The 68,657-nt window shown below is 35.4% G+C and overlaps 6 protein-coding genes, 1 long non-coding RNA gene and 1 pseudogene across 8 annotated transcripts; 6 read left to right on the top strand and 2 right to left on the bottom strand.

Annotated features, from left to right (window-relative positions):
• Positions 1-11,287: 11,287 nt before the first annotated feature.
• LOC142607847 (fasciclin-like arabinogalactan protein 12) lies at positions 11,288-12,683 on the top strand. Its single transcript, XM_075779493.1, has one exon. The coding sequence runs from the start codon at positions 11,437-11,439 to the stop codon at positions 12,319-12,321; it is 885 nt and encodes a 294-aa protein (XP_075635608.1). The 5' UTR covers positions 11,288-11,436; the 3' UTR covers positions 12,322-12,683.
• A 7,156-nt stretch (positions 12,684-19,839) lies between these two features.
• On the top strand, positions 19,840-20,724 carry LOC142608412 (fasciclin-like arabinogalactan protein 12; annotated as a pseudogene).
• A 10,249-nt stretch (positions 20,725-30,973) lies between these two features.
• Positions 30,974-32,300, top strand: LOC142605593 (fasciclin-like arabinogalactan protein 12). The gene has a single exon (XM_075777008.1). The coding sequence runs from the start codon at positions 31,086-31,088 to the stop codon at positions 31,992-31,994; it is 909 nt and encodes a 302-aa protein (XP_075633123.1). The 5' UTR covers positions 30,974-31,085; the 3' UTR covers positions 31,995-32,300.
• A 1,083-nt stretch (positions 32,301-33,383) lies between these two features.
• Positions 33,384-33,833, bottom strand: LOC142606241 (uncharacterized). Its single transcript, XM_075777624.1, has one exon. It carries the CDS (start codon positions 33,831-33,833, stop codon positions 33,384-33,386), a length of 450 nt encoding a protein of 149 aa, XP_075633739.1.
• Positions 33,834-36,922: 3,089 nt separating this feature from the next.
• Positions 36,923-38,012, top strand: LOC142608324 (fasciclin-like arabinogalactan protein 12). The gene has a single exon (XM_075780077.1). The coding sequence runs from the start codon at positions 37,028-37,030 to the stop codon at positions 37,919-37,921; it is 894 nt and encodes a 297-aa protein (XP_075636192.1). The 5' UTR covers positions 36,923-37,027; the 3' UTR covers positions 37,922-38,012.
• Positions 38,013-49,489: 11,477 nt separating this feature from the next.
• Positions 49,490-50,767, top strand: LOC142608093 (fasciclin-like arabinogalactan protein 12). The gene has a single exon (XM_075779798.1). The coding sequence runs from the start codon at positions 49,597-49,599 to the stop codon at positions 50,470-50,472; it is 876 nt and encodes a 291-aa protein (XP_075635913.1). The 5' UTR covers positions 49,490-49,596; the 3' UTR covers positions 50,473-50,767.
• Positions 50,768-57,757: 6,990 nt separating this feature from the next.
• LOC142605590 (fasciclin-like arabinogalactan protein 12) lies at positions 57,758-59,396 on the top strand. Its single transcript, XM_075777007.1, has one exon. It carries the CDS (start codon positions 58,312-58,314, stop codon positions 59,200-59,202), a length of 891 nt encoding a protein of 296 aa, XP_075633122.1. The 5' UTR covers positions 57,758-58,311; the 3' UTR covers positions 59,203-59,396.
• Positions 59,397-63,781: 4,385 nt separating this feature from the next.
• LOC142605591 (uncharacterized) lies at positions 63,782-67,841 on the bottom strand. Of its 2 annotated transcripts, XR_012839088.1 has the most exons (4): positions 67,403-67,841; positions 65,306-65,580; positions 65,102-65,229; positions 63,782-64,107 (listed from the first exon to the last, which is right to left on the bottom strand). It is a non-coding gene; the product is annotated as an uncharacterized LOC142605591 (long non-coding RNA). The 2 variants fall into 2 exon arrangements; XR_012839087.1 differs by having other exon boundaries at positions 65,102-65,580.
• Positions 67,842-68,657: the final 816 nt, after the last annotated feature.

Raw genomic sequence — 68,657 nt, 5'->3', positions numbered from 1 at the left:
ATAAGCTTCGAAGGAGAAGGCATCGTTCCGAAGGGACAAATTAGGCTACTGTGCAATCGAGGTCGGGTGGTAGACGTAGATTTCATCGTGGTTGATGCTTATTCTCCCTATACGGCTATTGTAGCGAGACCTTGGCTGCATGCGTTAGGGGCTGTTTCCTCAACCTTGCATGTCAAAGTCAAATTTCATTCTGGGGACCAGGTGGTGGAGTTACTTGGGAGTCAATTTGTGGCTCGACAGTGTGTCACGCTGCAGTGCGTCGACGGAACGGACTCCCCGGCCTCGGCTAACGGAGAAGCATAGCAATCAAAGTCTCTTGCCGCAGCCAAGGTAGATGAAGCGTTATGTGAAGAATTGGAGAAAATTCTCATAGACAATGACCCTGAGAAGTTCTTTCAGGTTGGAGTTCAATTGCCACAGGAAGAGAGATCGGAGAGCTGATTTTATTTTTAAGGAAAAATATGGATGTATTTGCTTGGAATGCGTATGAGGCCCACAGGGGTTGATCAGAGCTTCATATGTCATCATTTAAAAGTCAATCCAAGCGCCAGTGCGGGAGGCAACCACCTCGGAGGTCCTCCGAAAGAACATTCCGAAGCCGTAAAAGAGGAAGTGCTCGAACTCGAAGGCGGAGTGCTATCAAAGAAGTATTTTATCTTGAAAGGTTAGCCCATACGGTGGTGGTGAAAAAGAAGAATGGGAAGTGGAGAGTTTGTGTAGACTTCACAGATTTAAACAAAGCTTGCCCGAAGGACTCATTCCCAATGCCTCGGATTGATCAATTGGTTGACGCTCTTTGTTGGACATCCTCGGATGAGTTTTCTTGATGCTTTCCAAGGTTATCACCGGATACCTTTAGCCGTTGAGGACCGGGAGAATCTTTGCATTCGTCACTCCTACGGGAAATTATCATTATAAGGTAATGCCCTTTGGTTTGAAAAACGCAGGGGCTACCTACCAAAGGATGATGACGAGAATGTTTGAGGCACAGCTAGGAAAAACTATTGAGGTATACGTGGACGATATGGTGGTAAAGAGTAAAGAAGTTCTGCACATACGGAAGATGCGAGCAACACTTTTCGAAGCTAAGAGAGTATAAATTGCGGCTCAATGCCTCTAAATGCTCTTTTGGTGTGGGATCGGGCAAGTTTCTAGGATATATGGTGACTCACCGGGGAATTGAAGTAAATCCTGCTCAGGTTAAGGCAATAAACAACTTACACCCACCTCGGAATCCCAAAGAAGTGCAGAAGCTAATAGGTATGACTGCTGCTCTCAACCGATTTATATCTCGATCCGCGGACAGATGTAGACCTTTCTTTCAATTATTGAATAAATGGAAGGGTTTTGAATGGACCGAGGAGTGCGCGGTGGCTTTCCAACAGCTTAAAGAATATCTCTCGCGACCGCCAGTTATGTCTCGACCAGAAGTTGATGAAATTCTGTTTGCATATATTGCAGTGGCTAACCATGTAGTTAGTTTGGTTCTTATCCGAGATGACAATAATATCCAGAGACCGGTTTATTATGTAAGCAAATCTCTGCATGAGGCCGAGCTGAGTTATTTGCCACTGGAGAAAGCTATCTTGGCGGTGGTACATGCTACACGAAGACTTCCCCATTACTTCCAGTCTCATACGGTTGTTGTTCTTACATAACTCCCTTTTAAATTGATTTTGCGAAGTGCAGATTATATGGGAAGAATTGCCAAATGGGGAACTGTCCTAGGAGCTTTCGATATCAAATATATGCCTCGCACCTCTATAAAGGGACAGGTCATCGCGGACCTTGTGGCGGAATTTGCTGAGCCTTCGTTAGAAGACTATCAAGAAGGCATGGGTAAAAAGTCAGTAGGCATGATTTCGTGCGAAGGGCCTCCATTATGGAAAGTCCATGTTGATGGAGCAGCAAATCAGAGGGGAACTGGTATAGGACTAGTTCTGATATCCCCAGAGGGAATTACTTTTGAGAAATCTTTGAGATTAGGATTCTCGGCCACCAACAACGAAGCAGAGTATGAGGCCGTCCTCGCAAGGATGAACATGGTTCATAAAATGGGAGGAAAGACGGTGCAAATGTTCTCAGATTCACTGTTGGTGGTAGGCCAAGTAGAAGGGAAGCTAGAAGCAAGGGATTCCAGAATGCGAGAATACCTAACCCAGGTCAGGTATATGCAATCCAAATTTGAGTCTTTTTTACTATTACATGTATCCAGATGTGGCAATACCCATGCCGACTCATTAGCCACGCTCGCAACGTCCTCGGCACAAAGTCTACCACGAGTTATCCTTGTTGAAGATCTGTTGAAACCCACTGGGACGGATGGTAACTCCACTCAAATTCTTCAAATTAGGACAGGGCCAAGTTGGATGGATCAAATAGTAACATTTCTCAGAAATGACATCCTGCCGGGAGAAAAAGCTGAAGCAGATAAAGTTCGCAGGAAAGCCACTCGTTTCTGGTTATCCGAGGACTAGAAATTGTACAAACGTTCCTTTTCGGGACCATATTTGTTATGTATGCACCCCGAGGCAACGGAGCTACTTTTGGAAGAGTTACACGAAGGGATTTGCGGAAGTCACACAGGGGGAAGGTCTTTAGCTCACAGAGCCCTTACTCAGGGCTATTGGTGGCCAAATATGCAGAGGGAGGCGCAAGATTATGCAAAGAAGTGTGACCAATGTCAAAGATTCGCTCCAAATATACATCAACCAGAGGGAGTCCTGAATCCTCTATCTAGCCCTTGGCCTTTTGCTCAATGGAGCTTGGACATTGTTGGACCCTTCCCCAAAGCAACAGGAAACAGACGGTGGCTCCTCGTGGGAACAGATTATTTCACCAAATGGGTTGAAGCCGAGCCATTATCAAATATCAGAGACATGGAAGCAAAAAAGTTTGTATGGAAGAATATCGTTACCAGGTTCGGCATCCCTCATACTCTCATTTCAGATAATGGTTTACAATTTGATAGCAAAGCCGTTCGGAAGTACTGCGTGATCGTCTGGGCATCACGAATAGATATTCCACTCCGGCTTATCCCCAAGGAAATGGGCAAGCCGAGGCTGTCAACAAAGTAATAGTGAGCGGACTCAAAAAGAGGTTGGGTGACGCCAAAGGGAGGTGGGTGGAAGAACTGCCACATGTCTTGTGGACGTATCGAACTACACCACGAAGATCCACAGGTGAAACACCCTTCGCCATGACTTATGGAGCCGATGCAGTAATACCCTTAGAGACTGGGTTCCCAACCCTGAAGAAAAGATCCTTCATTCCAGATAGCAATGATGATCTATTAATGAGAAACTTAGACTTAGTTGAGGAACGACGAGAAAACGCCATGGTTCAACTAGCTTATTATCAACATAAGCTCAAGCAGGGGTATGATTCTCATGTGAAACTTCGACCTCTTGGACCCGGTGACTTAGTATTAAGGAAAGTTTTGGGCACGACGAAGAATCCTGCGTGGGGAAAATTGGGGCCCAACTGGGAAGGACCTTATCGTATTACTTCGGTCGCAGGAATAGGGGCCTATAATCTGGAAGATTTGGACGAACGTGTTGTACAGCGTCCCTGGAATGTAAATAATCTATGAAGGTACTATTACTAAATAAAAGGCACTTCGGCCATTTTTTGTTGTAAACTACATTACGTTCATTATCTTCGTTCATCTAAATTGATATTCTTTACTAGAATGTTAAACAGAACCTAAGTTACGTCTGGTCCTCAGATCATCTAATTTGGGAAAATTAACATTTCAATTTGTTCGTCTAAGTATCAAGCTGAAGCTTGGTATGCCTGGATCCTCGGACCACATACCTCGTCTAAATTGATATTCTTTACAAAGTGTTAAACAGAACCTAAGTTACGTCTGGTCCTCGGATCATCTACTTTGGGAAAATTAACATTTCAATTTGTTCGTCTAAGTATCAAGCTGAAGCTTGGTATGCCTGGATCCTCGGACCACATACCTCGTCTAAATTGATATTTTTTACTAAGTGTTAAACAGAACCTCAGTTACGTCTGGTCCTCGGATCATCTACTTTGGGAAAATTAACATTTCAATTTGTTCGTCTAAGTATCAAGCTGAAGCTTGGTATGCTTGGATCCTCGGACCACATACCTCGTCTAAATTGATATTCTTTACTAAGTGTTAAACAGAACCTAATTTACGTCTGGTCCTCGGATCATCTACTTTGGGAAAATTAACATTTCAATTTGTTCGTCTAAGTATCAAGCTGAAGCTTGGTATGCCTGGATCCTCGGACCACATACCTCGTCTAAATTGATATTCTTTACTAAGTGTTAAACAGAACCTAAGTTACGTCTGGTCCTCGGATCATCTACTTTGGGAAAATTAACATTTCAATTTGTTCGTCTAAGTATCAAGCTGAAGCTTGGTATGCCTGGATCCTCGGACCACATACCTCGTCTAAATTGATGTTCTTTACTAAGTGTTAAACAGAACCTAAGTTACGTCTGGTCCTCGGATCATCTACATTGGGAAAATTAACATTTCAATTTGTTCGTCTAAGTATCAAGCTGAAGCTTGGTATGTCTGGATCCTCGGACCACATACCTCGTCTAAATTGATATTCTTTACCAAGTGTTAAACAAAACCTTAGTTAGGCCTGGTCCTCAGATCATTTACTTGGGAAGAACTAACATTTCTTTTCTTTTTTTCAAAACATCAAATCTTTGCATACCTAAGTCAAAAGACCATATGCCTTATTTTTACATAGTTCAACTAGAGATCCAAAATGAAGAATCAATTACTTAAATGCATCACTTAATGCAGTTCCCGGCATAATTAAACCTTCCTAGAGTATCAATTTCAATTCAGGTTATTGCTATTAACTTTAGTCAAGAGCAGAAAGATGGTACTTTTGGAATAATATGATCAAAACAAAGCAAAAAAGTAAGAATCATCTAAACAAGGAAAACAACATTCGTGCTTATATTAGATTCCAATAGTACTTTTGCAATTACACTTAGAAATTACACTTAGAAATAAAATAAAATAAAAATAAAAAAGAGAAAGGCAACAAGCAAAAAACTATGGAGAAGCAGTCACTGTTTCAACTTAATCTTCAGAGGGCCTTTGGGGTCTTGAGGAGATGGAAGCTGAACCGAGGACTCAACGGCAATTCCTTTGCCTTTGGGATCATCTATCAAAGTTATTGGATTAGCTTGATCACCCAACTCATCCTTTGAAGATTCTTGAAGGTCACTTGAGGGGCATGCGTCTTCAAGTGCCTTTTCTTGTCTTTGGATCAACTTGTTTAAGAGCATCTTCGGGAAGAATTAAGTCTTCAGCCAAATCACCTCCCTTATCCTCGGATGATCCACGGGCGGCTTCTTGGGCGGCTTCGGGGAATGGTAGAAGCTCGAATTGCAGGAGGATAGTAGACACTCTCTGCTTTCCAAAGAGTGGAAGAGGCATCAACCCCAGCTTGGGAAAGTGCCTCATTCCACACTTGGAGGCAGTAATGCCTACATACCTCGGGAACTTGAGCTTTGAAAGTTTCGGTGACCTCCTTCACACCTATATCATAACCGTCTTGTTCAGCTTGGTCCCTTGAGATCTCGGCCTCTTCTTTTGCTTTCTCAGCCTTTTTCTTCTCCTCAAAGGCTTCCTCTTTGCCCTTGATGGCCTCCTCTTTGGCCATCTCAGACTCGTTCAGATCTTTCTTGAGATCCTCAATGAGCCTTCGTGCTGCTAAGAGGTTATCGTCGGCTTGACGAAGCATTAGGCGCTGATCCTCGGCCTGTTTAGTCGCTGTTTTCAGATCAGCCTCTAAGCCTGCCTTATCACTCTCTGCCTTAGCCAACTTTGTTGAGACCTCCTGCAGTTTCTTCTTGTGAAGGTCCGAGATCTTTTGGGCGGTTTCACGCTTGGATTCCTCGGCCCTCAGAGATTTGTAGGAGCTGATGGCAATCTCTTCTGCCTTATGGGCAGATTGAACGGCCTACGAATGAAACATATAAAACTTAGACATGTATATATATATATATATATATATATATATATATATATATATGTAATAAAAATAATAACCAAGGTTTTAGAAAAAAAACTCACCATTGCAAGCTCCTTCTTCAAAGTCATAAAAACGGTGTGGTCCCTTTTCTTTCTAAGCTTAACCATGTCCTCGGGGAGTAACAGCGCCTGCTCCAATGCATCTGCGACGCATGCAGCTGTCCCTTCATCGGAGTTTCTGATGGACGCGTCCACGGTGATGGCCTCGTCGTCCATGGACATGTCAGGAAGCCATATAGGGGTGCGCACGGCCACCTGTTGTTCGGTTCTTCTTTCCGACCTAGTCTGCATGGTGCGGGCCTGCTCTCCACCCTTTTCCACCTCGGGCTCCTTGGAAAGAGAGCCCTTTCCTGCCTCCACCACTTCCTTCCCTTTCGGCTGATCCCTTTTTCTTTTAAGATCAGCTATGGTGGTGCGTTGAGTTTGGGAGGATGGGAGAGGAGGAGGAAGCCTAGTTTCAGGGCCTTTGTCAGCACCCTTTTCTTGAGTCCGAGGGCGCACCTCTTTAGGAGGTTCTTGGACTCTAGGGCCCTTGTCAGCGCCCTCGAGGACATCTTTTAGGCTGGGCTTAATCTTACGTTGAATGCCCATATTGTCAGGTTCTTGAGTAGTAGACTTTGAGATTTGTGTAGAGGTGCCGAGGATGGGAGTTGAATCTTCAGGAGAGTAGGGTTGATTAAAAACCTCAAACTCGTCCTCGGAATCTGATACCTCAACTATTTCTTCTTCTTCTTCCTTTACGGTAGGGTGGGAAGACGCAGCTTCACCAGAAATTGATTGTGTGGAGAAAGGGACTGTGGGAATCCCAACTGGAACGAATTGTGGTGGTTGGATTGGTTGGGTGACCAAAGTGCCTTGAGGAATGGTAGTCCCCTCCGGTAGCAAGAAACCTTCAACGGCAACGCTAATCCGAGGAAGGCGAGGATCGTGGGCTTTGATCACGCACTTCGGCGCCTGAAAAGCTTTGGATATCAGAGTGTAGCTGAGGATCAAATGAGCCGCTCGGAGTTGGCCGTCAGTATGCACGAAAACCTCAGCTTGTAGGATCCTATCCAACCGTCCGAAATCAACAAGATTAGGATGACGATCCGCGGCGTGTGGATCTGTAGAGTTATCCAAGTAAAAGAGGGTAAGAATAAGTAGAAAGACAAAGGGTAATAGTATGTAAAAGAAACTTCACCTGGAGTCCCTTCCCTTGTCGGACAGGGAAGGCCGTCGTGCCAATTTCCTGATACGATCAGGAAGTCATTTTTTAGGCCCTTATTTGATTCAGGCAGACATTGAATTAGCCTAACTTCTGGGTATTTAGATTTTAGGTAATATTCGTCTTTTTTGCTTAGGTAATGGAGGTTATAAACCCAGTTCACGTCGTGGTGAGTAAGCCCTAGGTTCATCTTCTCATTTAGGGCATCTATGGAACCTAGGATCCTAAAGACATTTGGGGCGCACTGGGTGGGAGCTAATCTAAAAGCCCTAAAATAATCCCTAGTCACGGTTCCCATTGGGATTTTCATTCCCCCTTCGATGAACGCAATCATCGGGATTACAACTTCCCCCGTTTTTCTTTTTGTATAATATTCTTCCTCGTTACAGTACCTAATAGATACATCCGAGGGGATTTTGTACTTAACCTTAAACTGCTATATTTTTTCGTTTGAATCCACCAGGGACGCAAATCTACCCATCTTTGAAAAAAGGGGGTGTGAAGAAAACTAACAAAGAACTACGCCGAGGATGAAAGATACAGAGAAAAAGAGAAGATGGGAAGGAAAAGAAACAAAAGAAACAAAAAGTTGATAAGTAGGGAAAAGAGTATTGAAGAACTTACTTTTAAAAAAGAAGAAAGCACGGTCACCTCGGACAGGGTACTTGATAGAAAGAGAAAGTATGGGGAGATGGAAAGTGTGGCAGGTATGTTATGAGGTTACTGTAGTGTGAAGAATTTTGAAGAAAATTAGTATTTATATATCAAAAGGAGTTTTGAAGCGGGCGAATTCCCGCCTCAACACAGGAATCGCTCTCGACCGTTGGATATGTGTCACATCATTGAAACGTGGGAGACATAGAGGCGCCAATAATTAATTCGGGGGCGTTTCGCATATCGAAGCATCGGGAACACGCGATGGGTAATTCAGAAGTTATTTCCGTCAGCAATATTGCCAAGATTCTGCAAGGTAAAAAGGTCTTTTAAGTCGAGATCCTATTTTCCTCCTGAGGTGAAAAAATAAAGAATCTCGAGGGGCTATTGTAGGGGTATTGGGCCCAGTAATTTATGAAGGATGGCCCAACGAAGTCTTTTGGGCTAGAAACCCAAATCCGAAGACGTCAAAATGATCTTGGAGTATCTAAATGCCCAAATACGTCCGAGGAGTAGATTTGTCCTCGGATTGTTAAGCCGAGGACATAGGAAGAGAAGTTTAGTGTCCCCGGGTTATGTTATAAAGAATCCTACGACTATGGGAATACACAGTACACGTGGAGGACAATAGAAAGAGCGGTGGAATATCTAAAGTAAAGCTGCTACCACCGCCCATACATTAAAAGCTCTGTAATTGATACGGCGGCTGTATAGATGGAAGGATGGGACCTGAGCATGGAGCTTGGAACTTGGTCCCTAATCCCAGCGGGCTTTAGGGAAGAATGGATGGGACAAGTATCCGAAATCAGGATTGCAACCATAAAGTGGAAGATGATGAAGAGAAGGAAAGGAATATAAATAGAAGGGAAGACATACGAGGAAGAGGGAGGCTTTTTCAGGAAGAAAAAGAGCCAATAGTATATGATAATCAATATTTGTATCCAAACTTAAGAAAATACTATTATAAATTATCCTCGGATTTCGTCCGAGGAGTAATTCTCAGTCTTACTCTTGCAAACAACTCTTTAATTTGTCCCATTGGGCCCAAAGCCCGTCCTTTCCCTGATTGTCTAAACCATCCTTGAAATCTAGATTACAAACCCATCCTCTACAAATTTATTGTAAAGAAAGGCCTTTCAAGCCCATCTCCCTCCAGTCATAGTTTGGGAATTTGAATTGTGTCCTTACATCTTCTATGGTGTTATTGTTGCCATAGTGGATCAAAGCTGAAATCACAGGCCCAATGTATCATTGCGGTAAAGTCAAATTTTTAGGAGGTTTTTGGGGGTAAATTGGAGGTCGTTCATGTAACATTCATATAGTTAAGGATGTAGTTGAAGAGTTCAAAGGATCTGGAGTAGTAGAAAGTTTCTACAATAAGTTAATTTATAAGTTGTAAAGTGTAGGTAAAGGGTTTTCTTAGATTGAAATAATCTCTCTTGTTATAGTAGATTGTTCATGGGGAAGGTTTCCCCAATAGTGGTTTTTCTCTTAAATATTTTTCCTCAATTTTTCACTTTATCATCATATTGTTGTCTCTTGTGTGATTGATTGAATTGGATTGGTGACACCACATGCCATATAATTAATATGTTTTAATTGGTTAAAACAAAAATTATTTAATTGGCATAATTGGACTACATTGATTAATTCCATGGCATAATAAACAACAGGGGTCTAAATAACCCAACATATACAATCAATGTAAGTCATAAGAAAATAAATTTTTTCCCAAGTCATAAGACGTATATAATCACAGATAATTAGTAGCAGACATATAGGTGGAGTTTGGATAGCGCGTTTCCTGCGTCTGCGTTTTGTTTTGTTTTTGTTTTTTTTTTTTTCCTCCAGCCGCAAGTGTTGACCCAATCTTCTGTGAACAGTGCATTCGTGCACTGTTCACGGACCCACAAATTTCACTTTTCAGCAACTTTTTCATTAAAAATGGGTCCCGCGGTACTATTCACACATTTTAAAATTATTTTGCTACAGTGTTTTCAATTTTCAGTTTTCAATTTTCAGCAATAAGTTCTATCCAAACAGACCCATAGTGAACTTTAAATAAGTAGCGTAAGTAAAACATATGCACATGGTTTTTTAAATTATCACCTAGTGTTAAGGAAGAAAGCTTTCCAAATCTTTTGGGGAATTTATTTATTTTTATTGATTTTAGGTAAGGGAGAGAAATATCCCTTTTATGTTTTATTACTTATTAGACAATGATTAGAATTTAGAAGTTAGATGAGGACATGAGAACTGTGATGGTAGCATTGCTTTTTTTTTTTTCATGTAAAAGAATCTAAGATAATTCCCTCTACCCCACTGATGGTTAAAGAAAACACAAACTAGAAGCCGATGACAATGACAATTACAAGACACCTAAAAGGCACATGAGTTTAGACATCATGAATTCCGACAGATCACACCAATGACAATGACCGAATAATATATATCACAGGGTAGTTTATTAAAAGCTTAGGGAAAAAAAAAAAAAATGAAGTTCCTACAAGGTACATGAAGGAAATATGTAATAATCATGCGGTGCCCGACAATGGTTTCCTTATCATGATATTATCACAAACCTTGTGACCCAATCCAAACTATCCTGGCCAAGGATTTGGGAAATTTACAGTCTGCAATTGGAACCAATTCTGGCAAGCTCATTAACCCGTTGCTAAACAAGCATTAGAATTGATTGCACTTACATTTGGGTTGAAATGATATTGGCATGGTCTAGCCAGTGTCAGTGAAAGGGCGATTAAAAATGGGGAATTCTAGCTAGTTGAGGATTGGGAATTGTCACATTAATCAAAGCAAAAAGAAAAAAAAAGAAAAAAAAAAAAAAAAGAAAGAAATTTGGATATGTAGTTGGAAATGACGTGAACCTTAATTAATGATTGGAATCTCAAATTTTTACTCTTTAAAAACTGGAAAAAAAAAAAAAAAAATTAACTCAAAGGACAGCCCATTAAAAGTGTTGAATTTTACTCTGTTTGAGGAAATAAACCAAAACAGGGTAACAAATTTGATACAGGAGTTTACTATCTTTGCTTTTCAACTTCCTTCATAAGCTTGTGGCAAACAAATGAGTTTCATAGCTAAGAATAATCATCTGTGATTGTGAAAGCAAACGACATGAGAAGAATCTATATTTTCCCGCACACACAATAGAGATCCCCTCTCTTTTTCCTGCCTTCCCAAGCAAACTAGTTGCTAAAGCAACAAGATCTCTCACTTTATCCTTTCATTCCTGCACCTTTCCAAGAAAGATAAACTGCAAAGTGTTCAGGTTTTGTAACTAGACATTCCTCCACCTTTCCAAGACAGATGATCTGCAAATCACTAAGGTAATTCGTAACTACAAGTGTACCCTTCACCTAATTGCAATGTCTCCCAGTCTTAATAAAAGCCCTCTCTTCCCTCCCACACATATCAAACACTCCTGCAAGTGCAAGTGCAAGTGCAAGTGCAAACACCACTCTTGCATTTCAAAACATCCCAAGCAAAATTCAGTTCTCCCCACAATAAAAGAACTACAAAGATGACAAAACAGGCTCTCTTCTCCCTATCAATTTTACTTGTATTACTCTTCCACTGCTTCACAACTTTAGGCCAGCCCGCCGCAGCTCCAGTCCAGCCAGCAAATGCACCAGTTCAGCCTGCAAATGCACCAGTCCAGCCTGCCACTCCACCAGTAGTTCAGCCTGCCAAGGCCCCAACCCCAGTCCAGTCTGCCAAGGTCCCACCCACAAAGAAAGGTGTTCCCGATGTCACCAAAATCCTTGGTAAGGCTGGTGGGTTCTCAGTATTTATCCGCCTCTTAAAGAGTACCGGAGTGTCTGACCAATTATACGGCCAGCTCAACAATTCAAATAATGGGTTTACCATCTTTGCTCCTACTGATGCTGCATTTTCGAGCCTCAAAGCGGGCACTATAAACTCTTTGTCTGACCTACAAAAGACCCAACTAGTACAATTTCACATATTAAACACAGTTGTTACTCTGTCAAATTTCCAAACTCTGAGCAATCCAGTGCCCACAGAGGCCGGAGATGCCAGTGAGTTCCCACTAACCGTGACCACTGCTGGCAACCAGGTGAACATCTCTACTGTTCTTGTTAATACCACGTTGGGTGGAACTGTGTATTCGGATAACCAGCTTAATATTTATCAAGTGGATCAAGTGCTTCTTCCTCTTAACATTTTTAATCCTAAGCCTAAGCATAAGGCACCAGCCTCGGCACCAACATTGTCAAAGCCTAAGTCTTTGGACAATGGTGCAGATGCTGATGCAGATGCAGACACTCCTTCTGCTGCTACAAAAGTGGATGAGTCTCGAGCACTGAGTCTCAAGAGGCATGGAAATGGAATATTGATGTCTATTGGAGCTGCTCTGGTTGCATTCATTGTCACGAAGGGACTTTGATGGTGTAAAATTGTAAATGTATTTGCTTCATATTCTTAGGTGGGTTCCAACTATCTCGTGCCTTACGATTTTGCTGAGTTGGGGTGAACGGTCGTAATCCACATTGAGTGCTTTCAAATGATTGCCATCTTTCCCTGTCCAATATCTATAATGCCAGTTTGTGATGAGAACTATTGATGTTAAGGCTTTATCTTGATTATTATTATTTTTTTAAATTTCTTGTTCTTGTCATTTTTAAGTTCCAATTTCTATGTACTTTATGATTTTCAAGGATTTTTCAAGAATTGTCTCTATGTGACTGAGGGCATTATTTGAATTTGTATGATCAAATATATTTTACATTTGCTTTTTTTGGTAGCAAACCATCTCTTAACAATGACTTTTTTTTAGAAAATATATTTCAAAAATTTCAGTAAGATGTTTAGCAAGTCTTACGTGAACTACAGCCAAGCTATCCCTCTAGCTAGGAAATGATCCCATGGCAACACCTATCAATATACTCAAGACACACTCCTAAATACAAGACATTCCATTCTTTGATGGGCATGATGAGTAAGTTGGATTTTATTGATTGGGTCTTGACGTGGAAGAGTAATTTGATTATCGGGAAATCTTTGACGAAGAAAAGGTCAAACTTGTTCATAATAAATTGGGCAGAGAAGTAGAGGAATGGTGGGAAGAAATTCAAATCAATTGAAAGTGTTGAGGGTAGCATCCAATTTGCTCTTAGCAAAGAATGAAAAATGTGTTAGTTGATTTATGGTTTCCATATGATTATTATGATATACTAGATTATACAAGTGTTAATTATAGATCCACATATTCATATGAAAAGGAATATGATTATTATGATATTCTAGATTATACAAGTGTTAATTATAGATCCGCATATTCATATGAAAAGGAATATGTAAAGTCCATAATTTTAGGTTGACAACCATGAGCAAATTGTAACATTTAGAACTTAGTTTTGTCTAGTGTTTTAGTCTAGAAATATTTTGGAACAAGACAAAGCATAAATGAAGACTCAAGAAATCTGGAAAAGGTAAGTGCTTAAAAAAGACTCACTTATCTCGACCAATTGAGATGCACATCTCGATCGATCGAGATTCTTGTAGATATGTATTCTCACTTTCTTTCTCAAATGGATCTAGGTTTTTGATGGAACTTAAGGATTTTTAAATGAAAATCCTAGAGCACATTTTTACACATTCAAGAGGGTAGTGTTTGTACACAGATCTGGAGTTTTTCCAAACCCTTTTGAAGGTATAGCTAAAGACTTTGTGCAAACAACAGATCCAGTTATAGTGGAAAGTTGTTGCATCAAATCAACCACAGTTGATGATTTAAACCTTTGAGTGAAGATCTCAAAGTCACAAACTGAAAAAGTTTGTGTGCAACAGTTTCACAAGAGAAGAGTCCATGGATACAGAACTACGTGTGGTCACGTGAGTAAGTACTACATAAGGTAGCAGTAGATTTAGGATTAAGTCTATTGTACAAACTTATATTCTATTAGTAAAATGTTGTCTTGAGAATTGTTTAGGTTAAAATTTTCTTTAAAAAAAAAAAAAAAAAAACTTTGAAACCATAGTTTCAAAAGTTTTCTTGAGTCATCATTCTTAGTGTTCATGTGATTTGTGAATGTTTAATGTTTGTTTGATTCAGATATATTGCATTATTAATTTAATTAATTATTTGGTCGATATTTGATAAAATTTGAGACAATTAGGGTCTAAAACCCTAGCAGAATATATGTTCAAAACATGAATGACAACCACGAAACCAAAATTATCACATCCAAATCCATGTGTTAAGAAAAAAAAAAGAGTTTGAGGGTTGGCAAGATGCAGTCAATTTCAAAAGAAAATATTAAAGTGGTTGAAAAAGATCAAAATTTGCAACAATTTGTTTAATATTGAAGATGCCACTTTTCAATAGTTTTATGAAGAAGTCAAAGAAAAGAAGATTGAGTTGATTGCAGATAATGATAGTAATCAAAAGACAGTAACTATTGAGAACATTGTGAAAGATCAAGTTAATGTCAAATATGAGGATTAATCAATAACCCATATTCCCCAATTTTCGGTTGATTTGTTGAAGATTATTACAAAATTTGTTGATTTACTTGGAGTAGAAAATTTTAGTTTTATTATCAATTGTTTGTTGATTGATGTTGCAAATAAATTAAAGGTCAATGAGAAGAAATTTTCTGGTACACTATTGAAGGAAGATTTCCGATCTTGACTATCAACTTGATGATGGGTTTTTTTCAACAGGGAGGATTTGCTATAGGAAAAAATCTTCAAATTAATTTTTTTAATTTCTTATTTTTGGTAATTTTATGTAATTTTCAGATTTTTAAGGTTAAAGTTATTATTTCCTTAATTTTAGGTGTTGTTAATGTTGTTTAGTCAAATCAGGATTTTGCACCCTTTCCCACCACTTTCATTTGGTGCGGTGGTCACTTAACGAGTATAAATGCTTGTGGGGTGTGGGGGGCAAGGGCCAGGGTTCAAGTCTCTAGAAGGGAACTTCACACACATATACACTTAGATTATGCTAGAGTAGAAATTTTATCTTGTATAAAAAAAAAAAAAAAAAAAAATTTTGTAACCTTTCTAGCCACCCTAGTTTTCTAACCTCCCTAGGTTTTCCTTTTACTATTTAAAAGCATTATAGTCTCTAAAGACAATTAAGTTTTTATATTAATAAAATTTCAAGCATTTGTCTATTGCTTCTTTTTGTTGAATTCTAAATCCCTATTGCCTTGTGAATTCAAGGCTTTCTAACGTAATTAGTTTCTTTTTATTTGGAAAACAATATATATATATATATATGTATATATATTTTATATATATATATATATATTTTCATAAAGCTTTTGCGACGTCAACAACTCAATTCAAACCCTGATCAAATACAACTCTAGTCCACGAATTAAGTTAGTTCGAGTTTATGGTTCAAGCCAGTTCAAAAGCGCAGTTCGATCAGCTGATGTGAGCATGAATTGGATCAACCAAATTTTGTTTGGGTCAAGTCTAAACTAGGCCGGGTCAGTGTGCAGATTTGTCAAATGATGTGGCATACATGACGTTGCAGACATAAGGCTAGGGATTATGTGGCACTATTTGACGATCATATGATATCTTGTTACTTGTTAGCATTGTGTGTCGTGTGTGTGCTAGCACGTGTCTCGAGCATGGGGAGGCTTGAACAATTTGAGTGGCATGTATGCTATGTGGAATTGGCGATCGAAATTTCAGGCGGCATGCCCATTGGTTGCAGTTCCACCGCAGTTGGATATGGTGTGATAAACAAAGATTGGTTTTGAGAGATGGAATGTCTAGGTGTTGGCGGCAGTAACTCACTTTTTGCAGTGGCAGATTTAAGAAGACAAAAGAAACGAAAAAATGATTAGGGAGACAAGATTACTCTTGAACATCAGAGAGTTAGAGCACTGGGTTTGAGGACATGTTAAATACTAATGTCTTATTGTATTGAATTGTATAATATATTGTACAAGGGAGTGAGGACTGACTTATATTGTATAAAATATATTACAAAGGGCTGACTTTATATAGACACAGTGTATCTATATTACTATTTGAGATTTCTCCCATTTGAGATTTTTAATTTTTATGTTTAAAATACCTTTAGATTCATCCATTTTTAAGGCTTAAATTATAACCAATAGACAGGTAAAATTAGTAACTTAAAAACTCCTATTTAGCTATTTTTTTGTTAAAAAATAGTTTTTTTCTCCCACCTTCATATTCATCATTTATGTTAGTTGTCAAGTACTAATGCATCTTCTTCTTTTTGAAAAAAATAAAAATAAAACTGTTTTTTTTTTTCACAAATGTACTTTTTTTTTTATCACCAAACTGTTTTTTTTCCCTCATCTCTACATTTCTTTCTCACATTAGTATTCAAGTACTAATGTAATATTTCTTAAAATAAAAATAAAATAAAACTGCCATTAGTAAAACGTGTAAACTCAAAAAATAAAATATAAAAAGCCTCATCGCAGGTGCAAAGTGCGTGTGATGAGGCTAGTATGTTATAAAGGCAATAGAGTGCAACTTGAAAATATTGAGTTGAGTGTTGGTCTTGAACTTGGGCTTGGGCTTGGGTTTGTGTTTGTTCACATTTTTCATTTAACCAAAAAAAAAAAAAATGGCAATAGAGTGCAGTACAAATTAAGTGTATTACAATAGCTCAATCTTCAATGGGCCTAAACCTGTTCGGCTTACTTCTATCATTCCAAACTCTCCTAGACCATGTTTTCGGTAGTTTAGTCATTCCGTCAGAGACGTAGATCGGTCCAAATAGATGCAATTGGAACCAATTGAAGAAACCTCATCAACCCCGTTGTTAAACTAGCACTAGAATTGTTTGCTCTTACATTTGGGTAGAGCTAAGATTGTCTTGGTCAAGCCAGTGTTACACTAGGGGTGTGCCAACCTGCCAAACCTGACCCAACCCGACCCGATCTATCCATATATTTAAAATATATTTAAAAAATATTAATAATTAATAAAATTTTTAAAATAATTAGCTCTTTTATCCTATATAAAAGCCAATTAGTTCATACAAATCTTAGTAAATTACTATTGTTGTTTTGTCTTTAATGTTGTTTGCCTCTTAAGGAATACATGCATTAAGATACGAAGGCTTCTTATTCCACAACAACGAAAGCACTTTTTCACTCTTTCATATACTAGGGGATTTCACTTGGAAAAGAAAATGTTCCATTGAATCATTGATACTAATCTTTGGGTTTTTAAAATATATTTATATTTATATTTTTTTCTACTCAATTTAATAATAATAATAAATTTGTCCAACTCATGGGTTCAACACAACCCAACCTAACCCATGTGAGTTGGGTTGGACTTATATGATAGGTTGGGTTGGGTTGAATTTTTTTTGACCCACCATGGTGGGTTGGGTAAAAAAATCTCCTTAATCCGACCTAACCCGATCCATGCACACCCTTAAGTGTCAGTGTAAGGCTGATAAAACATGGGGCATTTTAGCTGAGGTTTGGCAACTGTAACAATAATAAATAAAATGCGTAAATACACTTTTAGTCCTTACATGTTGACCCGATTTCTATTTTAATCCCTACATTTTATTTTTACCACTTTTAGTCCTTAAACCAATTAATGCGTGACGTTTAAGTCCTTACCGTCACCCAACTAACAGAAAATGCTGACGTGGCTAACGGTACAATAAAATAATAATTAAAAAATCTATTTTGGCATTAAAAAATTGCCACGTCAGCATCTAAATTTAAAAATAAATAATTAATTAATTTTAACTAAATGAGATAAATTAAAAACAAAAAATCACATGAATTGAGATCTAAGAGTGCCTTGAACAAGAACAGCAAGAACACAATCCCAGACCTGAGAACACAAACCTAGAAAAAAAAAATCAACAACAACAAAAAAACAACCATTCAAGACCGAATTCTCCAGCAAATCACTAATCCACATGATCAAGAATGTAATGACATTCACATTGTCATTCTCATTATCTGATTCTGAGATCCCAATCAAATACGAGTAAAAAAAAATGCCAGCTTCCCAAACCCTAGGCGGTCCATCCAAGAGCGGGGGTGTGATAGGGCTGTCGTTAGATAAGATCATCAAAAATGCGGCGTGGCGCAAGCACTCTCAGCTCGTCTCCGTCTGCAAATCCGTCTTGGGTTTTTCTTTCCAATCTGGGTAGTCTCGGATCGAGTGATTATTTCAGCAAAACCAGCAACAACCCAATTTGCTTACCTAACAGCTCAAAGATTCAAGATTGTTATTGATTACCCAACAGCCACCTCTTGCATTTGCCTCCGGATCCGCTCTGCATCGACTCGAAGAAGCTCTGGCTCCTACAAGTTTTTGTATCAAAATTTTCTCACACAATAAAACAAAAGCAGAGAGAGAGAGAGAAAACCAAAACCTTTTGGAGACAATCGAGTTTGAAGGAGAGGAGCTCGGAGAAGTAAGGTTGTTGAGCAGAGGAGGAGGAGGAGGAAGCGGAGGCGGAAGCGAAGGCCAGAGAGATGAGGCTGGACAGTGACGACGGCGTCATTTCCTTTACTACATTTTCCGAGTCCATTTCCAAAGAAGATTTGCTCCGATTGATGAGCTCTGAGAATCGGATCTGCTTTTTATTCTTAAGAATCAGATCTGCTCCGATTGGCGTCGTGGACCTCTTTGGATTTGTGTTTGTGTTTTTTGGGTTGTTGCTGGTTTTGCTAAAGATGGATTGAAGGGTTTGTGTTTGTATTCTTGCTGGATTTGTCAGCATTTGTGTTTGTGTTTGTGTTTGTGTTTGTGTTTGTGTTGGTGTTCTTACTGGATTTGTGTTTGTGTTTGTGTTCTTGTCTAATATTCTGTTTGTTTTCTAAGGAAAAAAAAAAAGAGAAAATGTCAAATAAAGGAAAATGTTCTTATTGGTTTTTGTTCAAGGCATTTTGTTCCTGTTCTTAATGGATTTGTGTTTGTGTTTCTTATTGTTTTTGTTGAAGGCATTTTTAGATCTCAATTCATGTGATTTTTTGTTTTTAATTTTTTTTATTTAGTTAAAATTAATTAATTAATTAATTTTTAATTTAGATGCTGACGTGGCAATTTTTGAATGCCAAAATAGAATTTTTAATTATTATTTTATTGTACCGTTAGCCACGTCAGCATTTTCTGTTAGTTAGGTGACGGTAAGGACTTAAACATCACACGTTAATTGGTTTAGGGACTAAAAGTAGTAAAAATAAAATGTAGGGATCAAAATAGAAATCGGGTCAAAATGTAGGAACTAAAAGTGCATTTATGCCTAAATAAAATTGAAACTTCGATGTGTAGCAGGAACTGAAGTGGCCCTTAAGTAATTATTATTGAACCCTCACACTTTTTTCTTATGGAAAAATCCTCATGCTTTTACTACTTGAAAACTGTAATAAAAAAAATATTGACTCAAAGGTTAGCCCATTATGTGTTTATAACTAATTGCAATTTGTTTGAGGAATTAACCAAAACAGGGTAAGAAATTAGATACAAGAGTTTACTATCTTTTCTTTTCAACTTCCTTCATAAGCTTGTGGCAAATAATTGAGTTTCATGGCTAAGAACAATTATCTGTGATTGTGAAAGCAAAAGTTATGACAGGCATCTTTACTTTCCCGCACGCACAATTGAGATCCCCTCTCCTTTTCCTACCTTCCCAAGACATATAAGCTGCAAACAATTAAGTTCTGTAACTATACATTCCTTCACCTTTCCAAGACAGATTAGCTACAAAGAACTAAGGTTTTGTAACTAGAGGTGTACCCTTTCACCTAATTGAACTGTCTTACAGCCTTAATAAAAGCCCTCTCTTCCCTCCCACAAACACCAGACATATCAAACAAGCCCACTCCTCCAGGTGCAAGAGCAAGTGCAAGCGCAACCGCCGCTCTTGCATTTGAAAATATCCCAAGCAAAATTCAGTGCTCCACACAATAAATTAACATCAAAGATGACAAAACAGGCTCTCTTCTCCCTTTCAATTTTGCTTGTTTTTCTCTTCCATTGCATCACAACTTTAGGTCAGCCTGCCGCAGCACAAGTCCAGCCAGCAAATGCACCAGTTCAGCCTGCAAATACTCCAGTCTAGCCCGCCACTCCACCAGCAGTTCAGCCTGCCAAGGCCCCAGCCCCAGTCCAGTTTGCCAAGGTCCCACCCACGAAGAAAGGTGTCCCGGATGTCACCAAAATCCTTGGAAAGGCAGGTGGGTTCTCAGTCTTTATTCGCCTCTTAAAAAGTACCGGAGTGTCTGACCAATTATACGGCCAGCTCAACAATTCAAATAATGGGTTTACCATCTTTGCTCCTACTGATGCTGCATTTTCGAGCCTTAAAGCGGGCACTATAAACTCTTTGTCGGACCTACAAAAGACCCAACTAGTACAGTTTCACATATTAAACACAGTTGTTACCCTGTTAAATTTTCAAACTCTGAGCAATCTAGTGCCCATAGAGGCCGGAGATGCCAGTGAGTTCCCACTAACCGTGACCACCGCTGGCAACCAGGTGAACATCTCTACCGTTCTTGTTAATACCACGTTGGGTGGAACTGTGTATTCGGATAACCAACTTAATATTTATCAAGTGGATCAAGTGCTTCTTCGTCTTGGCATTTTTAATCCTAAGCCTAAGCATAAGGCACTAGCCTCGGCACCAACATTGTCAAAGCCTAAGTCTTTGGACAATGGTGCAGATGCAGATGCAGATGCAAACACTCCTTCTGCTGCTACAAAAGTGGATGAGTCTGGAGCACTGAGTCTCAAGAGGCATGGAGATGGAATATTGATGTCCATTGGAGCTGCTCTGGTTGCATTCATTGTCACGAAGGGACTTTGATGGTGTAAAATTGTAAATGTATTTGCTTCATATTCTTAGGTGGGTTCCAACTGTCTTGTGCCGTATGATTTTCAGGTGAACGGTCGTAATCTACACCAAGTACTTTCAAATATATGCCATCTTTCCCTGTCCAATATCTATAATGCCAGTTTGTGATGAGAACTATTGATGTTAAGGCTTTATTTATTTATTTATTTTAATTTCCTGTTCTTGTCATTTTTAAGTTCCAATTTCTATGTACTTGAGAATTTTCAAGACTTGTCTCTATGAGACTGAGAACATTATTTGAATTCTTATGATCGAATCTATTTTAAATTTGCTTTTTTCGGTAGCAAAACTTTTTTTAACAATGATTTGTTTTAAGAAAATATATTTCTAAAACTTCAGCTACATGACCAACAAGTATTACAAGAACTATAGCGAGCAATCGCTACCCCACTAGCTAGGAAATGTTCCCATGGCAACAGCCATCAATATACTCAAGACACACTCCCAAATACCAGAACATTCCCTTCTTTGATGGGGATGATGAGTAAGTTAGATTTATTTGATTTACTCTTGATTTGGAAGAGTATTTTGATTATTGGGAAATCTTTGATGAAGAATGGTCAAACTTGAGCGTAACAAATTGGACGAAGAAGCAGAGGAATGGTGGGAAGACATTCAAATCTATAGAAAGCGTTGAGGTAAGCATTCAATTCGCTCTTGGCAAATAATGAAAAAGATGTTTGTTGATTTATGGTTTTCGCATGATTATTATGATATACTAGATTATACAATTGTTAATTATAGATTTGCATATTAATATGAAAATGAATATATGTTCAAAATTTGAAATGCCAACAACAAAACCAAAATAAATTGAAGGTCGATGAGAATAAATTTTGTGGTACACTATATGAAGGATACAAGTTTTAAAATTGAATCAAATTATTGAAGCATTCAAAGTATTTTTTTATTAGGAGTGGAAGATTTCTAATCTCGACTATTAACTCGATGACGAGTTTTTCCCAAGTGGAAGGATTTGATGTAAGACAAAATCTCCAATTTAATTTTTGAATTTTCTTATTTTTGGCAATTTTATGTAATTTTCATATTTCTAGGATTAGAGATTATTCCTTAATTTTAGGTGTCTTTAATGTTGTTTAGTCAAATTAGGGTTTTGTACTCTTTCCTACCCACCTTAAGTTTTCTAGCCATACTGGGTTTTCCTTTTACTATTTAAACACGTTGTAGTTTCTAAAGGCAATTCAATTTTCAGATTAATAAAATTTCAGATTTTTGTCTATTGCTTCTCTCTGATGGATTCCAAAAACCTATCACTTTGTGAATTCGAGGTTTTCATAAAGAAGCTAACATGTTTAGTTTCCTTTCATTTAGAAAGCAATGTGTTTGTTTTCTTAAAACTTCAACGACAACAACAACAAAATTTAAACCATGATCAAATTCAACTCTAGTCTACAAATTAGGCCAGTTCGAGTTTATGGTTCAAGCCAGTTTAGAAGCTTGGTTCGAACTACTAATGGGATCATGAATTTCATCAACCAAATTTGGTTTGGGTCTTGTCTAAGTTAGGCTGTCAGTGCGATAGAATTACTAAATGAATATGTATTGTATTTCTCAAATAATAGCATATATATGAGTGCCTTTATATAGAAGATAGATGTGTGTAGTACAAGTAAGAGTGTAGTATTGTATGTGTGCTATACAAGTAAACAAGGTGGGCCTAAAGCCCGCAACCCAATACACGTTATTAGCCCCCCTCAAATTCAAGGTGGGTGTGAGACCAACTTGAGATTGTCAACCAAAGCACTAAGGTGTCTTTTAGGAGATGTGACTTTGTGAAGATATCTGTAAGTCGATCTTTAGAAGAGACTAAGAATAGCTTGAGAGCACCATGGACAAGATGATAACGGATAAAATGACAATCAATCTCAATGTGTTTAGTCTGTCATGGAAGACATCATTGTGACCAATATGAATGGCACTCTGGTTGTGACAATAAAGAAGAGTAGTAGAGGATGTGGACACACCTAAGTTCTTAAGAAGCCATTATAGCTAAATGAGCTCAGATGTGGTATTAGCAAGGGCACGATATTCCGCTTTAGTATTGGAGCAGGCCATAAGGTTTGTTTCTTGCTTCACTAAGAAATTAGAGAAGAACTAAGAAGATAGCAATAACCAGTGGTGGACCAGCGATCAGTGAGATCTCCTGCCTAATCAGAATCAGAGAATGCACGGAGAACAAGAGGAGATTAAGTTGAGTAGAAAAGGCCATGGAAGAGAGTGCCCTTCAGGTATCGAAGAATGCGCAAAATAGTAGTATAGTGAGTCGTTCGTAGAGCAGATAAATACTAGCTCACCTAGTGAACAATGTAGAAAATGTTTGGACGAGTGACAGTGAGATAAACTAGGCTGCCAACCAATCGTCTGTAAAGAGAGGGATTAGACAATGGTTCCCCCCCTCCGAGGGAGTTAGATGCGCATTAAATTCAACCAGAGTATCAATAGTCTTACTATTAGTGAGTCTAGCACAAGACAAAAGTTTAGAAGCATACTTGGCTTGAGTAATATAAAGACTAGCTATGGAATGAGTGACTTTAAGACCCAAGAAATAGCTGATATGTCCAAGATCTTTCATCTCAAACTGCTGACGGAGAAAATCTTTGAGTTCTTGAATGCCATTGAGGTCATCACTAGTTATGATCATATCATTCACATATAGGAAAAGCAAAATGGTGCATTTGTTAGTGCAACAAAGAAATAAGGCAGAATCATAAAGACTGGCAGTGTAACCCAAGCAAAAAATAGTGGAGCTGAACTTGGCAAACCAAGCTTTTGGAGTTTGTTTAAGGCCATAAAGTGCACGTCGAAGGCGACAAACCGTGTTTGATTCAACAGAGAAACTAGGAGGAGGTTGCATATAAACTTATTCACTTAAATCCCCATTAAGGAAGACATTTCTGACATTCATCTGAAAAATGTCTCATTTACTGGCAGCGGCAACAGCTAAGAGGGCACGAACAGATGAAATATAAGCAACCGAAGCAAAGGTCTCTTCATAATCAATCCCATACTCCTGTGTAAAATATTTTACAACAAGACGAGCCTTATAACGCTCAATGGACCCATCAAAATGAGTCTTGGTCTTGTAGATCCACTTATGGACCTAGGGGGGAGAGTCACCAAATCCCAAGTATGGTTTTTAGATAATGCATCAAGTTTTTCTTTCATTGCAATCTACCATAAAGGGTCAGTGGAGGCCTCACGATAGGAGTGACGCTCATGTAGTGTAGCAAGGGCTGTATAACAATGATAGTCAAGTAAATGTGCAGGAATGGATCTTACCCAAGTTGAGTGATGAGGTGGAATGTCTTGTGCAAGATCTTCAGGCGGAGTAGGAGCAGGGAACCCAAGCTCAGGATTGGGTGGCTCATCTCTGACTTGTTCATCTTTCACCTATTTATTAGAGGGTGATCCAGGAGAGGCATCAAAAATATCTAGTGGTTGGACAGAGAAGTCAATAGGAAGATCATGAGTAACTATAGAAGGAATATGTGGCTCATCTGGAAAGAGATCCAAGACAGAGGAGGTAGATTGGGAGGCACGAAAGTGAGAGAGCTCGACAAAAGAGCGATGTTTCCAAAAGATAACATTGTGAGAGATACGAAGACGATGAGAGATAGGATCATAACACCGATACCCTTTTGAGTTTTGCCATAGCCAAGAAAACAACAAAGTCTAGACTGAGGCTTAAGTTTGTTATGCTCATATGTCTGAAGAAGAATGAAACAAGCAGAACCGAAGGAGGAAAGGTGGTAGGGCTGTAAATGAACCAAGCCGTTCATAAACAGCTCGGGCTTGGCTCGATAAAAAGCTTGTTCATGTTTGTTTGTATATAAACAAGCCAAGCTTAAGTTTTAGTTTTAGTTTTAGGCTTATTTAATAAACGAGCTGAGCCCAAATAAAAAATATTGTTCATGAACAAGCTTGTGAACACCGAGGCTTGATACAAAAGTAACAAAACAAGTTGAGTCTAGGCTTATTTATGAGTTTGGTAATAAAATTGATATGAGCTTGACAAGTAAACTTATATCCTTCTAAGACTTAAATTAATTGTAAGTTGAGATCACTCATCCAAAACAAATAGGCTAGATAATAAACTTGATATAGGCTTGATAATATACTTGTGTTGCATCTCAAGCTCAAAAACATGATATTGAGCTTGAGTTTGGGCTTGATATTGAGTTCGAGTTTGGCTTGACCAATGAATCAAGCCAAGCCAAGCCGAGCTCAAACTTTTATACTTTATAACAAGCTCAAGCTTGAATATTATTTGTAGGATCGTATCAAGCTCAAGCCAAGCTTGAACATTCTACCTTTGTTGTCGAGCCGAGCTTGAACATTCACTACTCGACAAAGCTCGGCTCATTTATAGCCTAAAAGGTGGTGATAGTCTGGAGGTGACCCAAAAAGGCGCTTATATGAAGTTTGATTTTGGATGACAGGACTGAGATTGCAATTAATAGCATGGACAACATAGAGACTAGCTTCACCTAAAAAAGGAGCGAGAACTTTGGCAGAGAGAAGAAGAGCACGAAGAGTGTTAAGAATATGACGAAATTTTCGTTCGGCTCTACCATTTTGCTGAGAGGTACCTGGATAAGTTAGTTGATGAATAGTGCCATAGGAATGCAAAATAGCTTGGAAAGCATATTGAGTGTATTCAAGAGCATTATTTAATTGGAAATTTTTGATAAGTTTGGAAAATTGATTTTCAACCATTTTCGCAAAATTAGAATATATTTGCAATAATTTAGAGCGATGTTTCATATGAAAAATCTAGTTATAGCAAGAATAATCATCAACAAAGATAAGAAAACATCGAGATCCACTAATACTAGAGACAGAGGAAGGCCCCCTGACATCAAAATGAATTAAGTCAAAGATATCAGTGGACATTGATTCACTAGTATCGAAAGGCAAAGCATGTTGTTTTCCTAACTGATATGAAACACAATCAAAATTTTCTGTGGAAATTGAACCTAATAAACCTCTAGAAGCCAAGTGTTGTACCCGAGAGGAGGATGCGTGACCAAGTCGGGCATGCCAAAGAGTAAGGGAAGGAATAGAAGAAACTATAGCAGCAATAGAAACAGAGGTAGCAGGTGGAAGACGAAGATTGTCCACAAGAAACATACGCCCAACTCTAGGACTAGTCCCAAGCTCCTATCCCATCCTTGGATCCTGCACAACACACCCAGAATAATCAAAGTTAATGCATTAACTCAACTTAACTAATTGCCCAACAGAAAATAAATTGTAAGAAATGTTAGGAACATTAAAGACCTTACCAAGAGGTTAGAGGTCGAGATAGAATCTATATTATGACCAAATATTGTGGAACCATTAGCTGTGCGAATATTAAGAGGGTGTGGTGTAGGCTCAAGTTGTGAAAATAATGATGAATGAGGTGTCATATAATTGCAACAAGCAGAATCCATAAGCCAAGAGGAAGGAGACATACTAGATGAAATTGAAAGAGAAGAGGAAGCATATGAATGGTATTAGTGATAATGTTTTGTAGGTCAACTGTGGAAATGGTAATAGTGGATCCAGAACACTTAGACTTTGCGGAGATGGGAGCCATTGGTTGGATACTCTCAGTGTTAGAAACAGTAGCAACAGAAATGGAAACAACTGATTTGTTGCGTTGATAGTAAGTCTCAATATTAGCTAAGACATTTGCAAAAATTGCAAAAACATTTGTTGGATTGTCGGCGACGATTGTTGCAATAAAAGAAGTCCTGTCCTTATTATTCATTTAAAAGAAATATATGCAAAAATGGACTGCAAAAATGAAATCTACGCAAAAAACTACGTAAGAAGCACTTGGACTACAAAAAGTCAACTTTGAGTCAAAAGTCAACAGTTAACACTGGTCAAAGTCCACGATCAAAGTCAACGGTCACTGACACAACAGGTCAATGGATGATGTAGTGTGTTGACGTGGCAGATGACACAAGCGGCTGCCGTGGCAGTGATGACATCAGCAGGTACTTCACCAGTGTATGAGGCGCGTGCCGAACCTGAAATCGGCACGTGGGCAACTCGCCGAATATTTGAGCGGCGCATGGGGGCACATGGGCACTTAGAAGGTGTTGATTCTGGCGGGGTTGTGTAGATCGATTGACAATCTATAAGACTGTATCGCTAGTGTTGTAATCAAAACTTCAAAATTGTCAGATTCGATGAAGGTAGTGATCTTGTCGACGGAGAGAGATCTTCTGGAGATGATGATTCAACCCGGAGTGCCTCTGACGGTGGCAGAGCAGTCAGAAAAAGGGCATAGATAAGTTTATTGACCAGAGAAGGTTGAGGCAGCGAAAAATGCCGAAGAAGACAATACTGCAAGACACCAAAAAGGTTAGATCAATGGCTCTGATACTATGATAGAATACTGAATGAATATGTATTGTATTTCTCAAATAATAGAATATATATATGAGTGCCTTTATATAGAAGGCAGATGTGTGTAGTACAAGTAAGAGTGTAGTATTGTATGTGTGCTATACAAGTAAATAAGGTGTGCCTAAAGCTCACAACCCAATACACATTAACAGGGTCTTGTCTAAGTTGGGTCGTCAGTGTGCTGACTCGTCAAATGATGTGGCATACATGGCTTTGCTAACGTAAGGCTAGGGACGATGTGGAACTATTTGGTGATCATATCTTTCTAGCGTTGTGTCGTGTGTGCGCTAGCTTGAACACTTGGAGTGGCTTGTATGTTATATGGAATTGGCGACCAAAATTTAAGGCGGCATGCTTCTGTTAGTTATATCCAATGGTGGTTGTGGTGTGACAAAAAAAGATTGGTTTTGAGAGATGTAGGGCTCATTTGGTTTGGCCATGACTCAGTTTTCATAACTCAATACTTATAACTCATAACTCAAACTCAAAACTCAAACTCAAAACTCATTACTCATAACCCAAACCTCACCTTATCTCAAAAACTCCAAAATTCTTATTTGGTCACATTACTCAATCACATAACTCACCTTTTGCCACCATAACTCATATTTCAGAAACTGAAAACACCAAAATTCTGTTTTCAGTTTGCATCATCTATCACTCAAATTTTTGAGTTTTGAGTGATGGAAACATCACCCAAAAACCAAGCCAAACAAGATTTTTTTGGTGGGACCCACGTGTTTAGGAAACTTAGTGATGAAAATTGAGTGATATCACTCAAAATCATGGGGATCCAAACAAGCCCATAGTGTCTAGGTGTTGGCAGCAGTAACATATAACTTTTGGCGGTGGCAGATTGGAGAACAAAAAAAGAAACAAGAAAACGTTTAGGGAGATAAGATTACTCTTGAACACTAGAGAGTTAGAGCACTGGATTTGATGACATGTTAAATACTCTTATTGTATTGAATTGTATAAAATATTGTACGAGGGACTAACTTTAATATATATATATATATATACACACACACACACACACACACACATATATATATATATATATATATATATATATATATATATAAAGGAGTGCATGAAGTTATATCATGCACTGCACTCTTTGAAGAGAATTGAAATATTCTTAAGCCACACCAGAGATAAGAACAAATTAAAAAATTATGACTCTTTATTTCCTTTGGTTTAATGTTTTAAGACTTAGTTTTGTTTTCTTTTATTCAATGTTTCAAGACATTTCATCTCTCTCACATTCGCAAAACTTAACGTCGGATGCGGAAGCGTCAAGAAGCAGAACACCTTTACTTCAAGAAAATAAGAAACAAAACACATTTGATTCTAAAAATAATCTCGAATCCATGAGGGTTCTTTGAGTCCACAATGAGAAAGGGTCCTAGAATCCACCAGAGAAACAATAGACAAAACTCTGTATTTTTATTAAAATCAATAAAACTAAAAAACGTTTACAGACTTGGAGGCATATTTAAGGGCTCCATAAAACTTGACAGACAAGAAAATATAATCTAAAATAAATTCTAATTAATACCTAACCATAATAGGAACCAAGTTTGACCAAAAAAATAAAAAATAAAAAATAAAGACACCTAAAATCTTGGAAATAAATGTCCTAAACCGTTAAGCTTTTAGGTGGGAATTAATCGTGGAATAGGGAATTATGAGTGGAATAGGGAACCAGTCCTCCTTAAGGTAGAGAAGAGATAGAGAGAAGAATTAGAGAATTAAGAACAATGAAACTTCTGTTATTTGTGTTATGAGTTTGATGACGAGATACAAGTCTTTTAATAGCTAATTCTATAGCTTCTAGTAGTTACTCTCAGTTAGTTATTATAACTAACCAACCTAATTAACTTCCCTCAACCACATCCTAATTGTACCAGCTTATCTATACAACAGATCCTAATCAGTTACAATCAATCCAATAGCTTGTTACTAACCCAATTACAACATCTATACAGAGTCTTAACATAAACCTAAAATAACGAAAATTACATAAATCAAAAAAATTAAAAAGTATATTATGTCCTACATCAAAACTTTTTGCATTTCCATTCACCATTTTCACTTCTTCATACTTGTAACTGCTTGATTATTGATTAGTGGATTTTTGGGAGTGGTTACCTTAAATTCATTCGGTGAAGTTATCGTCTTGCGAAAGGTTTTCCTCATTTGTCAACAAATCACCGTGTCAATTTAATTTATGATGCATTTAGATTATTTGGTTATTTGTTGGTGTCTCATTGATTTGCATGTAATTTGACATAATTAATCAACCTGGGTAATTAAATTAATTAATTGAGGTCAATCTATCTTAACCCAACAATTCTTTAAATTCTTATTTATAGATTTCAAAATCATTTACAGCCCGTTTGGTAGCCCAGCTTTAGCAATGTTGCTCATAGTTTAAACACAAACTGGTGGGACTCACACACTTTTTTACCCACACGTATATAAAAAACACTCAAACAACATAACTTAAACTACTCTTTCAAACACCACTTTAATTAGTTTAAAAAATAAAGTCTACTTTTAATAGTAAATATTATAATATGTTATAATCTTATAGTATTATACAATTAATATATATATATATATATATATATATATATATATATATATATATATATATAAAGAAAATCAAGTTTCAAAGTGTTCAACAATATTGTGGGCAAACTTAAATATTATACAACAAAATAAGTATTATATATAGGTTATAATATACATAAAAATTATTTCAAATGAAATTGTAAAGTATCAACGAATTGTGTAGCACATCATCTAGTATTGTGTACACACACACACAAACACACATATATATATATATATATATATATATATATATATATATATATAGTATTGTACAAAGGACTGACTTTATATGGACACGGTCAATTACTATAGTTCAATCTTCAATGGGCCTAAAGCCCGTTGGGCTAGAGACGTAGATCGGTCCAAATAGATGCAATCAGAACCAATTGAAGGAACCTCATCAACCCCGTTGCTAAACTAGCACTAGAATTGTTAGCTTTTGCATTTGGGTAGAACTTTGATTGTCTGTGCAAGGCCGCTGATAAAACATGGGGCATTCTAGCTGAGGTTTGGCAACTAGTACTGTCACAATAATAAATAAAATTGGAACTTTCGTATGTAGCTGGAACTGAAGTGACCCTTAGGTAATTATTATTAAACTATTCAGCAAAAAAGTAATTATTATTAAACTCTGATACTCTTTTTTTTATGGAAAACCCCTCATACTTTACTACTTGAAGGTTAGCCCATTATGTGTTTATAACTAATTGCAATCTGTTTGTGGAATTAACCAAAACAGGGTAAGAAATTAGATACAAGAGTTTACTATCTTTTCTTTTCAACTTCCTTCATAAAGCTTGTGGCAAATAATTGAGTTTCATGGCTAAGGACAACGATCTGTGATTGTGAAAGCAAAATTAATGACAGGCATCTTTACTATCTCGCGCACACAATTGAGATCCCCTCTCCTTTTCCTACCTTCCCAAGCAAACTAGTTGCTAAAACAACAAAATCTCTCACTTTATCCATTTCCACCTTTCCAAGACAGATAAGCTGCAAGTGCAAACAATTAAGTTTTGTAACTGGACATTCCTCCACGTTTTCAAGACAGATAAGCCGCAAAGAACTAAGGTTTTGTAACTAGAGGTGTACCCTTTTACCTAATTGAACTGTCTCACAGCCTTAATAAAAGCCCTCTCTTCCCTCCCACAAACACCAGACATATCAAACACTCCTCCAAGTGCAAGTGCAAGTACAAGCGTCACTCTTGCATTTGAAATTATCCCAAGCAAAGTTCAGAACTCCACACAATAAAAATAACTTCAAAGATGACAAAACAGGCTCTCTTCTCCCTCTCAATTTTACTTGTATTTCTCTTCCATTGCATCACAACTTTAGGCCAGCCCGCTGCAGCTCCAGCCCAGCCAGCAAATGCTCCAGTTCAGCCTGCAAATGCTCCAGTCCAGCCAGCCACTCCACCAGTAGTTCAGCCTGCCAAGGCCCCAGCCCCAGTCCAGTCTGCCAAGGTCCCGCCCACAAAGAAAGGTGTCCCTGATGTCACCAAAATCCTTGGTAAGGCTGGCGGGTTCTCAGTCTATATCCGCCTCTTAAAGAGTACCGGAGTTTCTGACCAATTATACGGCCAGCTCAACAATTCAAATAATGGGTTTACCATCTTTGCTCCTACTGATGCTGCATTTTCGAGCCTCAAAGCAGGCACTATAAACTCTTTGTCCGACCTACAAAAGACCCAACTAGTACAATTTCACATATTAAACACAGTTGTTACTCTGTCAAATTTCCAAACTCTGAGCAATCCAGTGCCCACAGAGGCCGGAGATGCCAATGAGTTCCCACTAACCGTGACCACTGCTGGCAACCAAGTGAACATCTCTACTGTTCTTGTAAATACCACGTTGGGTGGAACTGTATATTCGGATAACCAGCTTAATATTTATCAAGTGGATCAAGTGCTTCTTCCTCTTGACATTTTTAGTCCTAATCCTAAGCATAAGGTAAAGGCACCAGCCTCGGCACCAACATTGTCAAAGCCTAAGTCTTTGGACAACGGTGCAGATGCAGATGCAGATGCAGATGCAGACACTCCTTCTGCTGCTACAAAAGTGGATGAGTCTGGAGCACTGAGTCTCAAGAGGCATGGAAATGGAATATTGATGTCCATTAATGGAGTTGCACTTGTTGCATTCATTGTCACTGAGGGACTTTGGTGGTGTTAATTTACTTGTTTGATATTCTTAGGTGGGTTCCAATTGTCTCGTGCAGTATGACTTTGCTGAGTTGGGGTGAGCGGTCGTAATCTACACCGACTGCTTTCAAATAATTGCCATCTTTTCCTGTCTGATATGTATAATGCCAATTTGTGATGAGAACTATTGATGTTAAGGCTTTATTTTAATTTTTAATTTTTTGTTCTTGTCTTTTTTCAAGTTCCAATTTCTATGTACTACAGATTTTTAAAGACTTATGTCTCTGAGACTGAGAGCTGAATTCTTGTGATTAAATCTATTTACATTTTTAAGCTTCGTTTGCTTTGAATTTTCAAATATTTGTGTGTAAAGATAACTTTTTGCGTTTTCTAATATTAGTTAGCATTAGAAAAATGAGGTAAATGATTATTATTTTCTGTCAACATAAAAAGTATAGTTTATATTTTAGAGATTATTTTTCACTAATTTTTTTGGAAAATAACTTTATCTTATGACAGGTTAAATAAGAGAAATTAGAATATCATTTTCTTACATATTTAAAGTTGCTACTTAATATAAGAAAATGAGATGATCTTATAGAAAATACATTTTGAAAAATAACTAATTTTCTAGAAAACTTTAACGTCGAATAAAGATAGAAATTATATACTCGGAAAATAACTCATTTTCTTGTATTTGGTTGTGACCCTAAGAATAAGTTGGAAAAATATTTTCTGCTGGCTCATATGTAAAAGTAGTTATATATTTTCTGTAAATTCAAATATAAGATGCACAAAAACTGTCAATAACAATGTGAATATTAGTTTGAGCAACTAGAAAACCAACCTAAAAATTATTTTCCTTTTTTGATTTGACCTCTTGTTGTGCTAGTTTTGCTAGCGTCTAGGCGTATGGAGTTGCTACAAATCATTGGATTTACGGGTGTGATTAGCTACCTATTGTTTAATTACCATTTCAATGCTAGAAGGTGTGAAGTCTCCTAATCTAACTTAAGGAATAAATGTCTACAAACCAAATTGGTTCATGAATCCTATACGTGCGGAAAAGGTCTTAGGCACTTTATATAACCATATTGTGTGTCCTCTTTATTTTTCGTACTTATTTTATTTGCAATATTGGTTATGTTACAGTTACTAATCAATTTTCCATCCAAAGCATAATTGATTAACTAATCCACCTGGCTTAATTAATTAAAAGAAAATCAATGGGGGTCAAAAATTTCTCACCCCATTTCTTTTACTTCTATTTTATTAGACAACATTAGTTATAATAATGGGTTCAGCTGCTTAGACAACATTCTCTTAGACTGGGGCTTGTGAGAACAAAGACCTGAGGCGACAATATGCTCCTTCTTTTTTTTTTTTTTTTTTTTTGATTAGAAATCTGGAAAGAACTTCATTAGACCGAAACGTGATACAAATTTGTTACATCTTTGAGCACTTGGTCAGCAATAATGGGAGGAGTATCTTCTACCCATATTTTACAATCCTTAATAGATTTGGCCATCCTAGCCATCACATGAGCTGCTACATTTCCTTTTCTGCTAACATGGGATGCAGTCCACGCCTTAAAGCAGCTAAGGCTTTGCAAACAGCCCTCAATTATTTTCTGGATAGACCACGGGCAAGCTTCAGGATTAAGCAAAGCATTGATAACTACTTGGGCATCTCCTTCAACTATGATCTCCCTCAACCCCAGCTCCCATGCTAGCTGAACTCCTTCCTGCATTGCCCTTGCCTCTGTTTCCAAGGCCTTTAGAGGTAGCTCCACCCGTTTGCTCATAGCTCCCATCAACAGCCCCCCTCCATTCCTTATAACCACCCCCACCCCGCAGCTTCCGGATTCCATAAAAACAGCCCCATCCACGTTTATTTTATTCCATATGCTCCTTCTTAACTAGTGAAAAGAAGCAATTCCACGGTAGTGAATTTCAAGTTAGATATTTAACTGTTAACACTATTTCCCTTAAGGACTTACGTGGGGTTGTCACTAGCTTATTTGATTTATAATTTTTTTTAGAAAACTCAAATATAAAGTTCATAAATAAATAATAAGAAATTACAAGACATGTCAAAATAAACCAAATTATATGAATTTGGTCCTAACTACAATCGTTTAAAGAAAAAAAAAAAAAACAAAACGACTCACCTTCTTTATCATATAATAAAAGAACAAAACCAATAAAAACAGAAAAATAAAGTAGAAACCACCCCAGGCATGAATTGTTTGCATGATAAAAATGACAACTGTGGTAGTGCCACCCACAATTGTACGAGGGCGTGGACCCCCAATTAATTTGTATGATACTCTAGGTATAGGTCACAATGGGAGATCGCAAGAAGAGTAGGGTTGATAGATGGTGGTTCGGAATGGTTGTAGGGTGGTTGTATACTATCAATTGGACTACTCGAAGGGGTTCTTAAGTGGTCGAGATACCCTTAAATTGTCTTGAGCTGGACTATTTCTTCCTAAATATTATGTGGCAGCCTCTCGTTCACTCGTGTTTTGCCTCCTAGAAAAAATGTTCCAACCCCTTTCCTTCTTGAGCCTCTTCTCTTTTATACTATCTTGTTAGTGGATTGATAATGATGAGAATATTCCATCTGTGCGTGGGCCTCGCCTTTTACAGGATTTAGGTGGTCTTTTAAGTCTAGGCTACTATTCTAACATGTCCAATCTCATATCAAGAGGGTGGGCATACTATAATGATTCCCTAATAACTTGAACTTGACATCAAGGCCCGTGCACGGATGGCGGACTCTCCCAAGGCTCATTGTCCTTATTTCCCCTCCTAGGGAAGCAGGTGGGATCTGTCTAGATCCTATGGTAGTCACTTGGTAACTTATGCGATGGTTCAGTTCAGACCTTATACATGCATGCAAATTGGGCTAGGGGTTGATGGGTCTCGGCCCAAGTTTGGTCTGGGCTAAAATTTGTCAACCCACAACGACTAAAAAACAAAGGCACTTATGGGTTCTTCATTGAAGGAACATTACGCAAACTAAAATAGAAATAAAAATACACAATGCCACCTATTTTAACATGCATGGTATAATTGAAAATGCATGAACATTTAAGAAAATAAAAATGCACACACTAGATATTGTTTCTCACATGACTTGTGATTATAATTCACATGTAATTCTAAAAATAAATATTGAATATGAAATCTAGAAATTTGATATTCTATCATTTTTTCTATCACTTCATGTGAATTATCTCAATATTTATGCAAAGAAAATATCTACACCCATTCTAAATGATATGTTAAGTATATGGAAATTTTTTTTTTTTTGGTTTTCTCATTCTTTAATGCGACGCAGGATTGAAAACAAATACGTTGGTTCGGTTGCACTATTTGAGTGGCAAATCTTTAAACATTGCATGTACGATTCTTGACTGCAAATTTGTTTACCGTAGACACACAATTTTTAATGGTGGGATATTTTTTAAGAGGGTCAGTAAGAGATGTATTTTATGGGCTCGGTGATTCATTTTTATAAATTTGTCCATAATACCAGTATGTATTAGCACAAAAGTAAAAGATGATAAGTGCTACATCCATAAAACTTTCATAACAAATCTTAGGTGATAAAATGATATTGGTTCTAATTCAAACCAACTACTGAAATTATTTTTTTGCTCGTCATTAATAGAGCGAGTAACAATTTATTACTTAAAATTTATTGTAAAAATGTTGTGAATATAACATTTTTATAAGATAAATTATAACTTCATTTGGTACATTATTTATTAATACAATAAACATACTAATTATTGTTGCTAAGACAAAATCTTGAAAATTATCTATTGTTTCTAAATACAATAAATATATTAATTATTGTTGTAAGTGAATTGCAAATGAGATCCATATACAATAAACTTTTATATATTAGTTTATTTCAAATTTGTTAATATCTAATTTTTTTTTTTTGTCTAAGGTTTAAGATGAACAAATTTTTACTTTTGTTGTTAGGCTTATTATTTTTTTCCCCACAGATTTTTGATGAAATTGGTTTATTGTTAGATTTTTTCTTGTGTTTAAAAAGATCAAGATATTGTAAAGAGGATCATATTCAAGCTTATTTTAGTTGGGCATAAAAAAATTTAGGTTCAGATTGTTTAAATTTTATTTTAGGAGAGTCAAATATTTTTAAAATTTTTTTAAATAAAATAAAATAATAATTTTGGCTGGACACACTGCCTAGGGCCGCCCTTGACAAGTTTACATGTTTAATCATATTTGGCAATTTAAAAATAAAAATAAATAGAAAAGAAGGAATATTATTTATTTATTTTTTTTTTCCATAAAGGTCAAGTCTTAGCCCAATGAAAAGTGTATTCCACCAAAAGTGATAAGTTGTGAATTCGAGGCTGAAACTCAACCTCTAAAATAAAGGGATAAAACTATCTGCCAATAATCTCTTCCGCTAAGACTTTTTTTTTTTTTTTTTTCTAATCTTTTATACCAATTTTTCCGATCGATGTAAACATTTACAATATGTTTTTTTTTTGGGTGCTGAACACACTCATATATAATATGTAGGTCCTTACATATATCCTTAAACATGGTATTCATTTTCGGACTTTAGGTAAAGCTAAATAAGCCTCGGCATCTGATTGCTAAGTCTCTTTTCTCGCATCACATCTACCCTAATTTTGTTCAGTCTGTGAAAGCTAATCAATCAAATGATTCATATACATCCTTTTCTGCCTGTACACCCAATTGATTGAGATCTCCTCTCTCTTTCCTGCCTTCCCAAGCGAACTAGTTGCTAAGGCAACAAAATCTCTTTCTATCCATTAGTCCCTTCACCTTTCTAAGACAGGTCAGCTGCAAACAACGAAGTGTTTGTAACTAGATGCGTACCGTTTCACATAATTGCACTGTCTCCAGCCATAATAAAAGCCCTCTCTTCCCTCCAAAACATATCAAACATAAAAAACACACTCCTGCAAGTGCAAGTGCAAGTGCAAGCAAAACATCCCAACTCCCAAGCAAAACACAGTCCTAGCCTCCACACAATAAATTAACTTCAAAGATGACAAAACAACAGGCTCTCTTCTCCCTCTCAATTTTACTTGTATTTCTCTTACATTGCATCACAACTTTAGGCCAGCCAGCCGCAGCTCCAGCCCAGCCAGCAAATGCTCCAGTCCAGCCTGCAAATGCTCCAGTCCAGCCCGCCACTCCGCCAGTAGTTCAGCCTGCCAAGGCCCCTGCCCCAGTTCAATCTGCCAAGGTCCCACCAACACAGAAAAGTGTCCCTGATGTCACCAAAATCCTTGGAAAGACCAGTGGGTTCTCAATCTTTATTCGTCTCTTAAAAAGTACCGGAGTTTCTGACCAATTATACGGCCAGCTTAACAATTCAAATAATGGGTTTACTATGTTTGCTCCTACTGATGCTGCATTTTCGAACCTCAAAGCGGGCACTATAAACTCTTTGTCCGATCTACAAAAGACCCAACTAGTACAATTTCACATATTAAACACAGTTGTTACTCTGTCAAATTTCCAAACTTTGAGCAATCCAGTGCCCACAGAGGCCGGAGATACCAGTGCTGGTGAGTTCCCACTAACCGTGATCACTGCTGGCAACCAAGTGAACATCTCTACTGGTCTTGTTAATACCACGTTGGGTGGAACTGTGTATTCGGATAACCAGCTTGATATATATCAAGTGGAGAAAGTGCTTCTTCCTCTTGACATTTTTAATCCTAAGCCTAAGCATAAGGCACCAGCCTCGGCACCAACATCGTTAACGCCTAAGACTAAGGACAATGATGATGACGATTCTCAGTCTGTTCCTACAGAAGTGGATGAGTCTGGTGCGGCAAGTCTCAGCAGGCATGGAATATTGGTGTCCATTGAAGTTATTTTGGTCGCATTCATTCTCACGAAGGGACTTCATGGTGTATATGTACCTGCTTAATATTCTTAGGTGGCTTCCAATTTTCTAGTGCCGCGCGATTTTGCTGTGTTTGGTTTAACGGTCGAAATCGATTCTGAGTGCTTTGAAATAATTTTCATCTTTTCCTTTGCAATATGTATTAATGCCAATCTCTGATGAGAACTTATCTTGTTTTTAATTTTTTTTATTCTTAAAAATGTTTGTTATTTTTCATTTTCAAATTCCAATTTCTATGTACTCGAGAGTTTTTAATTTTTTATTAATGATTTTCCAGACTTGTTCCTTTGAGCTCCAAATGTATTTCATGTTTGAAAATATTATCAGTCGTCTTAGAAAATATTATCTCCAAAATTGACTCCTTCTTTAAAACATTTTTTTCTTGAAAAACTAACATCAAATGATACCAATTTATGGGTAGAACTCACGTCTAAAAACCAGCTTACACAAAAGAGTGTCCAAGAGTTTATATATACGGTTAAATTTACACACACTTGAATTATGTAGGACACTAAAATCATAATAACATGACACAAGTAGTCTATTTTAGTGCTTCATCCAACTTTATGAAGAAAGGAAATTTCAAACTTGATTTCATAACTTTGGATTGCTTAAGAGACAAGAGAGCTAGGTTCAAGAAAGCTTTCAAGAACTCTTTCCTACTCTTGAAGATTTTCTTTCACTTCTTGAAGATTTTCTTTCACTTCTCTCTATTTTATTTCTTTCTCTTAATAGTCCTCATTTTCTAAGGATTCCCTATTGATGTCTTTAATAAGGATATAGGGGGCTATTTATAGTGAAAACTAGCATTGCTTGAAAAAGGTTGGCATTGAAAACTACGACTGCTTTTTCATTACGTTTCTCTTCCTTAACAAGTGAAGAGAAGAAATCCACTAGTTGCGAATCTTAAGGTGTGGATTTATCTATCGATAATCGATGCCCCATAATCCAAGAGACTTTTTTTTTTAATTTTTTTTATTTTATGAAATAAATGGTGAGCAGGGGCGACAATTGTGACAGATTTTTATGAGCGTAACCATTGGGATACTTACCTGCTAGGGAACGTTGGATTGAGCCATAGCTGATACTGTTCGGAGTGACAACACCCTAGCCCCATGAAAAGTGTAGTACCCTTTGGCTAGCTGCAGGCAGGAGTTCCAACGTTCCAAATAATCCAAGAGACTTAAAATGGAGTTACCACATAAATTTTTTTTTTTTAAAAGGAGAAAACTAAGAAAATCTCTAAAAGTAATATTTTTAGAGATGAATAATGAAGATTACATACATCATTTGGAAAAAATATGTACATGACTTTAGTCCTAGATACAATCTAAATAGAGAGGAATTAAATTTTATTTATTTATTTCCTAGTTACATTTTGAAACATCAAGAAAAGAGTGCATAAAAAAATTAACCTACATCCCAAAGATTAAGTTCAGGAGTTATATAACTAGGTGAGAAGGTGTTTGACACCCATCACACCTAACCTAAGTTGGTCACCTATGGTACATTAATGGCCAATATAAACAAATTCACTAAATTGTCACACAATTTAAGTGATAAAAATATCAAAAAATAAAATTTATATCCATCACTGTGTACTAACGTATTTAAGAATAATAACTAATAAGTCAATCACATTAATCAGTCATTAGAGCACTAGTATTAGGTGTGCCAAATGCCAAATATTTGGCATTTGGCACACTAAAAAACATCTCACATGAGATGTTCTAAATGCCAAAATATTTGGTATGAATGAATAGTGCAATCTCAAATTTGGAAGCGCGTTGTTCACAAATTGTAAAATTATTATTATTTTTTATTCACTGTTGGGCCTCTCTCTCTCTCTCTCTCTCTCTCTCTCTCTCTCTCTCTCTCTCTCTCTCTCTCTCTCTCTCTCTCTCTCTCTCTCTCTCTCTCTCTCTCTCTCTCTCTCTCTCTCTCTCTCTGGGGTTTGGGTTGATTTGGTTTTAGTGGGTTGTGGTTTGACTTTGATAGTTGGTGGTGGTTGGTTGATTTTGGCCGGTGGTGGTTGAGTGATTTTGGCCGATGGTTGTGGTAGTGGTGGGTTCTGATCTGGTGGGGTGAGGTGTGAGTGGTGGGTGTGGGTGGTGGTGGTTTGTGGGGGTGGTAGGTACTATAAGGGTTTTATTTGTTTTTTTTTTTAATAAAAATAAATTGTAGTAGTTTTTTAATGTTATTTTAATGTATTGTATATATTATTTTAATGTATTGAATGGAAAAATAGAACATGTGATGTATGGTATATTATAAAATGATATGTTAAAATAATAAAATAAGTTTTTTGATGTGTTAAAATTGCATACTTTTGTAACAGCTAATGCTGATGCTCTTAAGAACTCATTAAATCATGATAATGACAATAAAATAAAAACGTTGTACAAAAACTTATTTAATGCATGAATATAATTAACAGGGATGGACTAGGCGGGGGCCCAAGGGACTCGGGCTCCCCTGGCCCAATTATTATTATTTTTTTTTTACATATGCTTTTTTTTTTTTTGTGGTTAGCCCCCTTGTTATAAACTTTAGGTCTCCATCCTTTCCAATTAGCCTAGAAAGCCTAGCACAACTGGCAACTATCCAATCCAAAAGCTTAATAAAAACAATAAAAGAATTCACAATGGTGATGTATTCTAGCCAAAAAAAAACTATTTGACTACCAAAGAACCAAAAAACCATGTGTTATTGGAAAAGCTAAAGCCAAAGCTAAAGCTAAATTTTTTGCAATTACACTAAACTGGTATAAATGCCAGTTGACTATAACAAGTTGTTAAAAATAAAATACAATATTTTATTAAGATTATTCCTTTAATTAAAAAACACAAATTCTCTCTCATCCTTATTATTTTAATGAGTTATTTATATTATTTTAAATGAAATAGTAAAAAAATAGAACATTTGATATAGGGTGTATTGTAAAGTCAGGTAGTAAAAATAGATAAAATAACTTTTTAAGGTGCTAAAATCTAAATTTTTTAGTAGCACTATTGTAAATGCTCTAACTTAAAAAAAAATATATATATATAGCTATCCTGGTATTAATTTTTTTTTGGTAGATGATTGCAACTTAATGTATTAAGAAACAATATTTTGATGTATTTATAATTTGTTAATACTATATGAATGCCTATTTGAAGTTTTTGTTTTCATATACTCCAGCCTCCTCTAACTTAAAATCCTGGGTCTGTTCCTGATAATTAAAATGTATGAATATGGGATGAACATTTTAAGATGTGAAGATATAAACCCTAGATGCGATTCTTACATGACATGAGAATATTTTACACGATTTGCTTAAAATCAAATTAGCCATCAAACTGGAGCTTTAAGATCTAAATCCATTTTTTTATAATATCAAAGTGAACTATTGTCATTCCTACGTAAAGAAAACACAGACATCTATCCTATATGACATGTGAATGTTGTGTAACAAAGAAAACATATGTTAAAATCGTGACAAAAATGAATAGATCTTTTGTTCTATCGATTTAATCTAACCAAGGCATGATGCATGAGCATAGGAGTTATGATTATAGAATTACAACTAACGGTAAAGACAAATCTAAGATGATAAACTCCATAATCTAGAGTCTAGACTAACGCTTGGAAACTAATCTAACCTATCACACGTTTTTGAAATTTTTTTAATTATAAAATCATGATAAAACCTAACTAAACATGCTCTAAAAATAAAATCAGCTGTGAAGGAATCGAAGATACCTGCTTGCACTTTCTAGCTATCGATCAGTTCTTGGGCCCGGGGTGGATTGTTGATCTTTCTTGCCATTACAATCGTCTTTGATCTTAGATTGTTCAGATTTCCACCTATTATATAGCTTCTCTGTAAGATAAATGCTTGTTGATAAATCTTTGTTTCGTTGATGATGATTGATTGATGCAATAGTGTAGAATTCCATTTGGGTTTGTGTTTGTGAATAAAACAAAGGAAGCTAAAGTGATTTGTGTGTTGTGAAAAGTGTGTGTACGATGAAAAATATTCAAATTAAATATTAATGGCTATATATGATGGGTAAAAAACCTAGGCCCTAGAGGTTCACTAAACTACCATAGGCAAAAAAATCTTGACCATTTTAGTTGGGATACTTATCCTATTTATAGAGAGAGATATTTTCCTAATTTTTTAAGGCTCAGAGGCCATGCAATTGGTGGTTTTATATCCTATCAAACGAAATTAGAAAAAAAAAAAAAAAGGATGAAATTCAATTTGTTAAATCAATTGAAGTCATGCAATTGTTAAATTACTAACTGTTCCAAAAACTTAAACTATTGAGATATGATAAATTTAATCATTTAAATCACATACTTTTATCACTCTCCCTCACGTGTGAATCGAAACTATCTTTAAATAAGTGAGGCCCAATAAGTGAGACTTTAAATAGGAGGTAAATTGGATGAGACAATGATCGAAAGATCTCATACTTTGATACCATATTAAATCACTGATTGTCCCAAAAGCTTAATATTTAACCACATGCTTCTAACATCAATTGGATCCACCCATTGACTGAGGAACAATATTTTAGTTGAGTTATGGGCAATTAGAGATGAACTTCAATTTGCTACATCAATTAGATCAACCCATCTAATAGTGGAACTTTAAGCTAACCTGATTTTGAATTTTCTATAAACTATATCACTGCACACCATTTTTATGCTAGAATTGATAGAGATTGCATATCCCTCATGAGCTCAATTCCCATCTAGAGAACTAATCCATTCCTACCATGAAGGAAAATCAAACAGCTGACTGCTTTGCGAATCTTGGATGGATGAATGACTTGCCTTTTGTTATTCATAGCATACCTCAGTAGCAACTTAAGCCGTTAATAAATTTTAATGTGTCAAACTTGGTTTCAATTCGTTTTATAAAAATATGTAATAAGTCTTCTGTTTTGCTTAATTTTATCGTCATGTTACCCAATTTTTTTTTTTTTTTTTTGATGTACCCATTGGTTGGGCAACAATGTTTAACTGAATTATGGACAGTTAAAGATGAACTTCAGTTTGCTCAATCAATTGGATCCACTCATCTAATAGTCGAACTTGATGCTAAATTGATTTTACATTTTCTAATAAATAATATAATTGATATAAGCTATTAGAATAGAAAAATGTAATCATTTAACAATATAGTTCTAATACTCTCCTCACGTATATGTAGGCTCAAACTCTCTTTTCATAGGTGAGACCCTACATGTATAATTTTAAATGAGAGGTAGAGTGAAGAAAATAATGATCAAACTTAGAAATTTCTACTCTAACCATGTTAAATTAGCAATTTTCTAAAACACTTAAACTTTTTGAATAATTGATAATTTAAGAATCATGTACTGTGCTTATCATTTTTATGTTGAAATTGAAAGAGATTGCATATCCCTCTTGAGCTTGATTCCCATCTTGAACTAGCTCATTCCTACCATGATAGAAATCAAGAAACTGACTGCTTAGCAAGTTTGGATGGATGGATGACTTAAGCCTTTGTTCATAGCATACCGCAGTTATATGTTATAACTACTTAAGCCTTTGTTAAATTTTGATTTGTTGGCTTTCAAAATTATATATTTTTTTATTTGTTGAACTTAGTTGCGACTCTTTCTATAATTATATGTAATGACTCTTCTATTTTTTATTTATTTTATAATCTTGCAATCAAAAAAAAAAAAAATCTATTATACTAAACTCTAAATATCTTAGAAGGTTGCTTTTCCAAACCCTTAAAAAATACATTCAAATTAATACTGGTAATTTTCATAGTTTCATTAATACTTAACTTCATGCTAAAGAGACATGTGAGCAAAAAAAGCCAGCTTAATTAACATTCATGTAAGCATGTCTGTTTTAAACACAAAATTATAGATAAAAATAAATTCACACTCTTATCCCTAAAATTTTGAAACCTCTGCCCATATATGCTCTTTTTTTCCATCCCTCCATTCATAAGTTCATAGGCACCAAGCTTTTTACCAAAAGTTTTACGCACGATATTCTTTTTATTTACTATTTTTTGGTGTTGTAATTACGTGGGTCCAAGTGGGGTGAGTAAGTAAGAGAGTGCAAAAATATTTTGGTGCTTGTAGCAGAGTTATCCCCCCACCCCCAAGAGGTGGGGTGAGAGAGTATAAGAGTGTAAAAAATTTTTGGTGCTTGTAGTAGAGTTTATCCCGCACTCTTAACAGTAATTTTTAGGTACTCTCAAAATATGAAAAATGGTATTCACTCTTTTTATATTTATGGTAGAGTATATTTATTAAATTCTGAATGTGAGAAAATGAAGTACCATTTTTCCATACTCCATGCTCGGAGAGTACTTAAGAATTTTCCCACTCTCACTATTCCCTATTTCCCATCTCTCTCTCTCTATCTCTCTCTCTCTCTCTCTCATGTGCGAGTGAGTGGTCAGGAACTTCAATTGATCTGGATTAGTATCGTAATGTTGATGTGTTAAAAGTTAAAACATCAAATAAAAGTGTTGAGCTAATAATACTGATATAACAGATACTTTTTACTTAATTTGAGAGAGAGAGAGAGAGAAAGAGAGAGAGAGAGAGGAGGTTCTACCTAGTTGATGCAATGTTAGACTGTTACTGAAAGGGAAGTAAGTTCTTTTGCAAGAAGAGATGAACCGAAAACAAAAGCTTAACCTAAGCGAACTTCAATGCATAGATGCAAACATGCATTTTTTACTAAAAACTCATAAAGCATATTTCCTTCTCTGGGAGAGGTAGAGTAGAACACTCATAATAGTATCTTATAGGTTACTTCTCCGATCCCTTTAAAAAAATATATATTAAAAAAATTGGTATTTTACATGGTTTCATTAAGACTAATTCTATGAATTTAGAGAGGCAAATATAGGAAAGATCCTCCCTCTTTTTCACTCTTCTTTATTGAGATGAGCTTAAATCTTCCTAGAAAAAGAAATATATACCATTACCTGCTCTACTTCAACCTAAAATTAGTTGAAAGGCCTAAAACTTTCCTTAAACATTAATCAACATCTATTTATAACATATAGTAGTATAAATTATTTTTTTTGGTATTATAGATAAAGAAGTTAACTCCAGCTTTTGTGCCTAAAGGTCTGAGCTGCTTCCTTCGCCAAATCTTGGACTTCTTGACGGATTAGAGTTGGAGCTACCTTGAAGTAGAGAGTGTGGAGCATGTTCTTTTGAGTTCAGAAAACTTCAATTATAACTTCTGCATTTTTGTGCTTTACATAATTTTAGCTAATCTATGATTAAAACTCAAATCCTCCATTTCTCAACTATTGAATTATTTTTATATAAAAAAAATCTAAGATGAGATTCATTGTAGGCTTCATTATCATTTCAAATAAATTGAAATGATTAGAAATGATAATATCAAATATAGTATCACCAACTACGCGTCTTTTATAGTATTTACTGTTACTATGCTTATTTTGAGCCATCTCAATCATCATGTCATTGGCTATATCATTATTATTCTTATTTACTTTTTACCTTTAGTTTTTTTTGACAATATTTATATATAAATATATTAGCTATACAAATTTATCTAAGGTGGTTTAACTTTATACATTCATCTACTTTAATTTTGATTCTATAACTAAATAATAAATCAATGAAATTTTCTTTTAAAAAAATTGTCTACACATATTCATTTTGGGCGGTTTTAACATTACATCTAATTTCGCCTTTACATCTTCATTTACTTTAATTTATATGTAAATAATTGAAAAATGATCAATGAAGAGTTTTAAAAAAATGTTGATAAAAAGGTATTCACAAGTCTTGATTAATTTTTTATGGTAGAAAAGATACAACCTAACATCTGCCCCATAAGAGAAGTCCGAATCAAGTGTAGTAGATCACTTACTAGAGGTTTGTACCCCATTGTTCTATTATTGATTAATTCATTTGTGTTCCTTGATGCAAATATTTATTTTCATCATTTTATTTACAATACTAAATGCTTTTAAGGAATGGATTTTATTGTTGACTTGATTTGGGGGGGAAATCATATTATAATATGTCCTATTTTGTGTTGTTATCAGATTTTACTTTAACAAGATAGTTTGGAAATATAATGAAAAAAAATTTGTGCTATTGAAGAAGATGGTTTTTTTTTTTTACATTGTTTGTAAATATTTTGTTTTAAAAAATTAGCAAAAAGTAGTTAAACCTTTGATAAATGATGTTCCTAAATACTTGAGTAATTGTTTTACGCGTTTATGAACATTTTATATTGCTCTTCATCTTACTTATCACATTAGTTTATTCTTTGATTTTTTTAAGAAAATAAATTCAATTTTTTGTTTAAATTATTTATTTATCTATTAATTATTCACATGTTGGATTATATTAGGATAGTATTTACAAAATGACTCTTCTTTTTATTTTTTCAAAAATTTTCCTCTACTTATTTTCCCTTTGGAATTATACTCTTGTTTTTTTTTTTTTTTTAAATTAAGGAAAAAAGTTACAATTATTATGTATAAAGTTACAGCCAACACTTTTGCTTGAGATCATAAATCTATTTCTATTGTGTGACTTCAAAGCCTTATTAAAAATTTTAAAATGTTTATGCATATTTGACTTGCTCACATGAAATTTAATATATTTTACATATTTGGGTTAAAGAATTTGTGTTTGATTTTTTCCCTTTATTTTTTATTTTCAATTGTAGTTTGGTTGAGTTTTACTAATTTTTTAAAGGCAAAAATCCAAAACTAACCCTTTAACTTTCAACCTTTTTCATTTCAGTCCTCTAACTTTTAGTTTTTTCATTTCAGTCCTCTAACTTTTAATTGTTGTCAATTCGGTACTCCGCTACTTCCGTTAAGTGAGCCAAAACAACGTCGTTTTGTTTTGTTTTTTTTTTTTTTTTTTAATTTGTAATTAAAAAAAAATTAAAAAAACTATTATTAAAAAAAAAACATTCATTTTTTTCTCATTTTCTCTCTCGCTTTCTCGTTCTCTCTCTCTCTCTCTCTCTCTCTCTCTCTCTCTCTCTCACAAAGCCGTGGTGCAAGGCCTCACCACCGCCGCCGGCCTCCACCCACAACGTCCTTGCCACCGTCGACCTCCACCTCTCCATCTCTCTCTCTTCATCACTCACTCCACCAAAATCTGAAACCCAAAGTCTCATACCCTCGCTCCACCAAAATCTAAAAGCAAAGAAAATAATCTCATACCCTCTCCCCCATAATCTTAAACTTAAACTTCATATCCAAAATCCTATGATCATCTCCTTCATAATCTAGGTAGTACTGACCACAGCCCTAAACTGCTAATTTTGGGGGAAGAAGGGAGAGTCCGTCTGGGTCGGCAACGGCAAGAAGAGTGAGAAGAAAGAGAGAGAGAAAACAAATTGGGAAGAGTGGGCATGGCACAAAAGGCAATGGGTTTGGGCGTTTTCTCAACCTCGACGAGGCATATGCGACAGTTTCCAGCGATGGAGAGGCGACTGTGGTAGTAGAATCGAGGGATATCGACGCCAACGATTTCACATGCATGAAGGACCGTCATGCCCTTTGGGACTTTCACGGAGTACCCATCGACGAACACTTTGATCACGTGTTTTGAGTTGGGGAAATGGACTCAGGCTCCAGCCACAGGGGACTGGGGCGACGGAGGAGGGGGATCTGGAGTCAAGTCGGGTTAGTTTTGGATTTAGAGGATCGATTCAGAAGGTCTTTCTAAATGTTTTTTTTAGAGGCCAGCCTGAAGGTTGTGGGTGGAGGCCGGCGGCAGCGGTGAGGCCTTGCACCATGGCATTGTGAGAGAGAGAGATAGAGAATGAGAAAGCGAGAGAGAGTCCGATGAGAGAGAAACTAAGAAAAAAATGAATGTTTTCTTTTTTAATAACATTTTTCTTAATTTTTTTAATTACAAAATTTTAAAAAAAATGAGCCAAAACGACGTCGTTTTGGCTCACTTAACGGCAGTAGGTAACTGAGGTCTAACGGAGTACTGAATTGACAAGAATTGAAAATTACAAGATTGAAATGACAAAACTGAAAGTTAGAGGACTGAAATGAAAAATGCTGAAAGTTAGATGGTCAATTTTGGATTTTTGCCATTTTTAAATTTTGAGATATGTTTTTTGGTGTTTTGGATTGTAGGGTAGAAAAATTAGGTAGAGAAAGTTTGTTCAAAATTGAAAAAATAAGTTCCAAATTCTATGTACTTTTTAATAATACACAAAATCTTATCAATAAGTTTTATTAAAGAATGAATATTTTAGTTAAGTTACCTTTTAAATTTCTAAATATGATTGTATTGTTTTCATTTTGGTACAACAAAAATAATATATATTACATTTGCAGTTGTTTCTGTAATAAATGAAAATATGATTATAAAAGAAAAATTGCTCTTTATCTCATTAGTCCAAATTTTATTAAAAATAAATTTAATGAGACCCCAAAATAAAAATATCTTGTACAACATGTTGCACATGTACATGCGGATCCGCAACTAATAAATAAATAAATAAAATATACTGCAATAAAAATAATTGCTACAGCACGTAACTTTAGGGAGGGTCTGGCCCTTGGCCTTTGATCGCTAAATCCTTCCTCCCACGTTCCATCCACGCTCATCTTATTCCGTCTGTGAAAGCAAAGCAATCATTTACATCTTTATCTACATCTACTTCAGATTAATTGAGAATTTGAGATCCCTCCGCTTTTTCCTGCCTTCCCGAAGCCAACTAGCTGCTAAAACCACAAAATCTCTCATTTTATTCATTCATTTTTCATAGATGCAATTGGAACCGAATCTCGCAAACTCATTTAATTAAACCCGGTTGGTAAAAAAGCACCAGAATTGTTTGCACTTACATTTGGATTGAACTGAGATTGGGATGAAAATTGGGGGATTCTAGCTTGTTGAGGAAGATGGAGTGTCTCATTAATCAAAATTCCAAACAAAAAATTGAAAATTTGGATATGTAGCTAGGACTGAAATGGACATTAATTAATGATTATAATCCTGTATTTTAACTCTTTTATCTGCAAAAACAAAAAATATTAACTCAAAATACATCATATTACAACTAATTGCAAATGGAAGAATAGTGTTGAAGTTTACTCTGTTTGAGGAATTAACCAGAAACAAGAGTAATTTTTATTTATTTTTGGATAGATAAATAATGGGGGAGGGGTGATGGGATTCAAGTGATAGGCCAATGATAGTACTCCTTTTGTGGTGCCTCCTAATACTATCTTTTGTTTACAACTTCCTCCATAGGTTGTAGAAAACAAATGATTTTCATGGCTAAGAATAATTATCTGTGATTGTGAAAGCACAAGCTATGACAAGCATCTTTATTTTCCCGCTCACACAATTGAGATCCCCTATCTTTTTTCCTGCCTTCCCAAGCAAACTAGTTGCTAAAAGCCTAAAACAACAAAATCTATCATTTTATCCATTCTTTCCTCTACCTTTCCAAGACAGATTAGCTGCAAACAACTTAGATTTTGTAACTAGAAGTGAGCCCTTTCACCTAATTGCACCGTCTCCCAGCCATAATAAAAGCCCTCTCTTCCCTCCAACACATATCAAACATTTCTGCAAGTGCAAGTGCAAGTGCAAGTGCAAGCACCACTCTTGCATTTCAAAACTTCCCATCAATACAAAACAGTCCTCCACACAACAAAAATAACTTCAAAGATGGCAAAACAGATTCTCTTCTCCCTCCCAATTTTACTTGTATTTCTCTTACATTGCATCACAACTTTAGGCCAGCCCGCCGCAGCTCCAGCCCAGCCAGCAAATGCTCCAGTCCAGCCTGCAAATGCTCCAGTACAGCCTGCCACTCCGCCTGTAGTTCAGCCTGCCAAGGCCCCAGCCCCAGTCCAATCTGCCAAGGTCCCGCCAACACAGAAAAGTGTCCCTGATGTCACCAAAATCCTTGGAAAGACCAGTGGGTTCTCAATCTTTATTCGTCTCTTAAAAAGTACCGGAGTTTCTGACCAATTATACGGCCAGCTTAACAATTCAAATAATGGGTTTACTATGTTTGCTCCTACTGATGCTGCATTTTCGAACCTCAAAGCGGGCACTATAAACTCTTTGTCCGACCTACAAAAGACCCAACTAGTACAATTTCACATATTAAACACAGTCATTAGTCTGTCAAATTTCCAAACTCTGAGCAATCCAGTGCCCACAGAGGCTGGAGATACTAGTGACGGTGAGTTCCCACTAAGCGTAATGACTGCTGGCAACCAAGTGAACATCTCTACTGGTCTTGTTAATACCACGTTGGGTGGAACTGTGTATTCGGATAACCAGCTTGATATATATCAAGTGGAGAAAGTGCTTCTACCTCTTGACATTTTTAATCCTAAGCCTAAGAAGCATAAGGCACCAGCCCCTGCACCAACATTATTGTCAACGCCTAAGGACAATGATGATGAGTCTCAGTCTGATTCTACCAAAGTGAACGAGTCCAGCCCAGTAAGTATCAGTGGGCATGGAGTATTGGTGTCCATTGAAGTTGTTTTGGTCGCATTCATTCTCACGAAGGGAGTTCATGGTGTATGAGAAAATGCTTGTTAGGTGGGTTCCATTTTTCTAGTGCCGCGTGATTTTGCTGAGTTTGGGTGAACGGTCGAAATCGATTCTGAGTTCTTTCAAATAATTTCCACCTTTTCCTGTGCGATGCGTATTAAGACCAATCTGTGATGAAGCTTTTTTCTTTTTCCTTTTTTTCCGATTTCTATGTACTTGAGAGTTTTTATTTAATGATTTTTCAAGAGTACGTTGTTACTTTGAGCTCCAACATGTAACTTTCCGAATTCTAAAGATCAAATGTATTTTCTGTTTGATTGTTTCGGTAGATAACATTTCCTTATCTTTTAGAAAATATTATCTGGAAAATTGACTATTAGCTCCTTCAAAACGTTTTTTTTTTTGTGGAAAAGCTAACCCATTTTCTCATATTTGGCGGCAACCTTCAAAATAAATTGAAAAATATTTTCTGTTGTTTAGCTCGTATAGAAAATTACTTAGAATTTTGTAATTTCAAATAATCATTTGCACGAAACCTTCATTCACATCATGAATATGAGATAGAGCAACTAGACAATTACCCAAAAATTGATTCAGATCCTGGCACGGTGGTTTTATTTAGACATGGCAAAACGGGCGGGTTGGGTCGGGTTCGGGTTCAGGTTCGGGTCGTGTCACATGAATTTTTATTTTATTTTATTTTTATGAAGAAAACAACATGTATTTGCCATTTAAAAAGTTATGCAACAAATTACTTGATATAAAATGCATTATTTTGAATTCACCACTTATATCAAGAATAAACTCAGTTAAACTTATTAATACTTATTCAATAATTTTAAAATTATACAAATCCTAATATTGTTATCTAAAACAAAATAACACAAAGATAAGTAAAACAAATACACAAGTTTTATTTCTACACAATATTGACATTCCAAAATATAAAACAAAATTACAAGTGACTTATTGGATAGCTCATTTTGATAAAGAATAAAAATATATAAGAAATTTACAATCTTAAAAATTAACTTTATAATCTATTATCATTTGTGCTTGACACTCTATTTCAATTTGAGATATACATTAAAATTTGATTGCTTACTTATTTATACATGGTCTCTTTTATGAATATCATATCATTATTAAGCAACACACACTTTAAGAAATATCATAATTTATTTTGAAAAGTCGTTTATTTTGGACATAAATTGTTAAAAAATAGGTCTAAGTATTCATAATTTATGCTAATTTGATACTTTGGCTTCACTATTTTCACACTTGTGAATATTTCTCGCACATATCTATAATTTTAAATCTATGTTTTTAACTCTACTATAATCAGATTATCTTGGCATGTATTTTGCTATTTGATATTTAAAAATCTTTACTTATTACAGAATGTTTAACCATTTATCTTTCAATTAATTTGCATGTAGTTATGTAAATGTATCAATTGTTTGTTTAAAGCTCACAATAAACAATTATACCAATATTGTCTTAATTTTACTAATTTTTTTTACCCCAAAAAAAAATGGTTCGGGTTCGGGTCGGGTCACGGGTCACGGGTCACCCGTTTTTGCTTCGGGTAAAAAAAGGGTTCGGGTTGAGTATTTTTCGAGTTGGGTTGGGTCAGAATTTTCTGACCCATTTTGCCATATCTAGTTTTATTGTTGTGTGGTGCTATATGATGGCATGTGGAGTCGCGGCAAGTGATGGAATGTACAAGTGTGATTCACAACATATTGTGTATTTACTAAGCTAATGCAAGGATGGTGTGAAGTATCCTAACCTAAATTTAGGAATAAATATCTACAATCTAAATATATGTAACTTTGGAAGTTCCATGATATATTATGTGTGGCCGTGTGGGGAAATAGTGCAATATATGCCTTGCCACAGTTACCTTATTGCTATGGCTTCTATTTTATTCTACTATATTAGTCATAGACTCACAGTCCCATGCAACGTGTAGAAAAATTTGATGATTTGTTTTTTCGTTAAGTCAAAAATGAAAATAGTAGATAAGACTAATAAGTGTTAAAATGATGTGATTATTTTTCAACAAAATATAGTTAATGCAATATATTATATTTTCTAAATTAATCTATCTATATATGTTATTTGAAAGTATCTTAAATTTTGTAAGTAATTTTTTTAAGGAAACATAATGCATTTTTACATTCAATTATCATATAAGAGATATTTTGTAAATAATATAATGTGTGGTTAAAATTTGTTTCTAGTGCTCTTTACAAACTATTCATCCTACATACTTCTTGAATGACCTAAAAAATGAAGCAAATATAAGTAAATCCATCACTTACATTAGAAAAAAGAATATAAGACTTTAATAATATAAGAAAAATGTATTTTATTAAAAACCTACCAACATTATGTTGAGAATGTGACATAATTAATTGTAAAAAAAGTAGCTCATTTTTCTACTAAAACTCTCTTCTCAAAACATCATCGAAGTGGATTAAATGGACCACATTGGTCTGAAGTGGATTGAGTAGACCAAAAGAACCGAAATATTTCGCTGATGTGACTCAACAAGAGTATAACAATAATAAATATTACACTTAAGTGTTTAGATATTATAGATATGAAATATTTATAAGATGATATACTTAGCAGCCTTGGAAGCATTCTCCAATCATGTTTTGTGTTTTTGATAGTTGGCTTGGGGATAAGGTCTTTTAGGGCATCCTTGTTTATTGCCTTTGTTCAGAAAGTGAGTATTAGAATTCTAGATGAGACAAGTGATCTAATCTAGTGCATAGTCCAACTTGTTGAAGAGGGGAACTTCCACACTTGATTTCCTAACTTTAGGTTCAAGAAATCTTTCGATAAATCTTCCCTATTCCTGAAGATTTTCTTACAATTCTCTCTTTTTTACCACTTTCTCTGAATAGTACTCATTTTCTAAGGATTCCCGATGTCATTAATAAGGATAGGGGGGCTATTTTTATGGTGAAAGCTTGCATTTCTTGAAAAAGGCTAGTTTGGAAACTACGACCCAAGAAGACCACTTTTTCATTATGTTTCTCCTCCTTGACAAGTAAAGAGAAAATATCCACCGGTTACAAATCTCAAGGTATAGATTCATCTGTCAATAATTGATACCCCATAATCCAAGGGACTTACAATGAAGTCACCACATTAATTTTTTTTAAAGATAATTAAGAATTGATGAATGAATAATGAAGATCACAATATTACATACATCGTTTGTTAAAAAAAATAAGTGCATGACTTTGGTTCTAAAAACAATCTAACAAGAAAATTACATTTCTTTATTTCTTAATTACATTTAGAAACATCAAGAAAAAATTGCATAAAAAGTATTAACCTATACATCCCAAAGATTAAGTTTGGGGGTTATTTTACCGAGTAAGAAGGTGCTTGACACCCATTGCACCCAATCTAATTAAATTGGTCTCCTATAATACAATTATCAAATATAAACAAATTCTCTCAACCATTACACAATTAAGTAATAAAAATATCAAAACAGAAAAATTATAGAAACTCCTGCACTGTGTATTTACATATTCAAGAATAATAACTAACAAGTCAATATAAGCACATTAGCCATTAAGGACTCATCAAATCATGATAATGACAAGAAAAGAAACACTAACTTCGCACAATAACTTATTGTAAGATGAATGAATATGATTCAGATGTATGGATATGGATGAACTTGCAATTGCCAAGATGTGAAGATATAAACCCTGGATGCAATTCCTACCTGACATATGAGCATATTTCACATGATTTGCTAAAAATCAAACTAGGCATTAAATCTGGAGCTTTAACATCTAAATCCATTTTTTTAATATATCAAGTGAATTGTTGTCCATCCTATACATGTAAAGAAAACACAGACATCGATCTATCTTAGATGAACGTAATGCAACAAAGAAAATAGATATCATGAAAAAAAAATATTAATAGATCTTTCATTATATTGAATTAATGTAATTAAGCCACGATGCATGAGCATAGGAGTTATGATCATAGAATTACAGCTAACGCTAAAAACAAATCTAAGATGAGAAACTCCATAATCTAGCCTAACACTTGGAAACTAATCTAACTTAGCACATGTTTTTGAAATAGTTTTAATTATAAAAGCATGATAAAACCTAACTATGCCTAAACATGCTATAAAAATAAATTAGCTATGAAGGAATCGAACCTGCATGCAGTGTCTAGTTATTGTTCAGTTCTTGGGCTCGGGGTGGATTGTTGATTTTCTTGCCACTACAATCGTCTTTGATCTTAGATTGTTCAGATCTAGCTCCATCTATTATATAGCTTCTCCGTAAGACAAATGCTTGTTGATATATCTTTGTATCGTTGATGATGATTGATTGATGCAATAGCCTAGATTACTATTTGGATTTGTGTTTATGAATAAAACAAAGCAGGCTAAAGTGATTTATGTGCTGTAAAAAGAGTGTACGATGAAAAATATGCAAAATATTCATGGCTCACTAAACTACCACAGGCAAAAATTCTTTACCTTTTTTAGTAGGGATACTTGTCCTATTGAGAGAGAGAGAGAGCTATTTTCCTTATTTTAAAGGTTCAGAGGCCATGCAAATATTGATGGTTTTATATCCTATCAATCTCTCACAAGTTTATAAAAAAGCAGATGAACTTTAATTTATTAAATCAATTGAAGTCTTGCAATTGGATCCACCCATTTTCTGGGCAACAATGTTTTAGTTGAGTTATGGGCAATTAGAGATGAAATTCAATTTGCTAAATCAATTAGATCAACCCATCTAATAGTCGAACTTGTAGTAAACCTGCTTTTGAATTTTCTAACAAACAATATCACTGCGCGTAATTTTTATGCCAGAATTGAGAGAGATTTCATATCCCTCATGAGCTCGATTCCCATCTAGAACTAACCCATTCCTACCATGAAGGAAAATCAAACAGCTGGCTGCTTTGCAAAGCTTGGATGGATGTATGACTTGCCTTTTGTTATTCAAAGCATAGCCTTTCTTAAATTTTAATTTGTCAAACTTTGTTTTAACTCGTTTTGTAATTATATGTTGGAACTCTTCTATTTTGAATTTATTTTACTGTCTTGTTACCAAAAAAAAATTATTATACAAATCTTAGAAGGCAATTATTTAGTTGAACCTAAAAGCTTTTTATTGAAAATATTGTAAATGAAGTTAAAAATTAGCTGAAATAGAACAGCTGAATCTATGAATAATACAAAAAAAGTGCAATTAAACTTATAAATAGTAAAAAAAATAAATTAAATAGTAAAAGATAAAAAATAAAAACCATCTCTTTCAGCCAACGCCAAAAGTAACCTAAAAGTATAGTAGTAGAGCACTCGCAATATCTTAGAAGGTTGCTTCTCCAAACTCTTAAAAAATACATTCAAATACTGCTAATTTGCATAGTTTCATTAGGATTTAATTTCATGCTGATGAGACATGAAAAAAAACCAGCTAAACAGCCAGGTAAGTATGTCTGTTTTAAACAAAAAAAATTGTAGATAAAATCACACTTTTATCCCTCAAATTTTGAAACCTCTGCCCCATCTATGCTCTTTTTTCCATTCCCCCATCAAATAATTTTTGGTGCTTGTCCATTCACTTTTTCCCCATTTTTTATTTCCCTAGCACCACCTTTGCTCAGGCTACCAAGTGGTGGTGTGATCAGAAACGAAGCCATGATTTCAATTGAGGGGGGACCAAAATTTTGAGGGGCAAAATTGTCATTTGATCCGGATTAGTATGGTAATGCTGATGTGTTTATTGAGTTAAACATCAAATAAAAGAGTTGAGCTCACAATAATGACACAACAGATACTTTCTACTTGATTTAATTCGATTAAAAAAAAAAAAGAAAGGAAGTTCTATCCAGTTGATGCAATGTTGGTGAAAAGGAAAGAGGGAAGTAAGTTCTTTTTTCTAGAAGAAATGAACCGAAAACAAAAGCTTAACATAAGCACGTTCTTCGATGCAAACATTAATTTCTTACTAAAAACTCATAATAAGCATATTTCCTTCTTTGGGAGAGGTAGAGTAGAACACTCATAATATCATGTAGGTTTACTTCTCCAATCCCTTTAAATATATATATATATTCAAAATATTGGTATTTTAGTTTTACATAGTTTCATTAAGATTTAATTCCATGAATTTAGAGGCAATTATTGGAAAGATCCTCCCTCATTTTCACCCTTCTTTATTAAGATGAGCTTAAATCTTCCTAGAAAAAGAAATGTGTACCATTACCAGCTCTACTTCAACCTAAAATTAGTTGAAAGGCCCAAAAATTATTTTCATTTAAAAAAAAATATCAAATTATCTTTAAGAAAAGAAAAAAGAAAAAAGTACTCTGAGATAATATTTATTTTAGGCTTCATTATTATTTCAAATAAATTGAAATGATTATGTATGATTAATGTCAAATAATCTCTATTATCATTTCAGATAAATTGAAATAAATAATTATGTAAGATAATATCAAATAATGTATAGTATCGCCAATTACGAGTGTTGTAGTTGCTAATTAAAAATTCAGAAGTAAATTGCAAAGTACATCATTGCTTAGATTTTACACACTAAACATTAAAAAAATGAATTTTATTCCTTGTTTCATTCTATCAACAACTTTGATAATAAATCAACAAGAGGATGCAATGAAAAGAATTGCTACTGCATGTAACTTTAGAGAAGGTCTGGCCCTCGGCCTCTGATTGCTAAACCCCTCCTCTCGTGTCCCATCTAAGCGCATTTTTGTTCCGTCTGTGAAAGCAAAGCAATCATATACATCTTTATCTGCCTCCACATCCAAATAATTGAGAATTTGAGATCCCCTTTCTTTTTCCTGCCTTCTGGAAGCAAACTAGATGCTAAACCACAAAACCTCTCATTTTATCCATGCATTCTTCATAGATTCAATTGGAACCAAATCTGGCAAACTCATTTGATTAACGTGGTTGGTAAAATAGCATCAGAATTGTTTGCACTTACATTTGGATTGAACTGAGATTGGAATGGTCTAGCAGCAGCGAAAGGCTGATAAAAATGAGGTATTCTAGCTGAGGATTAAGAACTGTAACATTAATCAAAATTCAAAATAACTAATTGAAAATTTTGCTTTGTAGCTGGAACTGAAATGAACCTTAATTAATGATTATAATCCTATATTTTAATTCTTTCTTCTGCAAAAAAAAAAAAAAATTTATAACTTCAAAGACATCCCAATCTAACTAATTGCATATGGCAGATCAAAGTGTTGAATTTTAGGAATTAACCAGAAAAGAGGAAGAGTAATTTTTATTTTTATTTTGATAGATAGATAGTGGGGGAGGGGGTGATGGGATAAAGTGATAGGCTAATGGTAGTGTCACCCTTTGTGGTGACTCGTACTTGTGGGCTATGAAAGTTGAATACTACCTTTTGTTTTCAACTTCCTCCTTAGGCTTGCAGCAAACAAATGATTTTCATAGCTAAGAATAATTCTGTGTGATTGTGAGAGCAGACGATATGACAAGCATCTTTATTTCCCCGCTCACACAATTGAGACCCCCTCTCTTTTTCCTGCCTTCCCAAGCAAACTAGTTGCTAAAACAACAAAGTCTCTCATTTTATCCAATCTTTCCTTTACCTTTCCAAGACAGATTAGCTGCAAACAACTTAGGTTTTGTAACTAGAAGTGAACACTTTCACCTAATTGTAGTGTCTCCCAGCCATAATAAAAGCCCTTTCTCCACACCAACACATATCAAACACTTCTGCAAGTGCAAGTGCAAGCACCACTCTTGCATTTCAATACTTCCCAGCAAAACAAAACAGTCCTCCACACAACAAAATCACTTCAAAGATGATAAAACAGACTGTCTTCCTCCTCTCAATTTTACTTGTATTTTTCTTCCATTGCACCACAACTTTAGGCCAGCCGGCTGCAGCTCCGGCCCAGCCAGCAAATGCTCCAGTCCAGCCTGCGAAGGCTCCAGTACAGCCTGCCACTCCGCCAGTAGTTCAGCCTGCCAAGGCCCCAGCCCCAGTCCAGTCTGCCAAGGTCCCACCCATACAGAAAGGTGTCCCTGATGTAACGAAAATCCTTGGAAAGGCTGGTGGGTTCTCAGTCTTTATCCGCCTCTTAAAAAGTACCGGAGTGTCTGACCAATTATACGGCCAGCTTAACAATTCAAATAATGGGTTTACTATCTTTGCTCCTACTGATGCTGCATTTTCAAGCCTCAAACCAGGCACTATAAACTCTTTGTCCGACCTACAAAAGACCCAACTAGTACAATTTCACATATTAAACACAATTGTTACTCTGTCAAATTTCCAAACTCTGAGCAATCCTGTGCCCACAGAGGCCGGAGATACCACTGCCGGTGAGTTCCCACTAACCGTGACCACTGCTGGCAACCAAGTGAACATCTCTACTATTCTTGTTAATACCACATTGGGTGGAACTGTGTATTCGGATAACCAGCTTGAAATATATCAAGTGGATCAAGTGCTTCTTCCTGTTGACATTTTTAGTCCTAAGCCTAAGCATAAGGCCCCAGCCTCAGCACCAACATTGTCAAAGCCTAAGAGTACGGACAATGATGATGATGCAGATACAGATACTCCGTCTGTTGCTGCAAAAGTGGATGCGTCTGGTGCAGTGACTGTGAGTCTCAACAGGCATGGAATATTGGTGTCCATTGGAGTTGCTGTGATTGCATCACTGTCACGAAGGGACTTGATGGCATAAATATGCATGTTGGATTTTGATAAGTGGGTTCCAATTGTTTAGGGCCTATGATTTTCCTGAGTTCGGGTGAGCCGTCGTAATTAACACCGAGTGCTTTTAAATAATTGCCTTCTCTCCCTGTCCAATCTGTACCATTCAAATTTGTGATGAGAACTAAAGATGCTAAGGCTTTGTCTTTGGTTTATTTTATTTAATTATTGTTCCTTTTATTTTTAATTTGTAATATTTCTGTGTACTTGAGAATTTTCTATGATTTTTCAACGGTTGTATAAAAAAAAAAAAAATTTTATGGGAACGGTTGTGTCATTGGAATAGTGGAATTGAGCATTAAATTCTCTCTTTTGAATTCTGGTCACATAGTTAATTAGCCTGAGCCTAAGTGCCTGACTTAATAAACTGAATTATATATGGTTGAAAAATTACATAGTTAACTGAGCATTAAACTTCATCAATTTCACAAATTAAGTCCAAGTAGTTAATAAGCCGGACTCAATAATATGAATGAACAATCACAACACGAACAACCACACAAGAGACGAGGATTTATTTACAAAGTGAAAACCTAGGAGGAAAAACAGTTCGGGACCTAGTCCAATCTTGTCAAATCTACTATGAATAGGTTGTGATACAATCAAGACTTACAAAACCTCCAATACATGTAACTTGACTTGTATCTAAACTCATAACCTCTTAACTGCAACTGCTTCCTTAACTTTTGTCTTTAGAGTGATTTGTCGTAGCTAACTGAGACTCCAACCGCCCAGTGGCGGAGCTATGTTGGGGCCGAGAGGGGCTTTGGCCCCCAATTTTTTTTTTTAACCGAAATATATGCCCTCATAAATGAAATATCCCAAAATTTTAGAAGATTTTTCTAAGGTACCCTTCTGGCCCTCCATCCTCCATTTGTTTTTCAGAGAAACTCCTTTGGTTTAATAATTTTCTGAAGAAAGAAAAAAAATTTCAAAAACTGCCCTTTCTCGTTTTTTCAATAAGAAAAAAAAAATCTCTGTAGCTTACTTTGGTATTGACAGTTGAAGGAGAAGATTTTTCTAAGGTACCCTGTTGTGAACTGAGAAATAAAAGATAGTGTAGTCAATTCAAGATGACTAATCTCCTGAACTTGAGAGAAGAAATAGACATTTTTTGGTTAATTTTTTGCTTGCTTCATTCATAATTCTTACGTACATAAATACTAGCGAGTAAATAAGCTTCATCACAACCAAGTCCTAAAACATAGGATCTAACTCCTACTTAAATTTAAATACAAATTGAAATTAAATCTTAATCCTCATCCTAATCTACTGCATAATTTTATTAGAATTCTATTCAAATTCAAACTACTTCAACTACTTTAGAATTATTTGCCATTTGGCCTTGGGACACAACATACCTTTTTTGCCCGCCATCCTCCGTTTGTTTTTCAGGGAAACTCCTTTGGTTTAACAATTTTCTGAAGAAAGAAAAATAATTTCAAGAAATGCCCTTTCTCATCTTTTGAAGAAAAAAAAAAAAAATCTCTTTAGCTTACTTTGGTATTGACAGTTGAAGGAGACTGTGTTTAACACACTTTTTTTCTTCATCTTCAAAAAATTACGCCATTATATTGGTGCCATTGCCAGGAGATTTGCAGTTTATGTTCTCTTAGTTTTCTCCTTCGTCTCTCTATCCCATTTGCCTTTCCCTTCTCTTCTATGCTTCAAGTAATTGATTTAGTGCTATACAATTTATAAACTCCAAGGCTTCCAAACTACTTTCTCTAATTCCAATACAATAAAGCTTTTAAGAAAGGATCACATGTATGATTCAAAAACAAACATGTCAAAAGTAAACTTGATATATCACTTTAGTAGTTTAGTTTACTCCCAAGTGTGGTTCGAAAGAAATATATTACCACGACTTATTTCACAACTTTTTTGTTACAAGATGTAGACAAGTATGATTGCTGGAGAAAAATTAATGAGCCCATATATAAGTAATAGATAACCATTCACAATCTTTCATGATAGAGTTATGCAAAAATTTGTAAAATAATTATGGTCCTAGAACCACTATGACTTGTCTTTATCTATTATTTATTTTTTTTAATTGATAAATATATTATATAACATATAAATATAAAAACTTATCATTAATTTGACAAAATATATTACTAGATATTTTGATTCAATTTATTTTTATGCATTTCAATGGGTGTTGTCTAATTTTTAGCCATCTTTTAGCCTATTAATAATATCCTTTTATCTTAATTATTATAATTAATGTGTTGTAATTTAACTTGAAAACCTAGGTTGATAGGCAAATTAAAAACTATATTGAGTTATAAATTAATCCACTTAACTGTATATATGTATCACCCAAAAAAAATGTATTGTATATTGAAATGTGTTTATGATACTACTATATATTTTAGATAATTGTACATAGTATGGATATATATTAGAAAAAAAATGTAATCGTCTTATTTATAACTCAGCCTCCCTAAACATAGATTCTTGGCTCCGCCACTACAACCGCCAAACCAATCTATCAATTACTTCAAGGCCACAAGAAGATTTTTGGTCATCTGTGTGATTTTAGCACAACACTCCAATAACACAGGAGGTGTTGTAATGCTTTGGGTGTACTTTGAAATCTCCTCATAATGGTTTTATCAATTTGGAGAGTTTAAAGACAAATAGGGTTAACAGGGTTTTTCTTTTGGCTTTGGTGGTCTTCTTCCATCTACAAAGATAAGGATTTATGTAGGGTTTAAATATAAGTTGGGTTTGGCTTGAGTGTGGCACACAACCATTTCTTGAAGCATATTAGGATAAATTCCCCTAATAGGAATTTGGTTGGCAAAGACTTTCTATTAGGGTCTTGTTTGATGGAGAGTGGTATTGCATGATCAGGGATTTGAATTTCAGTTGACCGACTGAGGTTGAATCTTCGCACAACCGAAATACTTTGATGTACACCACTCTGAAGGTTCAATTCTAGCCTTCATTACCCAATATTACAAAACAGGAAAAAAAATACATGGAAAATTTTTCAAGGGATTCACCAACAATAAAAATCCTAACACCAATGATCAAATATATTTTAGAAAAAATGATATTAGATACCTTAAATAAGAAATTGGTGAGAAATCACTCTAAAAATAAAAAAGGCAAACCCCACAAGATTAAGGTAGTTGATTAAATGCTAAGCTTAAATCCATGGTGAACCTTTACTAGGATTATTGAATTTGACCAAAATAATAATAATAAAAATAACCTATATGTAACCCGACCTGATTGAAATGTTCGACTCCAAACATGTCTCAATTGGCAATAAGTTGCAAGGTTTAAAACGTTATAATATTAGATGTAGTGTTGGGGTTTTTTTACCAAAAAAAAAAAAAACCAACAAACCCAAACCACCCAATATTCATTATAAACTCTTGCTTCTAAAGGGCCAAGTGAGATTTGTATCTCAAGTTTCTTTCTTTCCCACTCTTGGGCATGTAAAAAACATATGTCATTTGGATAAAATTTAGGTACATACTTTCGGTTAGGCTAGACCCATTTTGTCTAGCCTAATAAAAACTAAGGTTTTGTTACACTATTTTAAGCTCATTATTCAATTAATTATTGTAATTTATACAATTTGTTTAATCTCGTCAAAACTAATTCTCAAATTTTAAAAATAAATCAAAGAAAACACTTTAGTTGAGTTCCGAAATTTAAAATAATCAAAACTAAATTTTATATATATATATATATTAACCTACTAGTAGTGTAGGTTGGGTCGCTTACTCAGGTTTTAAAAATTCCCAATTTGAACCCAACCCAAGTTATCGACTCATGTTAAACTAATCTCAGGTGTCAAATTAGTGTGTTGAATGAAATTAAAACTTAAAAAATGTTGATACTATCTTGCTCTTTTTCCTTTTCTTTTTTTAGGGGTAAAATGAAAACTTCATTCAACTAAGCAGAAAAAAGAACAAAAGTCTTGGAACAAAGCCAATTAGAGTACAATTATGGATATGATAAGGACACATCTAAAATTTGGGAGTACTACAAAAAAATGTACTATTGCAAAGGACCAAAACCGCTACAAAAGCCCAAAAAACCGCCACTAAAGGTCCATTTGACCTTTAGCAGCGGAGGCTATTGCGGCGGTTCTACCCGCCACTATTGCGGTGCTGCTATAGATCTATTGATGCAGTGACCGCCGCAATAGATTGGCCACTTAGCGATGCTTTTGGCCTACTGTGGTGGGCATAAAACTGCTGCCATATGAGGTTACCATTAGGGTCAAGTGACCTTTTAGCGGCGGGCATTAAGCGCCGCTATAAGGTTTATTAAACAACAAACTAGCGGCAGTTACGCTCGCCGCTATATGTGTGAGGCTTTAGCAGTGGGCTATAAACGCCGTTATAGGTCTCCAATTATTTCAAAATTTTAGTCCTTCAGCGGCGGTTTTTACTTGCCTCTATAGGTTAATTTGTTTTCCTCTCTTGGGTTCTAAAACCACATTTCTATTACAAATAACTTGTAATAATTTTAGTTCCACTAAGACAATACCACAAATGTAACTAGATAACACCACAAATGTCTCCAAACTAACATTATATTAACATAGAAATATATTATCAAATACATAATATTGTCTATAACCATCATCATAAAATTAACAAAAGAAAGATGTGGTCCTTTGTACACAAAAAGTCCTTCAACACTTAAACTAAGTTAATACCATAGTCAAAGGTTCAAAGTGTTTCAAAATATTTGTCAACACTTGCAAAAAATGTGTTTGATCAAATGTGGTTCTTTGTACACAAAATTTCCTCAAACACCAACATAAAATTTATAAGCTACTTGGTTGATGGGATGCAGATGATGATTTTTGGAAAGCTGGGGATTGTAGGATCGGAGGAACGTCCTACATACAAAAAAAAAAAGTAATAATTAGGACACAATGATATCAAATATTGGAATCCAAAATTGCTTTGCAACATCCAAAATTGCTTTGGTTGTCATATCAGCATGTACAAGTATGAAAGATCAACCAAAACAATGCAAGTAATATCAATATGGCATCTATTGAAAAAAAAAGACATGGGGTATTCTCAGCAACTTATTCTAAGCTCTATATAACCATATCTTAAGAGAGTGGCTTGGAATTCTAAATTTATTTGGAAAATTGTAATACTAAAATCCACAAGAAAACTCTGAGGCATGTTGCTTAAGAATGAGTGAAACAAACAATACTCAAGAGATCACAGAATCAAAATGTGAAAATACTGCAACTTAAGTCAATGGCAGTGGCTGATTACATGATGCACAATAAGATAAGAACAAAATGTGATATACATTCGACTCCAATGGCAAAAACATTTATAAACAAACATACTCACCTGTAAACCAACCAAGAAGGGCTACCACAAATAGTTAATAACACAAACAAGTTATCAGTTAGTTGCTAAGACTTCAGCCTTTTAACCTAGCCATTCAAATTCCACTAATTATGGCAAAATTGCAAGAGCAAATAATTGAATAAATTAGTTTCATTGACTGCCACTACTAACAACCAATTAGCAATTGCAATTTGAGTATTATTAGAAATCAAAACAACAGCCAAAAGCGTTGTAGCTCAACTAGCACTTCCTATTGGCTAAATTGCAAGGGTGAATAACTAAATAAATAACTTTACTGCCTTCAATACTTAAACGAGTTTCATTGACTACCACTACTGGCAACCAATTAGTAATTGCAATTTGAGTACTATCAAATCCAAAACAACATATCCATCATAGCAAATTATCAGCAAGGAACTCAGCAAACAAACATTAATGCCAACCGTCACAGCAAATTATAAGACAAACTCATCAAGGAAATAGCATGATCAAAGGAATTAAACAAACATTAATGCCAACCTAACTGCATTGTGAAGTTATTTGTTGCATTTGTTGAAGCATGCGAGTCATTCTTTGCTCCATCTCTTGAAATTGTCTAAGGGTCCGTTTGGATAGAACTTATTGCTGAAAACTGAAAACTGAAAACACTGTAGCAAAATAATTTTTAAATGTGTAAATAGTACTGCGGGATCCATTTTTAATAAAAAATTGCTAAAAACGTACATGAACAATGCGCGCACAGTACGCGCACAGTGCGCGCTTGTCCCCCCCGCAGCAGAAGAAAAAAAAAAAACAAAACGCAGACGCAGCATAATAAGCTGGATCCAAACCAGCACTAAGTCTTTCCTTCATTTCGTCAAAAGAGGACAATTTCTCCTGCATATTAGCCAAGGAAGCCTTCAGTTGTGCAACTTCGTCGTCCTTTGCTTGACTTGATCGTATTTGAAGGTCCGTGAGAGCACTCTTGCTACTTCAGCTACTTGGGCTTGGACCAAATCCTACCCCACAAATACGACCTTAGCAACATCATTTGATTCAAGACAACAAAAATTATATTGAGAAGCATACACAATATATTTGACAATAAGCATAGACACAAGTGGAGTTATTATTTATAAGTCATAGATAGAAGCATACCAGCATCTTTATGATTTTTTAGTATAATCAGAGGAAACAATCCTTTATTTATTTATTTTATAGTTGCATGTATTGAGTAGAATTTGCACTCACAACCTCACATTTCATCCATTCTTATGGGAAAAAGAAGTGCCATTTGAGGCAAAGCCTATTGGCATGACTATCAAGATGAGAAACGTAAAAGACTTCCAAACTATATATATATATATATATATATATATATATATATATATCTTGCGAACCCTCCATGATCTATATTAGTAGCCATCAAATTCAGCAGAGAGGAAACTGGACTCCCTGAAGTTCAAAAGCTTTTTCACCTATAAGTTACTTGATGCATAAAAATACCTATGTAGTTTCCAACCTCGAGTACAAAAATTTCCAATACAATGTTAAAAATAAAGGAAGTTAATCAAAAACTCCTTTAGACATGCAATTTCTTTCACCTCAACATAACACAAAAGTATTTAACAGATGCTATTGAATATTTAGGAACAAATTTCTGTGAAATCCGAGTTGAATATGGTATCTTAACGCTAGACATGCACTAGTAGGCAGTCCATCTTTCAAAGTTAAAGCCGCTTAACCATATCTGAAACCCACTAACATTCACAAGTCCCATTCATAGGTAGACCTCAAGAACTTGGACGTAAAAAGATCATAACACTTAATGATGACAAGGGATTCAGCTACTTAAGACAAAGTAACTGGAAGTAGGACTTTGCCAAGCATGATATGGGATCCCCATTAATATAAAGGAAGGCATCTACAGCTCTAGATAAGACTTAATGATGAAAAAGGGATTCAACTATCCAACTCAAAGTAATTGGTCCGAGTAGGCTTCGCTGAGTTCAATATGAGAAACCCTTTAATCATGAGAAAAACATCATGAAAAGCATCAATTTCGGTGAAAATATTAGACAATTAATCATAAAATGTAGATAATGCATTCACGTTAATAGATTTGAATGTGCTATGAAAAAATCACATTGAAGTAAAAGTTAACTTCTCTATAAAAGTTCACTCTTGGCCCTTGAAACAATTTATTTCCTACTTAACTATCAAGTATGTATCAAGTGCATAAGAAATTCAACTTCCAATATACAAACTCAAACACCAACCATGACACCATCATCTATTTTATTTATGAACAGCTACTCTTATCCAGGATATCAAACCCAAAGCCAAAAATACTACTAATAACTTAATATTATTCAGGATATCAAACCCAAAGCCAAAATACTACTACGAACAACTTGATATTATTCTAGCACTCTATTAATCTTATTGAATCCATCTCCAATTGCTACTAGAATAAGAAAGATGGCAACTATATCAAAAATAAATAAAAACCCCCAAAAGCTTTTTATTTACAAAATTCATTAAAGTGAGCTCAAACATCAATTTTCACAAAACCCCACTAACCTGAGCGGCCCAAAAATAAGAAAGAGATCTCAAATACCATGTGTTTCATATAGCTCCAAAATCAAACAGGTTGCATGCACACTTAAACCCAGATAAAAAACCAATCATACATTTTTCTCATTCCAAAACTTTAAACCGAACATACTTCAAAACCAAACCTTTAAACCCGAACAATCATAGAAAATTAAAATCCAAACGAAAAAAATTCACAAATCACAATTTAATCAAATTCTTCCACTTAATTAAATCCCTCATTACCTTAAAAGATCAAACCGATCTCATGCGAAATTAAGGCACGCAGTCCAGATATAGTTGGATCCTTTGGGACTCATTTCGCCGTTTCGAAATGGGTTTCCATTGCTTTCAAAGTAACCCCTCTTCAACAAGCATTCCATCAAGTCCACCCACTCGGGCCACGGGTGCGATATTTGAACCGTTATTCTCTCAGCCTTGGTGGGTCCGCTCAGATCGAAGATAACTTCAGGTTTAGTAGTTGATTGGGTTATTTGGTTTATGGGTTTCGAAGATTGGAGCTCTTCAACTTCGTTCATAATGAAATCTAGCTTGGATTTTGGAGGAGGAGGCTGTTCTGGACCGTCGATGAGGAGGGAGAGAAAGAGAGAAGAAAATTGATGTCTTAGAGAGAGGGAAACAAATTTTGGAGGAAAAAAAACTAAGTAAAAGCCTAAGTAGAACGTCAGATTTTGGCTTTGAGGGAAAAAAGCTATAAGTTAAACACGTTAGGATGGGAACAAATTTTTGGGTGGAAAAAATAAAAGAAGACAGATTTATTTTGAGGAAAAAAAATAAATAAAAGAAGACAAGTTTTAATTAATTACCATTTTTGACTAGCAATTACCATTTTGTTATGCATTTTGTAATTATATATGAATCAAACATATCTATATATCTAAGTGAGTTAATGAGTGCAAAATATTAAGAATCTAATATTAATGAGCTATGAAATACAATTTAAAAACAAGAAACAATCACATATACTCAATAAAATTCACCACACAACTTTCTCAAAAAAAAAAAAAAATACCACACAACAAAAATTATCACACATTCTATTTTATTAAAAAAATTATCATAGCTATTATTAAATTTATATAAGAATTTTAATATGTGACTAATTACGTTTATTTTTTAAAAAAATAATATGACTAATTAGATGGTCAGATTGAGAGAACATAACCATACAAGTATACAACACATGTTAATCACGCACCATACTTAGATTTGAAATCTAACCATTGAATTTGAAGAGTGTAATGAAAGGTTAATTCTGGTAAATTATGGTCACAATCAAACGGTTGGATTTGGAGAAAGACGCGGTCAAAGTTTAGTCAAAGTTGGTCAAACCCGATCAAACTTAATTGATGGTCCTGAGTGTCCAAGACCATTGGACTTGGTGAAATTCATATTCAAATCTTGATCAATAGAATTGAAGAGTATGGTAACATACTGGTGTTGGTGAAATTTGAGACCAATTGAATAGTCAGATTGAGTA

This window comes from Castanea sativa, chromosome 8 (genome assembly GCF_040712315.1).
Source record: "Castanea sativa cultivar Marrone di Chiusa Pesio chromosome 8, ASM4071231v1".
Lineage (NCBI taxonomy): Eukaryota > Viridiplantae > Streptophyta > Magnoliopsida > Fagales > Fagaceae > Castanea > Castanea sativa.
Note: the sequence above shows the minus strand (reverse complement) of the source record. Positions and strands in the feature narration are given on the sequence as shown.

Excerpts from the sequence above, each read along its gene's own strand:
- LOC142607847 (XM_075779493.1), top strand. The coding sequence starts at position 11,437 with ATGACAAAACAGGCTCTCTTCTCCCTATCAATTTTACTTGTATTACTC.
- LOC142605590 (XM_075777007.1), top strand. The coding sequence starts at position 58,312 with ATGATAAAACAGACTGTCTTCCTCCTCTCAATTTTACTTGTATTTTTC.
- LOC142605593 (XM_075777008.1), top strand. The coding sequence starts at position 31,086 with ATGACAAAACAGGCTCTCTTCTCCCTCTCAATTTTACTTGTATTTCTC.
- LOC142608093 (XM_075779798.1), top strand. The coding sequence starts at position 49,597 with ATGGCAAAACAGATTCTCTTCTCCCTCCCAATTTTACTTGTATTTCTC.
- LOC142606241 (XM_075777624.1), bottom strand. The coding sequence starts at position 33,833 with ATGGAATCCGGAAGCTGCGGGGTGGGGGTGGTTATAAGGAATGGAGGG.
- LOC142608324 (XM_075780077.1), top strand. The coding sequence starts at position 37,028 with ATGACAAAACAACAGGCTCTCTTCTCCCTCTCAATTTTACTTGTATTT.